The sequence below is a fragment of the Rutidosis leptorrhynchoides genome, chromosome 3, assembly GCF_046630445.1.
Source record: "Rutidosis leptorrhynchoides isolate AG116_Rl617_1_P2 chromosome 3, CSIRO_AGI_Rlap_v1, whole genome shotgun sequence".
Lineage (NCBI taxonomy): Eukaryota > Viridiplantae > Streptophyta > Magnoliopsida > Asterales > Asteraceae > Rutidosis > Rutidosis leptorrhynchoides.
This window is the reverse complement of record NC_092335.1, coordinates 660,693,687-660,765,775: the sequence shown is the minus strand read 5'-3', so window position 1 is coordinate 660,765,775 and position 72,089 is coordinate 660,693,687. Positions and strand designations below refer to the sequence as shown.

General features: G+C 32.3%; 5 protein-coding genes and 1 long non-coding RNA gene across 9 annotated transcripts in view; 4 read left to right on the top strand and 2 right to left on the bottom strand.

The window, feature by feature from the left end:
- LOC139899244 (F-box/kelch-repeat protein SKIP25-like) overlaps positions 1–779 on the bottom strand; it is a 1,608-nt gene extending 829 nt beyond the window's left edge. The window contains exon 1 of the mRNA XM_071882062.1: positions 1–779. This exon is cut by the window's left edge and continues 829 nt beyond it. Coding sequence (XP_071738163.1) covers positions 1–753 — 753 coding nt within the window. The 5' untranslated portion in view covers positions 754–779.
- A 1,586-nt stretch (positions 780–2,365) lies between these two features.
- On the top strand, positions 2,366–4,855 carry LOC139899243 (uncharacterized). 3 transcript variants are annotated; one of them, XR_011777387.1, is made up of 7 exons: positions 2,366–2,423; positions 2,653–2,878; positions 2,975–3,239; positions 3,356–3,478; positions 3,660–3,751; positions 3,972–3,989; positions 4,066–4,855. It is a non-coding gene; the product is annotated as an uncharacterized lncRNA (long non-coding RNA). The 3 variants fall into 3 exon arrangements; XR_011777388.1 differs by lacking the exon at positions 2,653–2,878; XR_011777386.1 differs by having other exon boundaries at positions 2,653–3,239.
- A 17,500-nt stretch (positions 4,856–22,355) lies between these two features.
- Positions 22,356–25,985, bottom strand: LOC139899242 (TOM1-like protein 2). The gene is made up of 3 exons (XM_071882061.1): positions 25,342–25,985; positions 23,585–23,863; positions 22,356–22,981 (listed from the first exon to the last, which is right to left on the bottom strand). The coding sequence occupies exons 1-3, from the start codon at positions 25,849–25,851 to the stop codon at positions 22,649–22,651; spliced, it is 1,122 nt and encodes a 373-aa protein (XP_071738162.1). The 5' UTR covers positions 25,852–25,985; the 3' UTR covers positions 22,356–22,648.
- A 15,039-nt stretch (positions 25,986–41,024) lies between these two features.
- On the top strand, positions 41,025–45,843 carry LOC139899241 (U-box domain-containing protein 3). Of its 2 annotated transcripts, none has more exons than XM_071882059.1 (5): positions 41,025–41,165; positions 41,597–41,880; positions 41,979–42,098; positions 43,028–44,677; positions 45,265–45,843. In XM_071882059.1, the coding sequence occupies exons 2-5, from the start codon at positions 41,602–41,604 to the stop codon at positions 45,328–45,330; spliced, it is 2,115 nt and encodes a 704-aa protein (XP_071738160.1). In that variant the 5' UTR covers positions 41,025–41,165; positions 41,597–41,601; the 3' UTR covers positions 45,331–45,843. The 2 variants fall into 2 exon arrangements, with proteins under 2 accessions (XP_071738160.1, XP_071738161.1); XM_071882060.1 differs by having other exon boundaries at positions 41,040–41,165; positions 41,594–41,880.
- Positions 45,844–58,799: 12,956 nt separating this feature from the next.
- Positions 58,800–59,483, top strand: LOC139902556 (uncharacterized). The gene is made up of 2 exons (XM_071885167.1): positions 58,800–59,058; positions 59,119–59,483. Exons 1-2 carry the CDS (start codon positions 58,800–58,802, stop codon positions 59,481–59,483), a joined length of 624 nt encoding a protein of 207 aa, XP_071741268.1.
- A 2,636-nt stretch (positions 59,484–62,119) lies between these two features.
- LOC139899239 (protein LIGHT-DEPENDENT SHORT HYPOCOTYLS 1-like) lies at positions 62,120–62,953 on the top strand. The gene has a single exon (XM_071882058.1). It carries the CDS (start codon positions 62,204–62,206, stop codon positions 62,804–62,806), a length of 603 nt encoding a protein of 200 aa, XP_071738159.1. The 5' UTR covers positions 62,120–62,203; the 3' UTR covers positions 62,807–62,953.
- Positions 62,954–72,089: the final 9,136 nt, after the last annotated feature.

Below are 72,089 nucleotides of genomic sequence, written 5' to 3'. Positions count from 1 at the left end.
AAAAGATTCAACATTTAGCTTCGAACTCTCTATGGATTTGATAATTTTGCAATTCCCATTTGAAAATATATGTTTAATATCTAAAGATTCAGTTTTTCGTAATACCCATTTTTCAACGGATTGAGCTACAGTTTCAGAGTAATGGGAACCAATTCCGCTAGCGACAACCACCGTTTCTTGATGAACTCCGGCAGCGCACCACCGTCGTGGGGTGGCGAGTGGTGGACTGGAGGACCAAGTGTTAGATAAAGGGTTATAGATAAGAGGATGCGGAAAGGCAGGAATGAGCAAATTCTGGTGAACAGAGCTGGCCGCAAGAAGAACAAGATGGCCGGAGATTGATAGCGATTGTATTGGCAAATTACGGGATATAAACGACGGATGGCGAACGGAGAGACGGCGGAGATACGACGGTGGTGGTGGAGAGTCAATGGTAATCCATTTTGATGAGATTGGATCAAAAGAGTGAACTTTAAGAGTTTGGGTATGCCGGCCATCGCCACCGCCGGAAGCGGTTGTGGGTAAAGAGAGGGTGTAAAATGATCGGAAAGGAGGGAAGGTGGCGGAGTACAAGAGGCGCCGCCATGACCGGCAAACGGAATATAAGATAGTCGGAGAGATGAGAGAGAGACATAGGTGGGCTATGTGATCCGGTAGTCCTGGTAGTAAGGAGTGATGGTGGTCGTCGGAAAAGTTAGGGCGTTTTGTGGTGGGACAAGTGGTGGCGCGTGAGATAGTTGTTTCATTGGCCATACAATATTTTGAGTGGGTGTAAAAGCCAAAAGGTATGTGGTGGATTGAAGCTTAAAAAGGAGTGGGTTTCTGATATTAAGATATTACATATCAGAATATATATATATATATATATATATATATATATATATATATATATATATATATATATATATATATATATATATATATATTACTCACTTCTTGTTCATATTAATTTTCGCAAATAAGAAAGCAGATTAAAATATTATACTTTTTGTTTACTTTTCAATTTACCCTTAAATTTTTTGTTTCTTTAATCTTATCCACACAATTAATGGCGAAACTTGAAATTTATGATTGAGGGAGCCGAAACAACATACATTCAAAAATGTTAAAGTGTAGTACTTTACAAAAATAAGCATCATCATAATCATATAAACAAACTATGATGTAAACTTTTAGAATTCAATTCAAGGACCTTTAAACATTTGAAAATCACGGATAACAGTTTCTTAAAGTTGTCCATATACATCCAAGTTCCAATAGGGCATTAGAAGAATATTACTTTAACTGTTTATAATATCATATCATCAACCAAGAAACATAAACCAAAAATTGCTATTTACTTGTTGTACACGATAACACGAACTTCAGTTACGATTATGAATTAACAATTATGATGAACTACAATTAGGGTAAACTAAATAAACAAAGTAATACATAATACACATAAACATACCTATAATAAGTCTGAATTCATAAGACGTAATAAACATACATCTGGGGCTCTCCAGACACAATATTATTAGCCTAGATTAAAGTGATCAATTTATTTTAGATATAGGTCGGGTAACATGGAGTATAAATCTGGAGGAAAGTAGTTTTGGATGTTGACTAGACATACATTTGGAGAAGAGAAAGGGACTTTCTCTAACAAAAACATAGCAGTAAGTTTTTGGGAGGGTCAAATAAACTTATCGTATATTTATCTGTTTTACTCTTTAACAGAAAAAGATATATTTGTAACCCAAAAGTCTAGGAGGGCCATGGCCCTCTTTGGTCTATGCATAGTTCCTCCCATGCACACAATTAAGGACATAATAAAAATTAATCTTCTTATTCTTTTCTATTTATAGAAATGAACAATTAATCTTGAACATTTAGTGGACAATATTAACGCTATACAAAAGTCCATGTTATTAATTTTATTTATTTAAAAATAAATGTTTTATACTCAAAATAATATATTAAATTAAAAAAAAAAATTAATACTGATTGCATCTTTAGAAATCAATTTATATATATATAAATTGTGGTAATGGTTGTCACAATCTCATTGGCCACTACATCCAAAAACCACTGTTAACGTTGTACAGTACTGTAGCAAAATTTTTCCCCCTTTTTTTAAATATATTTGTTGTTAGGGTTTATACACCCAGATTTCTGGATCCTTCCATCACTCAAGCACCGTCATCGCCGATGCTATAGTATCCTACTTCATCATCGCTGACGCTGCACAGCTCCTTTATTGAAAATCCTGGTAACCCTGAAACGTTAGGGTTTCTCTTTCCTTGGTTTATTGCGATTAAGATAACTGATTGATGTTTGGATTATTTGAATCGTTTCTTTTTATTTGTTTTATTGTATACATGTTTTACGGTTCCGATCGATTACAGTCTTCGACTTCGTTTTTCTACTTCGACTTCCAGGTATTTTTTTCCCTTTTTCCCCCTTTTTCTTTCAATACATTTTTGGATGTGGTTTCCGTTTGTGTTCTTCATTAGCGTTGGTTTTTTAGTGTTGATTATGTGTTTAACTTTAACATTTTGAATTATTTGAGCTACTTTGATTTAATGCCGGATATTTGCTTATGTGCTGTTTGTGTTGGTATAGGATTTTCTTTTGTTGTATATATATGCTTTTCCCTGTTTTGATTAGGTTGTCAAAGGAATCGAGGTGATGATGGTGTAAGTGAAAAAAGTGTCAATAGTGTACTACTTGGGGATGATGGTTGTGTCACTACCTTTTTTGGTCAAATCAATAGAGGCGATGATAGTGCTTCGCAATTCATTGGTTCCTCTAAGTTAAGTTTAATGAACTTTCTTTATGATTTATGTATTTAGCTACAGTATCAGTGACAAAGATATATCATCATACTTGCTAGGTAAGATTTTGCGATATTCTTTGGCTTCCCATGATTTTAATGTGGTTTTCACATTTGATTTTAACGCTAAGTATAACCTTTAGAGCTTATGGTCAGGCTACAATGAAGTTCCGTGAACCTGATACTGGATTTCGCTTTAAGGGATTGTGAGGGAGATATAAAGCTTACCGTGATTGCTGCTATAACCAATTGACTGTTTTAGAAGTTCGGAGACAAGCATTTAAGATTGAAGTAAATGTCATTTCGTAGCATACTTTGTGTGTTTAAGAGATGAATGTACAATCGATTTTCGAGAATGTTACCGTTGGTAGAGTATTAGTTGCATCTGCTGATGATGATAACGCAATTGTCGACGAACATGGTATGTGCTTTATGCTATTTTTGTTGCTAACATCTCTTTCCTATTTCTGTTTTGTTTTTTCCAATTTGGTTTTTACAATTTATTTTGTGATCTGATTGTTGTAGTTTTGGATGTAGGTGTATCGATATCGTAGCAGACTATCACTGACACTATCACTGACAGAGTACTATGTGCGGCTGCTTCCATTGAACATGAAAGTGGTTCTTCTTTTGGCATCAGTATAATACTTAAAAAGTATGGTATGTACTTTATCCTATGCTATTTGTTGATTCTTTTGGTTGTGTGTACATAGGAATTTTCCGCAAATGTATAAAAGATTTCCAAGTATCCCCACAACTACTATCTTTCCTGTTCTTTAATAATTGCTTACGAACATTATATATGATACTCACATGCATGACCATCACCTTTTTTCAACAGGAAAATTTACAAACCACTAGCAATTCAGTTATCTCAGAGTAAGTGCCGCAACGGCCATAATCGATTCGAATGTGACCACCACTGAAAGTCAGGTATTCAAAAACCTGTATGTTTACCTAAAATCTATAGAGTTAGTCAGCTATTCATGTATTATCTTCCACTGCTATGAATTTTGCTTCTATGCATATTTTGATATCAGCTATTCAGCTGTATATAAATCTTATTTATACCCAATCTGGACGAACATGTTAATGTTAATGATTCTCACCATAGACAATACCCAATCTTACACAATAATGTTTAAAATTGTAGGGTCACTACAGCTACAAGGTAACTCTTGCTTGCAATACTGGTACAACAAAACCTATCCAATTACAAGGTCAGTAAAAATATGTTTCTGTTTCAGGGACACATCGCACGTCAACGCACCATTGGTACAATAACCCCAACCCAAAAGTTGCTATGAAGCCCTCCATATCTTGAATGCAAAGACGATGGATCACATGAGACATAGAGTTTAAGGTAACGTTGCTCCATTAACAATACTAACAGCATCATCATTTCCTATATATACACAAGCACAATATTACACACCAGATTGACAGTATCTTATACGCTTAAATAATTATATTTGACAATAGTACCACATTGAATCATGTTGTTTCCATCCCACTGTGATTATGTATATGCCCAAAACAATCATGTTTATCCTCACTGATATAAAAAAAAAACCTTATCTTAAACACCACGATTCAACGTATTGCTAATATAATCACTTAGCTACATCTAACCCAAAAAACAAGATTCAGTGTAGTGCATTTGCGCCGGTGTTTGAGTAAATGTTTTATAACAATTAATATGGAAGAATGTTTTTTTTTTTCCTTTTCTGTATAAAATCTGAACAACATTTGTTTTAAGTTGAACAAAGTTTATGTTTTAAATTGTTATAAAAAATTTAAATGCGGAGCACCTACACAACAAGTACATATCTTATGATTTAAATGAAGATGTGGAGTTCGAATTGGAGAATAGATCAACGACTGTGCCTGCGAAACAAAGTGAGCTTGATCAAAACACGGGTACGCCTAGAAATTTCATAGTCATTTTCCGAAATTGCATTGTAGCTATATAAAATCGTAAACAATTTTTTTTTCACACCGCAGCGAAGCGCGGTCCACTTTACTAGTTAATTACAATTACGGTGACTTATTAAATAAATGTTAAACTGAACATTTTACTAAACTATCATTATTTGAGAATTTTTAGTTTGTGAATATATATAATTCAGGACGAAGGGAGTAATACATTCTACTACATCCGTACACTATTTACATCACTACTATTTTGAGATTTCCTACACCATGTATTTCAATCAATTGTCAGAGGTTATAGCAGAGAGAAACAAATATTCTAATATTAGAAATTGAAGCTATTGAGATTTTATAAAAGTGACTACAAAAAGTATTATGACACTTATAATGAGACGGAGTGAGTATATTCAAGGTTGCAAAATTCGCTATTCGGGTATTAATCGGTCAAGAATTTGGAAGGATTAATCGAATATTCGGGAATTTATCGGAGATTAATCGGATTGTACTGTATACATTGAAATATTAAATTTTAAAAATTATATGTGTAACTATTGAAAAAAAACCATAAATATAAAGATAATTTTTAACATAATTGTCTAAAATTGTTGATTTTGCTTCAAAACTATAAAATTCTAGTTTAAATTCATGTTAAAATTTTAATCATTTTTTATTTTGACTGACTTTGATTACTAAATTCGATTTTCATCCATCAATTAACGTTGACCAATTAACTAAACGGATTTTTGAAAATCGGAACGGATTGTTTCTTAAAAATGATTAATCGGCGAGTAATCGGGTTTTTTTACAACACTGGGTATATTAATGAGACTTGACTGACTCTTATAGCCTAAATTAAATTTCAGGCAGGACCTAAAACTCATGAAAATTTGATTCTACCATTTTCATGGCGTCTATTATTATTTTTTATTGTAGTATTTTTTTTTTTTTACTTTTTTCTACTTATATGCCGGAGGTCCTCTCGGAAGCAATCTCTTTATTCGTCGAATAAAGAGATGATGACTTTCTTTACTCTACTTTTGAGAGTGTTTCACTCTGGGTGAAGATATGACCTGTCTTTATTCTCGGATAGAGGAAGGATAGTCTACATATCACCTCCCCTAACACCACTAATGTGGTATTGAGTTTTGTTGTTGTTGTTGTACAAAATTGTGTTAACTGTCCCTGTGGTTTGCTAAAATTGTGCCAACAGTCACTCGAGTATTTTTCTCGCCCTGACATTCCCTGTGGTTTGTAGTTTTGTTGTTGACAATCCAAGATGGTAACGTCTGTTAACAATCAACGTCCAAGAGCATCATGTAAATATGTAATGGTTACGTAAGGTTATTTCCGTTTTTTCTCTCTAGTTCTTGTTACAATACTGTCCACTTACCTAGCTTTATATCCTATTTCATTCCTTAATTAGATTAAAAAATTCCTACTCTATTTTGGCTATAACCTTAGTCTTTCCTTACAAATTGCAATAACACAAGCTATACTGCACTTTTTTTTTTTTTTGGTGGAACTCCACTTCCAATAACACAAATTGCAATAACACAACCCTCATCTTTCATTAGTAAAATTGACAATACAAACAACTTGCAAATACAATATATCCATCAATATTAAAATATATAAAATACAAAACAAATGTGACCTAGCTCCGAATTTAAAGCAACTTAAATTTCCTAGCTTTTAATGTTAAAACTAGTGCAACATAATCTCTTAGATTTATGGGATATTACAATCCCTTGATTTATGGGATATTTTCAAATTATAGATATCTTGCATTTAATATAAAGATTGTAGGATATCTCTTTTATATCTAGCATTTAATGTTTCTTAGGTATAGTTGGTTTGCATTTATTATGCATTTAATATTTCTCTTGTATTTAAAGATGTAGTATGTAACATTTGAAAATAAGGAAAACCATTTACAATACACTTCAAGTTTGTACATTCTTTGTTCATATTTTGTTTACTAAACTTCTATTCTAACAAGTTATTAATTATTTTATGGTATCAAGAGCTTGGTTATAAACTTGATTATAAGTTTAGTCCTAAGTTAAACTTTGTGTGCAATTACTCAAAGTGTAAACTAGTTTCTTGCTAATCATAAATGGAAGTCTCAAATGTAAACAATGGAGGTATGTTCAACGGTATGGAAAGACTTGTAGGCAACAACTACAAGTATTGGAAGATGTGTATGGAAGCTTATCTCCAAGGTCAAGACCTATGGGAACTTGTGGCAGGAAGCGATACCATAATTCCCGTAGAAACTCTTGAGCAAGGCGAGTCACGAAGAAAATGGAAGATTAAGTGTGGGAAGGCTCTCTTTGCGTTGAGGACATCAATTAGCAAAGAGTTCATAGAACACGTTCGCGATCTTAACTCGCCAAAGGAGGTTTGGGATACTCTTGAGAAACTCTTTACCAAGAAGAATACCGCACGGTTGCAATTCTTGGAAAATGAGTTAGCAATTTCAAGACAAGAAGGTATGTTAGTTTCTGAATATTTCTTACGGGTGAAAACTCTTTGTTCAGAAATTTCAGAGATTGATGATAACGAGAAGATTAGTGAATCTCGTTTGCGTCGGTACTTGATTCGTGGATTGAAGAAGGAGTATGTCCCATTCATAACCTCTATTCAGGGGTGGGCTACTCAACCTTCGGTTGAAGAATTAGAGAATCTTCTCTCTAATCAAGAAGCTTTGGCTAAGCAAATGGCCATGAGTTTTGAATCCGATGCGGTGTTGTTCTCGAAAGGAAAGAGCAAGAAGAAGTTATCATCCAATAAAGACGACAAGGAAGATTCATTCCGCAAGCAGATTGAAGAGGGGGAAGAGTCGTCAAGTGATGATGAAAGTGAATACAAAGGAAGGAAACCTCCCACATGTAACAAATGTGGAAAGGTTGGTCATATCAAAAGATTTTGTCGTTCTGAAGTCACAAAAGCAAATGTGGCTTGTTCAAGCAACGATGATGAAGAAGTGAAATGGGAGCAATGTTTTATCGTTGACACGGTAAGAAAGACGAATCAATGGGATTTTGATTCGGGTAGCTCTCATTGTATGACCGGTGATGAAACCATCCTTTGTGATAAGGAGATTATTGGCGGTGTTCTTTTCGCAAATGAAAAGAAGGATTCTAGTGTTGATGAAAGTTGGGTGCATTGTCTATCTATTAAGGTTGATGATTCGGTTGGAACTTCTCATGGTGAATACTCTTCACAAATTTCAGAATCAAAGTGTTATGATGCTGAAAATGGAGTTAAAAATGGAGAAGTAGCTGAAAAATCGGAAGAGATAAAATCAACAAAGGAGAAAAGACAACCCGGGCATTTCACTGATGATGAAATGAACATCAACAAGGTATTTACATGTTTATCTTCAGGTGGCATTTCCAAGGAACCGACAAGTTTCAAGGAAGCCAAAGACTCTCCGAATTGGAGAATAGCAATGCAAGAGAAGAATGGTGTATTGGAGAAGATTGAAACATGGGAAGTTGATAAGAAGCCGGACGCAAATAATCTGGTTACTTGTAAGTGGGCTAACCTCTTGAAGAAGAACTCATATGGAATCATAAATAGGTTCAAGGCTCGGTTTAGTGATGACCTTTCGGTTCATTGTAAAATGAAGAACGTGTGGGAGATTGGTTGTTTTCTAGCGGTGAAAACCGGTAAGCTAGAAGACGGTCTTTTAATCTCTAACAAGGGTTATGCAAGGGGTATCTTGGAGCATTCCAACATGGGGGAGTCAAGACACATGACAAGTTTAATGGAACCAAACCTCAAGCAAGAGAAAGGTTGTGGAAAGGAGCCAAAAGAGTTTACTTGGTTAAAGAAACTGATTGGTGATATACTTCAACAAGTATATTGGGTTATCAAGATGAATTGTCACAACGAAAGTGCAATCAATGTAGCTTCGAATCCGGTGTTTTGTTCACGTGTTAAGCATATAGAAATTCTTTGTTGGTTTATTCGTGAAAAGGTTCGTAGCGGCGATATCAAGCTCACAAATGTAAGGACGGGTGATGTCTTTACTAAAGCTTTGATGAAAACTAAGTTCATGGAATTTCGAGAAGCGTTGGGGATTTTTGATCGAGAGTTTGCACTAAGGGGGAGTGTTAAAATTAGTGCAACATAATCCCTTGATTTATGGGATATTACAATCCCTTGATTTATGGGATATTTCCAAATTATAGATATCTTGCATTTAATATAGAGATTGTAGGATATCTCTTTTATATCTAGCATTTAATGTTTCTTAGGTATAGTTGGTTTGCATTTATTATGCATTTAATATTTCTCTTGTATTTAAAGATGTAGTATGTAACATTTGAAAATAAGGAAAACCATTTACAATACACTTCAAGTTTGTACATTCTTTGTTCATATTTTGTTTACTAAACTTCTATTCTAGCAAGTTATTAATTATTTTATTTAATTCGAGAAATCGATGTTTATCTTCGAGGATAGTCTTTGTCTTCATCCAATTAGGAGCATCGTTATTTGATGAATGAGCACAATTTGGTGGTTCAAACAAACGAAAAAACTTACAATCAACAGTCTAACAACAAATAAATTTTGTACAAATTAAAAAAATAGTTGAAGATGTAAACCTAGTGTTTATACGTACCTTATTTGAACACCGATAATATCGACGACCTGGGTTTTAGATGTACAAGATGTTCGAAGTACTACTCGCATCCGCAAAAATAATTCAATTAGGGTTTACGATTAGTGATGCCAAAGAACCGTGTAACCTAAATTTAGGAAAGGAATCGTAGATATAAAAATAGGTAAGTCGACGTATTATAACATGTACTAAAGAAAAAAGACGGAAATAACTTCACGTGACCAACACACGCTACCATCTAACGTTAGATTTTAACAGACGTTAGTATCTAGGAATGTCAACAACAAAACTACAAACCACATGGAGTGTTAGGGCGAGAAAAATACTTCAGGGACTGTTGGTATATTTTTAGCAAACCATAGGGACTGTTGACACTATTTTGTCTAATAAAAAAGAGGTGTACATATATGGCTATGTTTGTCTCGTAGCTTTTTGGAACTTTTAGCTTTTATAAAAAACTCATATTTAATAAAAAACTTCGTTTGGTTAAAAGAGCTTAAAGCTTTTAGACAGAAGGAAAAAGCTAAAAGCTACTAGAAGTAGCGTTTAGCTTTTCTAGCTTTTTGTTATTTTACTCTTTATTTAACAGATTCGGCTCATCTGCCAAACACAAATATATATTTAAAAAGCTAACAGATACCAGCTATCAGTTATCAGCTAAAAACTACCAACTAAAACTATCAGCTACGAGCTAGTTTTGCCAAAGTTGAGAAAAGAGAATTAAAATTTTAGAATCTATAGTTTCTGTTAAAATCCTATAATGATGATGTCATTATTAGGCTATTTCTTTTGTTAAGAAAAAATCAAAAATAAAAAGAAAAAAAATCTAAGGCATCTTGATGATGTCATTAACATTAATTAAATATTTTATTATTTTATTTAGGATTTTTATCATATATACTCTTCTTAACTTTAATAATAACATATTTACCCACTTAAATATGATTATATCATATGAGCCCATTTTAAACATATAAGCTCATCTTATTTACTCATTTATTCAATCTTAATGTGATACGTCATTATGCCCTAATTTTTTTAGCGGCAATTATTCATGCTTGCTTTTTTTTTCTTCTCCGAGCTATGTACTATGATATTAACTATCATAATCGATACATGCTAATCATCTAATTCTCCTCAACGGTATAAAGCTATTATAAGGTGAGAATACATAATGTGATCACTATTAGTTATCTTTATATATCCTTAGCTGACTGGAATTTTTTTATTGTTGTTAATTTCTCTTAATTGATAGGCTACGGATAATATAAATCACGTTTCGTTAAAAAATTGATATGTATATCTAACTAATTACAATTGTTTACTTCTTTTTCTCGCATCACCAGTAGCACTTTAGTTATTGTTTTGACCAACAATATGATGAAATACCAATACTGATTTACTTACATATACAACGATATTACTATAATAATGAAAATGATAATGATCCACCTTTCTATTTTGGGCTGTCCCATTTCAAGTATCTACTTGATATTTCAATCAATCAGAAGATGTTATTCTGGAGGGAAAAGATTTCTGATTGGTGAAGAATGAATTTAGTGGAATTTTCTAAAACTTTATGCAAAAAATAACTGGATATTTGTAGTCGGACGGAGGAAGTATTATTATATTATTATTATTATTATTATTATTCAAATATCCCATTTCAAGTATCTACTTGATATTTCAATCAATCAGAAGATGTTATTCTGGAGGGAGAAGATTTCTGATTGGTGAAGAATGAATTTAGTGGAATTTTCTAAAACTTTGTGCAAAAAATAACTGGATACTTGTAGTCGGACGGAGAGAGTATTATTATATTATTATTATTCAAATATAGGTTTTCTTTACTAGATTAATTACGTTACATATATATGCGAAATACATGTCTCAATAAAATCTTGTAATGTAAATTTTATGATAAGAAAAATAATAATTGTGATCAAAAGTGAAAGTAAGTGGTGGGAGAATAAATGTAGTTCATTTATTCTGTGACGATCGCTCCAAATCCATATGGACGAACACGTCATTCATCGATTTCATTGCGAGGTATTTGACCTCTATATGATACGTTTTATAAACATTGCATTCTTTTGAAAAGACAAACCAAATATGAATATTTAAATCAAAGGTTTTCGACATCTGATGATTTCTACATATAGACAATCACTGTAAATAATAGTTTACAACAGTACTTCCGTTGACAATGCAGTCAAAATAAGATACATGGTGATGATTTGGTGAATGCAACGTTTTCTTGAAAAATATGCCATGTAAGACTCCATGCACATAGCTTGTCTATCATATAAGCAAACAGCGGAAGACTTCTAGAAACCTGAGAATAAACATGCTTAAAAGTGTCAACACAAAGGTTGGTGAGTTCATAGTTTTAATGTTGCGCATAATCTGTATATAAAGGTGAATCACAAGTTTTCAGCTGTTTCATCCAGAAACGTTTATCAAAATATTCTACGAAATTGAGCACCCTGGTAACTAAACTTAACGTATATATAATTTGTACCCTTTGTATAATCATCTTAATAATACACGCAAACCAACGTGTACGCTTCTCAAATAGCATACGTCCGTTAAAAGGCTAGTGCTCTAGCTCGGACGGGGATATCAAGCCCTATGGATCCATATACTACTACTCGCGCCCACCAGTTCTTATAACTGGCAGTTACTAGTTACCAAAGCTAAGGGATTTTTGGTTCAAACTCAGTGTAGAATTTAGTATGTATTTGTGTCCATTGCGTTTAAAATAAATTGCATGTATTCTCAGCCCAAAAATATATTGCAAAAGCAATTAAAAAGGGAACAATGAAACTCACCTTAGCAGCATATAAAGTCGTTCACCAAAATGTGATCGAAACACGGATTACCAAATAACCGTAGATCTCAACGTATCAATATTGTGATTTAATATTATAGGAAGGTACGTAGACGCAACGGAGATGATAAACACTAGGTTTGTCTTGCGAATAGTACCCATGAATATTACCCATAACCTTCATAGTTATAACTCATACTTTCCTTAGTTCTATCCCGTTCGAAAACCATTTTGAAAATGACAACCTCATGACCTCGTCGTAGTATTTTATGTATAATACTACTAATAATAATAAGATTAATAATAATATTAATCTTAATAATACTTTAAATAATAATAATAATCAGATTAATAATAAATATTAATCTTAATAATAATAATATTAATTATAATAATAAAAATATAAATAATAATACAGAGTAAAAAGAGAGTGAAATAAATTTAGGATATAAACTGGCTAAATGATCGAGCTTTATAATGTCTCCTGGAAATCCCTGCCATGCGATCGCATGGCATATGTGAGGGGAACCCATGCGATCGCATGGCCCCTGGTGACAGCTCAAAGTTGCTTGTTTTCTTGCTTGTCGACATAATATTATATAATATATATAATATATTTAATTTAAATAATTAATTATATATTATATTAAATTCACATGCATAGTTGACTTGTAATTTTCGTTCCGATAAGTCGTACGTTGTCACTCGACTTATGTCCCAGTTCCGATTTTTCGAATGTCCCTTCGTACGCTGAGAAAACTTGTACATTACATTTTGGGACACGTACCTTAGTCAAAATATAGCCTTAAATTATCCCTAAATTATATCACTCAAAATATAACTTATACATTTGAGTGTTTTGGTCATTTACTTTTATAAATCATCGTCTCGCTATTTGTTAAAATACATTTTAAAATAGTGTGTTACTGTAGCAATTCACTGTAGCAAAGTCAATTTCACTGTAGCAAATAGTGATTTTCGAAAACACTGTAGCATTTTGGTTATTGTAGCAATTTGAAAATACTGTAGTAAATTAGTGTTTTACTGGTTCATCTTAAACGCTTTATTTAACTTATCTGAATATCAATCGATCAATAAACGAATGTTACTATCGTTTACTAAATAACTTGAAATTATATATATGTATATATCTTTTTAATATACATAAATCAGTTTTTAAATACACATTGGAGGTTATTTATAAATAAATTTTAATAATAAATATTTCAACTTATCATATGTATTCAAATAGATATTTAAACCAATAAGTTTAATGTACGGTATCAAACAATTAATACATTGTTACCTTTTCAAGTTATAGTATATATGTATCTATTTACATATAATTGTTCGCGAATCGTCGAAAACAACCGAAGGGTATTTAAATATATAAAGGTAGTTCAAAAATTTTGAGATTTAGTTTTACAGACTTTGCTTATCGTGTCGAAAATGTTAATCATACAAAGATTAAGTTTAAATTTGGTCAGAAATTTCCGGGTCATCACATATTCTGACTAAGTTAAGTATATCAATATGTTTGTAAAAACAATGACAAGTTTCTTAGTCGTAATATGTGGTTCCACGGGTCATTAAACTAAATGTCTTTAGCATTTACGTTCACTTAATAAATAAAACGCATCGTTAAACTGTTTCATTTAAATAAACCCGCGATTTTCCGGTCATTTCACTGGTTGAAAACTAAAAAAGCTAATATATCGGGAATAAAGGGCAAAAGATATCTTGAATATAGACAAAACTTGGCCTGCCCTATATATTTTTTTATTTTTATTTACTTAAATAACGAAGTTGTTCTCCGGCTCGTCATATGTTCTAATATTAATATTAATATATCTTCACAAACATACCTTTTACTCATTTACAAGAAACTTAAACTATGAATTGAAGTGGAAGTCAAAACCAAAATCAATATATAAATGCACTAGTTGAGATTATGAAAAGTCAAATATTAAATATGTGTACCAATCCTTTCAAGAACGTAAGTCATGTATCGTGACGTCCTCAAAACAACATACATTTCGATTGTCATACTATTTATCTATTGTTATGATCCCAGTTAGTATAGAACTGATGGATGGCTTAAGTGTTCTCTTCTGCTTTATATTGACTTTTAAAAGTGAGTTCTACATTTTGACTTATGCCGATGTTGAACTAATTTCTTGATTCTTAATTGAATTCACGGTTAGTCTCGTGGGGACTAGTGCATGGCTTATAAAAGATTTTAACTTGTGTGAATGTTCATGTAAATTAAAGTTTTTTTTTAACTAAGTTTTTTTGATTTTTTTTAACGATAGTTAGGAGTCACTTTCTGGGTGTCAACATGACGGGGGATCTAATGCGATTTCGACACCCACCCACACGATCATTTACTCAGAATCATTACAATTCTACCGCCCCCTCAAAAGAAAACTTATACGACGAATCCATACGGCATCACGTGTGGCAAAACCCCCTCGAGTGAGGTCTGAAAGCAAAACGTCTGCAACCTCCGAGACCCATGAAATGAGCGGGTAACAACAAGGAAAATTTTGCGACGAGGAGTAGTTGAACTCTTGACCTGTTTTATGGGAAGACAATTTACTATCACTATCAATTCTTTATTGTTTGAAAATTAAAGTTAAAAGAAAATATTCAACAAAACTAATATCAACTCTAAAATAAAATTTATATTTTTCATTTATATCGCACAAACATTAAGCATAATATATAATTTAAAATATGCATAACGTTCAAATTTGGTTTGTCAAAAAAATCATTTTTAATATTCATATGTAATTTTTGACGGTTACATTTATAAAAATGATGTAATGCAAAAAATTTCACACATTATTTTTGCTTGTTTAAACCTAGCTCTGATAATTTTTAACGTGAAAATAAAGAACTGAAAATATAATAATTGAAATGTCATATTTAAAAAACTCGTGTGAAGATAGAAACTTCTATCTCATTTTGAATATGAAATGAAAAAAGATTGATGAACACTCTCCCACCTGCTAAAATATGTGATACATAATGAACAATGAAATATGTAATGGCAAATAAGATTCAAGGAATGACTTTCTCAAAAAAAAATTGCCAAATTTAAGTATTCCACTGTTTTTAGTTTAAATTTCTTGAACTAGTTAAAAATATATATTGATTGTACTGCATTATTTGAATTGAAGATCAAAAAGGAAATGATTAAACTTCTTTAAATTAGGCTAAAGTTACTTATCTATTTTCTTAAAATTTTAAAACTAAAGATTATAATTAATAGGTGATATATGACATCAACACAAGCCTTCACACAATGACACTTGACAAAGCATTTGTTTAAGATGACAGCATTAAGTTAGCATTTTAATATATAGTTATAGTATATAATTACGAATTAGCGAGACTTGTGTTATAAGTCTGTTGAAGTGGCCTTTTATGAAGGCTTTAATAATCGTGATTTATATTAAGTTTGTAAACAATAATAATCGATTATAAGTGTCGTTATTAAGGGTTTACGTGGATGTCACTTGTATGTAATGGGTAAGAAGTTTTATATCTATGACATGTCCACCATAATTTTTCCTTATCCATCGAAGCCTGTGTAACCGTCAATGATTTACCTTTTGGTTATGCGCGTGACCCATGAATACCCATAATTGCCGAGAAAACCTTCATATTATGAATATATACTAATATACTATTTAACTAATTACAAAATCTATCGCAACAAAAAACTTATTATATACAATCGCAATATAATACAACGATAATTTATAAATTCACTTATTATAATGTTGTTTATACCCATTGATAGTGATTTTGAGCAGAAGAGTCGATACGTAGCGTTTGTATAGAGATAAAATTAAATGTGTATACCGTATACATTATTCGTATATTTTTTAGAATGACTAATTTATTATTCTTATTTAGCTAAACGTAACTACATAATTCTAAATTCCTCCGTAATAAAATCTATCGTATTCTTCTCGCATGCTAAAAGAATTATCATTATTATTAATATTTAAATGAATTTTGAAAAGTAGCATAAAGTTTTCGCTAAACCATAGATATGTATTATGTATTTTGATGTGAATAGATTTACGTGTATTAGTTAAATTTTTTAATTAATCGAATATATTATTTTTTGAAAAGCAGTAGACTTTATTAACTCAATTGAAACAATACAATGTTTACAACTCTCAAGACATTAGCTTTAATCCTATCCTCACAATGTTAACTAACGAGGCGTTGCGCTAACAATTTAAATAATGATACACTTAGGATTATGAAGTCACTCATGTCACTCAATCTTTTTTGATTTACATCTTTTCGAGATCCATTCGAATGATTTAACTTGTGTTTCACATAGAGCAACCGAAGGTGCCCAACAATTATTGTTGAAAACCTTTTGATTCCGATTCCACCATATGAAGTACCTGCATGTCCAAAGCATAGCTTGCCATATCAAACAACCAACTTCCGTCATCGCAATACTTGGAGAAGCCGTGAACATTTCGTTGATACTTAGTGAGGAAGCCATATTCATACCCCACCAATCAAACACTTTAGATCAAACATCGAACGCGTGCTTATAAAATAAGATGGCGTGGTCAACATATATTTTGTATATTTTAAAGTTTTGTAGGATATACATCTTGATGTACTATATTTTCTAAATTTAATACTACGTTTTTTCGAAAATTAATTGTTTATAATGACATTTTAGTAGATCAATTTTAAGTTTTTTGTTATAACACTAAATCTTCAAAAAAATTATATGGATGGCTACCTTATAAGGATAGTCATTGTATATTACCTATGTTGAGATAAAAGGATCAGAACAGTTTTTCAGCTCATCATTTCCTGTAAAGGGTTTACCAGTGTTGACCAGAGTTGACCGAGAGAAGGCTAACGGCTATTTCCTTTTTAGTCAAAAGTAGATTCCTTCAAAAGTACCAAAGCTCCATTCCAATTAAGGAATTAGCTGTTACATTTTCTATCTTATAAATAGCTTAGCTTCTCATTGTAAACAACTACAATTCAGATTATATCAATACAAGTTCATAATAAACCGATCATTATAATCTTATATTCTTTAAAACATGGTATCAGAGCCAACGGTATCGATTCTGTGATCAAGATACTCGTTTTTATGCTTCAATCATCTACCAAAAATATAGCTACCATGTCTAAAATTGACGGTAGCTAAGAAAATCAAGCCGCCATGTCAATTTTAGACGGCAGCTCAAACCATAATGGAAAAACTTACATGGAGGTTCTCTGTTACCCTTCGATCACCAAAAAACCCACTGCCAAAACAGAAACCGTAACCACCATTGCAAACCATCAACCATCTGAACAGCTAAGCTGCATTTACTGTGGTATGTCACAACACACAGTGATTCAATGCTTCAAACTCATAGGATATCCAAAATGGTGGAACAAAGAGATAAATGGCAGAAAGGTAAAGATGATAGCAGATGCTGCCGGCGGCCACCATGCGGTTACTGACAACGGCGTCCCAAAATCAATTCAGAATTCGACAAGAGGTAACTCAAAATTTAATTTACCTCAAAAATCAACCAAATGGGTGAAGGTTAAATCTTCAAACCCTAATGTTACATACGATTCGAAACAATCGACCAAAATGATTAGGATAAACCCTAATCACTCTAAATTTACCGGAATAAAAGAAGCGAATTATAATCGCTTCAATTGTTTACAAAATCTGATGGAAGAAGAAGAGATGAAATCTAATCGATCGGATGAAATTAGGGTTGGGAAGAGGTGTGAAAATAAATATTCCACCCAAAAAGACTGGTCAAAAGGCCTCTCAAATGGGGGATGATTCTAACACACCCTTTTTTGATCCTCACACACCTATTTTAACCTTTTAATCTTCTAATAATACTCCATTTCTTTAAATTGGTGTGTGAGGATCAAAAAAGTGTGTATGAGAATCATCTCCCCTCTCAAAAAGAGGAAACACTAGCCACGCATTTTTAAATAAAAAAAGTGATCATATTTCTTTAATAAAAAACAAAGGATCAAGCCATCACACGTTTTCTTTAAAAAATAAAAAGGCTGATCATATTTCTTTAATAAAAAACAAGGGATCACAAGGGTTTATTGATAGTTTGGACATATCGTTTCTTAAGCCCAATTCAAGTGGGCTTATCAAGACTAAACAAGGTGGGCTTGTTAATAATGATGATTCAGCCCAAAATCTAAATTGCTGTGTTAAAATGGCCAAGATCCTAAATTTAAATTCTTTTGATAAAACCCAATGGGATCAGGCCCAAAAGTTTAACGAGGTCCGAAATTTTGAAAATAAAAATGTGACTGATAACTTATGTTTTATCGGCAAAGCTAATATTATTTCAAACAACGTTAAAAATAGCGAATGAATTTTTGATTGTGGTGCTACCCACACCATGAGTTTTGAAAAATCCGATTTTTATGCTCAATCAAAACCTCGAGTTAGTAAAATTCAAACGGACAATGGAGGTTTTGTACAAGTTGAAGGGGGTGGAAAGATTGAAATTACCCCAACTATGAACTTATCTAATTGTTTATATATTCCAACCTTGTCTCATAAACTTTTATCTGTTAGTCACGTTACAAAAGAATTGAATTGTTCCGTTTTACTACATCCCACTTTCTGTATACCACAAGATCCCGAACCAATACCAAACCATGAGCCAATAGACCCCGAACCAATACTAAACCCCGAGCCTACAGAAACCATCCCACCAAACCATGAGACCACTGAAACCTCCTCGAATAATGAGCATCAAACTCAAGAGGAACAACGTGACTCAAATTCCGATGAAACCACCCAACGATATGTCCTACCTCAAAGAGCCAATAGAGGTGTCCCACCAAAACGATACTCTCCAGAAAAAGAAGCGCAAAGATCTAGATATCCTATGGCTAATATAGCACAAGGAAATCTGTCAAAAGAAGCTCAAAAATTTAATTCCGCAATTTACTCTGAAAATATTCCAACTTCTGTTGAACAAGCGTTCAAATCAAAAAACTGGAAAAAAGCAATGGAAGTTGAAATGGAAGCTCTGAATGATAATGACACATGGGAAAAATGTGTCATACCTCAAGGAAAGAAACCAGTGGGATGTCGATGGGTATTTACGATAAAATATAAACCCGATGGAACTATTGAAAGATACAAAGCACGACTGGCTGCGAAAGGGTACACTCAGACATACGGGATTGATTACTCCGAAACTTTTTCACCAGTCGCAAAGATTGATACCATTAGAGTTCTCTTCTCTATCGCTGTAAATGAAGATTGGCCACTTCATCAATTTGATGTGAAGAATGCTTTTCTCCATGGCGAATTAAAAGAGGAAGTCTATATGGAAGCACCACCTGGATTCACCGACAACTTTAAAAACAGAGAAGTTTGTCGACTTAAAAAGGCTTTATATGGGTTAAAACAATCACCACGGGCTTGGTTTGGGAGATTTACACTATTTATGAAAAAATATGATTTTAAACAAAGCAACTCGGATCATACTCTCTTTTTTAAACGAAAAGAAAATTTAATTACATGCTTAATCATTTATGTTGATGACATGATAATAACAGGAAATGATAAAGAGGAAATTTCTAACTTAAAAATGAACTTATTTAAAGAATTTGAAATGAAAGATTTGGGCAGACTTAAGTATTTTTTGGAGATTGAGGTATTACGATCCCAACAGGGAATATTTATCTGTCAAAAGAAGTATGTTCTTGATTTTCTTGCAGAAACAGGTATGATTGATTGCAAACCAGCTGATACTCCTATGATTCCAAATCAGAAGATATATATGGAAGATGAAGCTGATCTTGCTGATAAAGGGCAATACCAAAGGATGGTGGAAAAACTCATCTATCTTGCTCATACTCGACCTGATATAGCACATGCAGTTGGAGTTGTGAGTCAATTCATGCATCAACCACAGGTTCACCATATGGAAGCCGTAATGAGAATCATCAGATATTTGAAGAAAACAGCGGATCATGGAGTTGTTTTCAAGAAAAATGGGCATCTAAGAACTCAAATATATACAGATGCAAGTTGGGCTGGAGAAAAAGGGGATAGAAGATCTACATCCGGATTCTTTACAATAGTCGGAGGTAATTTAGTTGCATGGAAAAGCAAGAAACAAAAGGTTGTTTCTCTATCAAGTGCAGAATCAGAGTTTAGAGGGATAGCCAAAGGAGTTGTAGAAGCATTGTGGACCCGAAAACTACTAACAGATATCGGATTTCCACCAGAAGATAGCATTCAGATATTATGTGATAACGAAGCAGCCATTGCCATATCAGAAAATCCAGTTCAACATGACCGAACCAAACATGTGAAAGTTGATCGACATTTTATTAGACAAAAATTAGATGATGAAATCATTTCCCTTCCATCAATCAGATCCGAAGATCAGCTAGCTGACATCCTCACCAAATCTGTCAACGGAAGACTCTTCAGCGAAGTTCTTGGCAAGTTGAATATTGAAAACTCCACTATTCAACTTAAGGGGGAGTGTTGAGATAAAAGGATCAGAACAGTTTTTCAGCTCATCATTTCCTGTAAAGGGTTTACCAGCGTTGACCAGAGTTGACCGAGAGAAGGCTAACGGATATTACCTTTTTAGTCAAAAGTAGATTCCTTCAAAAGTAACAAAGCTCTATTCCAATTAAGGAAATAACTGTTACATTTTCTATCTTATAAATAGCTTAGCTTCTCATTGTAAACAACTACAATTCAAATTATATCAATACAAGTTCATAATAAACCAATCATTATAATCTTATATTCTTTAAAACAACCTAATCCACTAATTGAAATTGAAAATTAATCCTAAACTAAAAAAATGGTCTCTTAAATACTTTTTTTAATATATAAAAAAAACAGATGAAGATAGATGAGATCTGCAATTAAATGCATAAATATAAATTTGACAATTTTATTAAGAGTCAAAAAAAGGCGGCCCAACATCACGTTCCCTCATTATGTTGAATACTGAAATTGATAAATACACTACATCAACTATAATCACAAACGTTAATATTATTAAAACAATTTTTGAATTGGAAAAAAAAACTTCCTATGAACATTGACTCATTCATAGAGGGTAAACCTCGAATAATCAAAACTCACCCAGTACCGAATGAATTGTGCATTGGACCATTTCCAACCTTTCCTGTAATATCACAAGCAGTTGGACGCTTTTTAGCTAAAAAGTGAAAACTGCATGTGATATGGCACTAATATTTTCTAACCGTTGTGATATCACACTCCCTTTGGTATAGTCAACAATCGAACTCGGTTGGTGTGCTTCAGTAGATAACTCGATGACCACAATTATAGTTAGATTAGTAAGAACTAAAGCATGCAGATTAAAATAATCAACCCATCTCATTTTTAACTAAACGTTTTAAAACGATCCATTTGTTTATACGACTCGAAATATCAAAATATACACTTGCACTTTAACGATGATATAAAAGTGATGTACATTCATTCATATACTCTCTCAAAATAATTTTCTATTTTATAAAATAAAATACAAATATTCTCCCATAACATTAGACTATCTTATTCATTACATTAGATTAACCAACTTATTATCTCGAATCAAACAAAAAATATTAAACAAAAAAACAATTTATTATTTAAAGGCTTAGGTAGTAAATTAATGATGATATGCTGGGAATGATTACAAAAGGTATGCCATTTCAGTATAATCTTGTGTTCGATAAAAACGTGAATAACAAGATAATGAAAAAAAAATTGCAAGGGAGTCGAAAAATGCTAAAAATAGAAAGTTTTAATGTGGCATTATGGTGGCCACGTGTGTCTTGGGACCTCATTCATTCGAAGCAGCTTTGCATCACTTGAAATAGTTTTTTTTTTTTTTTGGTTAAAGAATTGGGGTTTGGTTAGGTTAGGTTGGGACCTTTGGGCATCAATGTTTTCCCATAGAAATGGTTTTAAATACATAAAGGCGATGATGAGAGGTTGTTTATTTAATGAATCCAGATGTATATTCACTGTATTCGTCAGTTTTTCGGTCCCTTAGACTAGCCATCTCAACTCACGTTCATATCCGACAAACTAGGGACTCAAATATCATTTAAACGAATAATGTTTTCCCTGTTCATTTCTGAATCATATTTTAGCAAACAAAAGAGGTGGCAAAATGGATGGATCCAAATATTTAAGTAACGGTTAACAAGTCATAACAGGGGTCATCACCTGAGCTTACGTTGGCCCATACAATAATTGTGTACTTGGTGTACTGATTAACATTACTACCGAACAAGATCCAAACTGAATAAGCGCGTTCAGAACAATTATTAGTAGGGATTCAAACTTAAAACTCTAATTATTATTAAATGTACCTGGAACTAGCAGTAACACCAATTCCAACATTTGTCAACGGGTTTGTTCCTTCTCGATACTTTCATATTTATTGCTCGGCCCAGTTTGACTTTCTTCTTTGACTTTTAATTCACTAGTTGTAACGATTTCTTCTGCATTTACTGGAGACGGAACAGTTTCTGCAGGTTTCTTGTTATCATCTTTCAATGGGTAGGATCCTAATATCCCTTTGATTTCTTCACACCTGGAGATGATCTGTTCAAGCTCGTCGTGTAGATTCAACGCTTCAAAGAGTAGTACGTCGTCATCAGTTGTTGTTTCGGCTATTCTCTGAACCACCGGCAAAGATTCCTTGCACTTGTCCAGGATACTAACCGTTAGCTCATCCTGCACCCAAGAAACATGCGTACTATTGAAATTTGTAACAATCAGATGAGTGTTTCCTAACCGTGCCTGTGATATCACGGGCAGTTTATGCACTTTTTGGCCAAAAAGTGCAAACTGACTGTCATTAGGCAGTAGTGTCAGTTTACATTTTATAACCGTTGTGTCAGTTTTTCTGTGTCAAATATTGGGTAGGGTGATGTAGTAAAATCTTATTGGAAATTGGGTGGGGAAAAATAAATTAATTATAAAAATATATATTTATTACATCAGGAAAAAATCTGATTGGTTGAAGGCAAAAGTGTCTTTTTTTTGCGTCAATGGCTCAACTGACGAAAACTGACGCAAACTGACGCCCCGTTAAAATCCGTCGGTTTTCGTCAGTTTTGACACATGGACTGACGGAAGGTAATTGACAGACAGTTAGGAGCAGTCTTATAGTGATTTTTTTCCTCTAAAATTGAAGGATATGGTGACCAAGATGGTCCTTTTGTAGAAAAGAAACATAAATAAACATCTTGAGAAATAATATAATAATACATGTTAACGACAGCCCTGACAGAAATATCATTAATATTGATAAGATAAAGCAATCGAAAGACTTACGTTAATCGGTATGGGATCCATTCCCGAATCGATTATGCTTGATAGCAGGTCAACGCTGTTTCTGCCAACCAAAAGCAGTTCTTTCTTTTGCTCCACAGATTGGCGAACGTAAGTATAAGTAGACGCATCATCTTCTATACCCAATAAATCTAAATCTGGCAAAGGGTACCGATCAGAGGTTGTCATAGGTTGTTCATAAACCATAGATTCTGTTGTTTGATGCATAGGGCTCGAGTTTCCTGTGTGTCGCGTGTTAGGTATCCCCTTGGCCTTCAGGTTCTGCAGCATATATATATACACATGCAGTTCTTAGTACAAAGATGTAACGTATAAGTCTACATAGGCAATTCAGTAATTCGACCCATACCTATAATTGGGGTCGATTTGGGTTGGGTTTTCTCCCTAATGAGTTGTAAAGAAAGATTAGCAAAAGGAAAGCAGTATTCGTTACAAGTCGCCCCAAAGTTTATATTTAAGGTATTATTATTGTTCTAGTAATCATCATAATAAACATATAAATTATTTGATAAAGATCAACAAAAAAGAACAATATGTGTTTGCAGCATTGCAGCTAAACCCGACCCCACTGAATTCAACCAATTATAATACCGGTCCCTTTCAACACATTATCCAACCCGTCTACCCTGCCCCTCTTGTCACCTTTAAATTAATGCAAGAGTTAGACAATTTTCAAAAAAACACAAAAAAAAAAAAAAAAGACTTTCAATGTATGTTCTCCGACATTGTGATTATATTCATTTGAAAATAAAACAATTATCACCCCGAATTTTGTTAATTGACTACTTTCATTGAATGTTTGGAGTCAAATGTTGCAATTATTGTGAATTGGAAGGAGTAGGTGATTGTCTAATGGTTAACAAAGGCTTATATGCTTGGATCCATTCGTCAATATAGTACATAATAACAAAATAACAATATACAACGATCTACTAAAATAACCTCGACTATAAATTTCAGAATTAGTTTCTAAATCGAAAACACCCATTTCTATCAAAACCAAAATATGAAACTGACAACCATACAGGGCTTAGCACATATCATGGGTCTCCATTCACATTACATACTTCTAATATGTACGGAAAACAACAATAAAACGAGCCTTGAAACTTGAACAATATCCTATATATGGTGGCACCAATATTATTATGTAGATAATAATGGTGCGTCTAACAATACTACAAGACGAGGTAAAGCTTATAGTATAGATCATAACCATCCAACTTTACATACCAACTCTATCGAAAAATCATTCATATTTACTATAGAGTATACCTTCAACTTAACCTACTAGCTCTATTGCAAATTCTCCAATAATAACTACACCACAATGTTCTTTATATGCATGATCCATTAACACGAAAGTAACATCTTTTACAAATAAACCTCCATATGTATATTGTTCTAATCCAAAACGTTAATTTTCCTACAACAACGCCAACCAGTCCACGCTAAACGCCCAAACCGCCCTCCCCATCAATTAATCGATAAACTTATCTCAATTTTTCCTAAAAAATTGGACTTCACTTTCACTCGAACAAGTATTGAACCTAGGATACTAAAAATTTTTATCATGCCTTGTCTTCATCTACTCAAACACTAGCATAAAAACAATATTGAATTCAATCATTCATACACACAAACACATTAAGTAAAGCAGCATAAACATAATAAAACAACAACAATAATAATATAATAATAATATAACTTTCAATAAAACTATTAAAAAGATGCTTCACCAAATGAGTTTGACGAAAAACAGGCAAATACATAAGCTCATCGGACTCGCCCCAAGCCCGAATCAACCGAACCGCTTTCATTCGATTCCGATCATCAGTCCTAACATCATTAATCATTTCAACCATATCATCAAGTACTTTTTCAGACGCAACTTCAGAAAACACTTTATCACAATTCGAACAACAAGTTTCCAACAAATCGAGACTCAATCGTTGACCAACAATATTCTTATTATTATTCACCCCAATTTTTTTCTTAATAGCTTTAACTATTTCCGTACCATTAAACTGATCATTATTAATCATAGCACAAATACGTAAGTTTAATCCCCAATTAGGTTCTTCTAGGGTTTGTAACGTTGCCTCGTCGACGATTTTGGATTCCGGCGACGGTGATTGTAACATTTCTTTCATTTTTGTGCTTACGATTCGAGACATTTGAACGCTGTTAGTCATTAATCGTTCGCCGAATGATGATGAGGCGAGTTTGAATTTGTCGAGTTTGTCCATGGCGGAATGAGATTGAAATCGATTTGTTTAGCCCTAATCTATGAGTGGAAGTAGTGTGTGAAACGGAAAGTGGAAATAGTGTGTGTAAGATATTTGAGGGGGGTTACGCGTGGCGGTTGAAGTGAGCAGGAAGTAGAAAAGTTATGGTGGATCAATTCAACCAAAGTGATGTGTTGTCGGTTTTTGGTACCATACGTTTAATGCAACTCTTAAATCAGTAGCAATACGTGACACGTGTTTTTATTAATAAAACAATTTAGATTTTTGCAGATCAAAATTCTATTATAATTTTTCTTTTAAAAAAAAAAAAATCTATTATAAACCTGCCTCACAACTATATGGATCGGGTGATGTCATATCCACATCCATATCCATTTAACTTTTGCTCATCCATATCCATATCAATATCCATTTAATTTCAGTTCATCCGTCCATATCCATATCCGATGAATTAAGCGGGTTAATTGATATCCGTTGGATATTATATGAAATGTTAATCTAACGACGATTTTATCAATTTAATATAAATTATAACAAATATAAATATTTAATCTTTATGTTTTTTATTTGTTACACATGTTCGCCGATTGTAAATTTAATTTAGCAAAATACGTTATAATATAAGTAAATATACTTTTAAACTAATTAAATATGTAACTATGAATTTTGTTACTAACAATTTAATAATTTTGACTATCACAACCCTTATTTTAGTTGCTAATTTAAGAATTTATAGGTTATATGTATATGCATATCGATATGTAGATGTATATGCATATATTTTAGTACGTATATATTTATATATAATATATTTCGGGTGATAATGGATACATCCGTGGATGATAAATTATCATCCATATTCGATCCACGAAATATTTTGATTATCCATATCCATATCTGTTAATCGTCCATTTACATCATCCATATCCATTATAAATAGATTGAATTGGGTGAATGTTCATGGATGGAACATCCATTGCCATCCCTACTCACAAGTCACAAGTCACAAGTCCATGTTAAGGATGCGTCACCCAATGATATTCTTTTTAAACGGCTGTAGTTACATTCAGAGTGAAAATATAAATTTTTTTCACCTGAGATGAAATTTTTTTCAAAACGTAGTAACTTTTTTGAGTAATATATGAAAGTTTTTGAGCAAAATATAGAGTTTTTTTAGACAAAATATGAATGTTTTAGACAAAATTTTGAGGGTTTTTTTAGCAAAATTTTGGAAATTTTTGGGCAAAATCTAAAGGTTATGAGGCAAAATATGAAGGTTTTGGGGTAAAAAAAAACATTCCACTGGAGGTAAAATTGAAAACCTCAAAATTTTTACACTAAAAATTACAAATCAACTGAGGGCGGGTGCCCCCTACCCCCACCTGTTTCTGCCACTGGTTACATTAAAGGATAGTGAGTAAAGCAACAAAAAAGATACAAGTTACAAATGAAACAAAATGAGAAAGTAAACCAACAAAAAATTACATTAGACGATGGGAAGAATATGAAATGACCCGTTCATATTAATTATAAACGTTTCATATTAATTGGTTTCTTTGCGAGGTTTTAACCTCTATATGAGACGTTTTTCAAATCTTGCATTCGTTTTTTAAAAAAAAAAAAATAACCATAACCTTTATTATTGAATAAAGGTCTTAATGACATAATTTAGATTGTCTATCAAAGACAATCTCCTCAAAATAAGTTTTTACACAACCCATTACAATATGATCAAATATATTACAACAAATACTCCGAATACAAGTTTAAACAATATAAACAAATATGCCGACTTCAAGTCAGGTTGGCATACGACAGCGGAAGCGTTTTTAATATTCACCTGAGAATAAACATGCTTAAAAGGTCAACAAAAATGTTGGTGAGTCATAGGTTTAATTTCTATATAATAATCATAACATTTAATAAGCCACAAGATTTCATTTAATTAAATGCGCAGGATCATTACAACTGCAAAAATCATTCATACGATGAGTCGCCTGGTAACCGACCTTAACATAGAGCGCTTAAGATATCTGGCATCATACATTCCACTATTCAAATGTATGACAAGAACCCTTCGAAGTACTAAAGCATTTCCACTATTCGAAAATGGGGGTGGTTGGTGCCCGTAGATCTACCTTTAGGATTCGCGTCAATTAGTGTTTTTCACTAATTCTTAGGTTACCAAGCATAATAATAATAAGTACAGATATCCGTTATAACAATTCAATCATAGAATGTAGTTCCATTAACTTGTGCTTATTTTGTAAAACATTTATAAATTTTGCATGTATTCTCATCCCAAAATAATTTAAATAGTAAAAATGGGACTATAACTCACTTGTGATGATTTCCGAATAGATGGTGATCAGACTTGGCCTTTTGACAAATTCACGAACCTAATAATAATATTCTTGTGTCAAGATATATATATATATATATATATATATATATATATATATATATATATATATATATATATATATATATATATATATATATAATTAATATTCTATACTTATGATACTTGTGATAATTTTAATTGTCCATTGTTAGTAGTCCAACGTTCGTAGTCCAATAGTCTAATAGTTCAACAGTCCAACATTATAAATATATATATAAATATAAATGCGTATATTGTGTTAGAATTCACTAACACTATAATATATTGTCTTAATATAATAAGACACATAATATGTATATTGTCTGAAGCAATCCGCGACCCATTGTATACATGTCTCAGGCTCGATCACAACTCAAAGTATATAATATTTTGGAATCCACTTTGACCCACAGCTAACTCGAGATTACTGCCAATGGTGTCTAATAGTTCGTTCCAATAATATATATAGAAGAAGTCAAAATGATATGTCAAAACTTTGTATACGAGTCCACGGTGATCAAGTCATATATATATATATATATATATATATATATATATATATATATATATATATATATATATATATATATATATATATATATATATATATATATGGTGCCTTACGATCTTTATTAAGACTATAATATATTGTCGTAGAACTTAATCACGACTATTATAAATTGTATTTCCATAAGTTCGGGAACAAGACATGTATAAATACATGTAGGATACAAGGTAAGTTAGCTAGGATAAGGTTAGCATCCATTTTTATAAATCATGTCCGTAGCTAAAAATTAAGAAAAATATCCAATTTTGTTTTACCCATAATTTCTTCGTTACAAATCCGTTTTGAGTGATTCGAGTTGCCATGGTTTCGTATCGAACTCAACATTACTAATCTTAACAGAAAAAGTATAGGTTTATAGTTGAAAATACAGCTTAGGTGTCAAATAAGAGAAGATAGTCATATCCGTCGTAAGAACGACATCTTGATGACCCTTTTGAAAAACATACTTCCACTTTGAGTTTAACCATGGATTTTGGATATATTTCATATCCATATAAAATAAGATTTTTCACCAAAGGAAATCTTTTAATTCAAAGTTTAAGATAGGTTTTTAAAATTAAACCCAAAACAGCCCCCGTTCGACTAAGACGGCGTATATTCGATTTTAAGGTGTTCTTCGAGTTTACAAGTTTTATATCCTTATGTTAGCTTGACATATTGTCATAATACATGTGTTGAAGTGTTTTAAAAATCAAGTTAGAAGGATTAAGTTTATTTGCAAACAAGTTTATAAATAATCTAAACTATGTTCTTGTTGTTATTAGTTATAACTCAAAATAAGATAGCTATATGAATACGAATCGAATAAGATTATGAATAAGGTTACTACCTCAAATCAAATGAGTAAAGTTGCTGGAGAAATAAGGAGAATAACTTGAGTTCAAAGATACCCTTGATGGCTTGAAATTCTTGAAGTGTTCTTGATCAAGCTTTGTTATGATGATTATAACTTGGATTATGAGACCAATACTTGCTGAATTGAATGGAGGTTTGAGAGAGTGTTTGAGTATGCGTTTAGAGAGTAAAATAATATAGTTAATTGGAATGAAATGGATGGTTATTTATCCTACATGTTGGTATCAAAATGGGGACAACAACATGGCTCCATGGTTTGTAATTTTATGCATTTAGTCATACTAGTTTCCAAGACATGGTTCCCACAAGTCTACATCATGTTTATACATGTCTCACAACTGATTGAGGGCTGCTAAGATCAATGATTTGGTATGTATATACCCATAGTAAATACGTATAGAAGCTGGGTATTATACGGGTATAAATACCATATGAATACGAATAGGATTCTTGATAAAATTGAATGAGAAAATGAGTATAGCTATCTTTATTGAGTATAAATATATTGATATATATTATTAAGTCTTTCAAAAGTGTATTAATACATATTAATACAATACATATACATACATTTTAATTTAGAAGTTATTACAACGTTAATCGTTAGATATATGTATATAGTCTTGAAGTCTTTAAGTTAGTAATCTCATTTTATGTGTATAACCAATTGTTATTATATATAATGAGATACTTAAATATCATTTTAACAAATCATAAGTGTGTGTGTATATATATATATATATATATATATATATATATATATATATATATATATATATATATATATATCCATATATACATCATTATATAATTATTTCAAATTATGATGTTCGTGAATCGTCAGATAGACTGGGTGGTCAAACATTTGCATAAAATCCATTCCAAATATATATATCTTGACAAGTTTGATTGTTTAACATGTTGGAAACATTTAATTATGTAAATATTAATCTTCAATATATTAGCGAAAAAATCCGGGTCGTTACATTACACACCAGTTAAATTAAATTTCGTCCCGAAATTTAGAATAGTACCTAGTTAACGTGCGATATCGGAAAACAAATGTGGGTACTTCAGCTTCATTTGGTCTTCTCGTTCCCAAGTGAATTCAGGTCCTCTACGAGCATTCCACCGAACCTTGACGATTGGTATCTTACTTTGTTTGAGTCGCTTGACCTCACGATCCATAATTTCGACGGGTTCTTCGACGAAATTTAGTTTCTCGTCAATCTTAATTTCGTCTAAAGGGATAATGAGATCTTCTGTAGCTAGGCATTTCTTCAGGTTCGAAACATGAAAGGTGTTGTGAATCTTTTCTAATTATGGAGGTAGTTCAAGTCGATAGGCCACCGACCCAATGCGTTTTTCGATCTTGAATGGCCCAATGTATCTTGGGCTCAATTTCCCTCGCTTTCCAAAACGAATAACACCTTTCCAAGGTGATACCTTAAGCATAACCATATCACCCTCCTCAAACTCTAAAGGTTTCCTTCTAACATCAGCGTAGCTCTTTTGCCGACTCCGGGCTGTTTTCAATCGTTGCTGAATCTGAATGACCTTGTCAGTAGTTTCCTGGATAATTTCCGGACCTGTAATCTGTTTTTCCCCCACATCACTCCAACAAATCGGAGACCTGCACTTCCTCCCATAAAGTGCCTCGAATGGTGCCGCTTCAATACTAGAATGATAGCTGTTGTTGTAGGAAAACTCAGCTAATGGTAGATGTCGATCCCAACTGCTTCCAAAATCAATAACACATGCTCGTAGCATGTCTTCGAGTGTCTGAATTGTCCTTTCACTCTGCCCATCAGTTTGTGGATGATAGGCAGTACTTAAATCTAGACGAGTTCCCAACGCTTCGTGTAATGCCTGCCAAAATCTAGAAGTAAATCTGCTATCACGATAAGAGATAATAGAGATTGGTATACCATTTCTAGAAACAACTTCTTTCAGATATAATCGTGCTAATTTCTCTATACCATCCTCTTCTTTTATTGGAAGAAAGTGTGCTGACTTAGTAAGACGATCGACTATTACCCAAATCATATCATAACCACCTGCGGTTCTCGGTAACTTAGCAATGAAATCCATGGTAATGTTTTCCCATTTCCATTCTGGGATTTCAGGTTGTTGGAGTAGACCCGATGGTTTCTGATGCTCAGCTTTGACTTTAGAACAAGTCAAACATGCTCCTACATATATGGCTATATCGGCCTTCATTCCTGGCCACCAAAAGTTTCTGTTGAGGTCTTGGTACATTTTCTCCGCTCCGGGATGTATTGAATATCTGGTTTTATGTGTTTCATCTAGTACCACTTTCCTCAAATCTCCATTCCTTGGTATCCAAATTCTTTCAGCTAAATACCTGGTTCCGTCTTCCCGAATATTAAGCTGTTTTTCTAATCCTTTGGGTATTTCCCTTCTAAAAATTCCTTCCTTCAAAACCTCCTGTTGTGCCTCTTTTATTCGAGTAGTAAGATTAGTATGAATAATCATGTTCATAGCTTTTACTCTAATAGGTTCTCTTTCCTTTTGACTCAAGGCATCGGCTACCACATTTGCTTTCCCCGGGTGGTAACGGATTTCACAATCATAATCATTTAGCAGCTCAACCCACCTACGCTGCCTCATATTTAGTTGCTTTTGATTTAAAATATGTTGGAGACTTTTGTGGTCAGTGTATATGATGAACTTGAACCCATATAGATAATGTCTCCACATCTTTAATGCAAAAACAACGGCGCCCAATTCCAGATCGTGTGTGGTGTAGTTTTGTTCATGAATTTTGAGTTGTCGAGAAGCATATGCAATCACCTTCTTCCGTTGCATAAGAACATACCCAAAACCCATTCTTGATGCATCGCAGTAGATAACAAAATCTTCCATTCTGTCAGGTAACGATAAAATAGGTGCCGTAGTCAACTTCTTTTTCAACAATTGGAAGGCACCCTCTTGTTCGGAAGTCCATTCATACTTCTTCCCCTTATGTGTCAATGCGGTTAAAGGTTTGGCTACTCGGGAGAAATCTTGAATAAATCTCCTATAATAACCGGCTAAATCAAAAAATTGACGTATTTGCGTTGGAGTTTTCGGGGTCTCCCAATTTTTGATGGCTTCAATCTTGGCGGGATCAACTTTGATTCCATTACTACTGACTACGTGGCCAAGAAATTGTACTTCATTTAACCAAAAAGCACATTTAGAGAACTTAGCATAAAGTTGTTCTTTTCTTAACAGCTCTAACACAAGTCTCAAGTGTTGTTCGTGTTCTTGGTTATTCTTCGAATAGATAAGGATATCATCAATAAAGACAATAACAAACTTATCTAAATATGGACTACATACTCGGTGCATGAGGTCCATGAAAACTGCGGGTGCATTGGTTAAACCGAATGGCATAACCATGAATTCGTAGTGGCCATAACGAGTTCTGAAGGCTGTTTTCGGTATATCGGCTTCTTTAACCCTCAGTTGATGATAACCCGACCTTAAGTCGATTTTGGAGTATACGCTCGAACCTTGGAGTTGATCAAATAGATCGTCAATTCGGGGTAAAGGGTATCGATTTTTGATGGTTACTTTGTTCAGCTCACGGTAATCGATACACATGCGAAAAGACCCATCTTTCTTTTTAACGAACAAAATTGGAGCTCCCCATGGTGACGTACTCGGTCGGATAAAACCACGTTCTAATAATTCTTGTAGCTGACTTTGTAATTCTTTCATTTCGGTGGGCGCAAGTCTATATGGAGCACGAGCTATTGGTGCGGCTCCTGGTACAAGATCTATTTGGAATTCAACGGATCGGTGTGGAGGTAGTCCCGGTAATTCGTCCGGAAACACCTCAGGAAATTCTCTTGCAACGGGAACGTCATCGATTTTCTTTTCTTCTTTTTCAACCTTCTCGACATGTGCTAGTACGGCATAGCAACCTTTTCTTATTAGTTTGCGCGCCTTCAAACTACTAATAAGATTTAATTTGGCATTACCCTTTTCTCCGTACACCATTAAGGGTAACCCGTTTTCTCTCGGAATGCGAATCGCCTTCTCATGACAAACAACTTCGGCTTTCACCTTGGACATCCAGTCCATTCCAATAATTACGTCGAAGCTTCCCAATTCCACCGGTATTAAATCAATTGCAAACGTTTCGCTAACTAAACTAATTTTTCGATTTCGGCAAATTTTATCAACCTTAATTAGTTTACCGTTTGCTACTTCAACTATACACTTTTATCCAAAGGCGTTAACGGGCAATTTAATTTGGAACAAAATTCTCTACTCATATAACTTCTATAGGCACCCGAATCAAATAAAACATAAGCAGGTGTATTGTTGATAAGAAACGTACCCGTAACAAGCTCCGGGTCTTCCTGTGCTTTCTCCCCATTAATGTTGAAGGCTCTCCCACGGCCTTGCCTATTTTCATTCCTGCACTGGTTTATGATATGGCCCGGTTTTCCACATCCATAGCAAACAACGCCGTTATTATTTGTTCCGGCATTATTTACTCCTTTGTTTCTATTTGGTCCGTAGACTTCACACTTTGCCGCAATATGGCCATTCCGATTACACTTGGTACATAATTCTTTACAAAACCATTCCGGATGAAACGTATCACACCTGGGGCATATAGTTCTTTGCCTTTTGTTGTCGTTGTTGTTATTGTTGTTGTTGTTAGGGTTATTGTTGTTGAGTCGTTTGTTGTTGTTATTGTTGTGATAGGGATTGTTGTTGTTGTTATTATTATTGGGATGGTTGTTGCGGTTATTGTTGCGGTTGTTGTTGCGATTATTGTTGTTGTTGGGGTGGTTGCGATTGTTGTTGTAGTTGTTGTTTTGATTGTTGTTGTTGTACTGGTGACCCTGATCACTGCTTTCCTCCCACTTTCTTTTTCCCTGTTTCATTATGGCCTCCTCGGCCGCTTCTTTCTTTATCCTTCCTGTAATTTGGCCTATCAATTTGTGGGCTATACGGCTCGCTTTCTGCATTGTTGCAGGGTCGTTAGCACCTACATGCTCTTGGATTCGTTCCGGCAACCCTTTTATGAATGCTTCAATTTTTGCTTCTTCGTCCTCAAATGCTCCAGGACACATTAAAGCCAGTTCATTGAAACGTCGCTCGTAGGTAGTGACATCTAACCCTTGGGTTGTCAGTGCTTTAAGCTCTGCCTTGAGCTTGTTGATTTCGGTTCTGGGACGGTACTCTTCCGTCATCATGTGCTTGAAAGCGGACCATGGAAGTGCGTAGGCAGTATTCTGTCCTACGTAATTCATGTAGGTATTCCACCATGTCAAAGCAGTACCCCTGAAAGTATGTGTGGCATACTTAACTTTATCCTCTTCTGCACAGTTGCTAATTGCGAACACGGCTTCAACCTTCTCTGTCCAACGCTTTAGTCCAACGGGTCCTTCAGTTCCTTCAAACTCATTGAGTTTGTAGGCCATAAAAGCTTTGTAGGAACATCCTACCCAGTTGCCATTGTTTCCTCCACTGCTGAAACTCGATTGGTTATTGTTGTTCATTGCATTCAATAATGCAGCCATATTTGCAGCGAAAGCTTGAAGTTCTTCTGTGTTCAATTGTTGCTGTCTAGTAGCTGGAGGAGCCATTTCCTTCAAAAATAGCCGACTGAGTTAATCATATAGAATTTTAGAAGTAGCCAAAAAGTATTTTGTAGCTTAATATGAACTTACTATTATAAAAGCCTTTTCTTCATATTAGCGTTTTATAACTATAATATTGTTCATACTTAGCAGCTAACACACAAATTAACTACTAAAATTCTAATATGAAAAACTATGGTAAGTTATTACGTTACTACGTAATAATAAGTTGTAATAATAATAATAAACCTTCCATGCTCATTCTTATTATTATACAATCATAAGGAAAATTACATTGCGGATTTTCTTACAAACTTAAGCACACAATATAATACATATTATACAATGCATGGAATACAGAATAGCCTCCGATGGTTCAAGAACGGCGAGATTTCTTAGATGTTGACGTTGTTTCTTTCTCGGCCAAACGTTTGGATTTTCGTTTGGATAGTTCTTTTTCCAATTCCTCCCAATTGGTTCTTTCGGCTAATTGTTTGGGAGCAAAACCAACAGTCGTTATACGAGCGATCATTTTATAAACTGGTCTCTTAGGTGGTTCAGGTGGATGATCACAAACATTTTGGGTCATAATAGGTTCATCGGGTTTGGGATCGGGTATAACAGCCAAAGATTTTCCCAAATTACGTTATGGTTCGGTAATTTCCACAACTTCTTCAGGATCCTCTTCTTCGGGTTCATCTTCGGGATCTTCTTCTGGATCCTCTTCTGGAACCTCTACTGGCAATTGTGAATCTTCCCAATTTTTCCAACAATTTTCCACTTTAATGGTAGCACCAAAAGTTAATTTTTCCGTTGGTTCATAAGTCGTATGCTTTGACTCAGCCTCCGAATCACTTGATAAGTAAATGAAATCTGAATCACTAGAGATGCTTATATGATCGGATGAAGTCATCTATCACATAATAGCAGGCACATTAAGAGAATGATATATCTTATAATATTTATATGTTAATAATCTTATGTTTCTAACAATTATATTAAGCAATCATTTTAAAAATAATTACGGTCGAAGTCCAGACTCACTAATGCATCAAAAATCAGTTAGATACACTAATGAAAAATTTTATGATTCTCTAAGACCAACGCTCGGATACCAACTGAAATGCCCGTTCATATTAATTATAAACGTTTCATATTAATTGGTTTCTTGGCGAGGTTTTGACCTCTATATGAGACGTTTTTCAAATCTTGCATTCGTTTTAAAAAAAAAAAATAACCAAAGCCTTTATTATTGAATAAATATCTTAATGACATAATTTAGATTGTCTATCAAAGACAATCTCCTCAAATAAATAAGTTTTTACACAACCCATTACAATATGATCAAATATATTACAACAAATACTCCGAATGCAAGTTTAAACAATATAAACAAATATGTCGACTCCAAATCTTAACCTTGGGTTGGCATACGACAGCGGAAGCATTTTTAATATTCACCTGAGAATAAACATGCTTAAAACGTCAACAAAAATATTGGTGAGTCATAGGTTTAATTTCTATATAATAATCATAACATTTAATAAGCCACAAGATTTCATTTAATTAAATGCGCAGGATCATTACAACCGCAAAAATCATTCATACGATGAGTCGCCTGGTAACCGACCTTAACATAGAGCGCTTAAGATATCTGGTATCATACATTCCACTATTCAAATGTATGACAAGAACCCTTCGAAGTACTAAAGCATTTCCACTATTCGAAAATGGGGGTGGTTGGTGCCCGTAGATCTACCTTTAGGATTCGCGTCAATTAGTATTTTTCACTAATTCTTAGGTTACCAAGTATAATAATAATAAGTACAGATATCCGGTATAACAATTCAATCGTAGAATGTAGTTCCATGAACTTGTGCTTATTTTGTAAAACATTTATAAATTTTGCATGTATTCTCATCCCAAAATAATTTAAATAGTAAAAATGGGACTATAACTCACTTGTGATGATTTCCGAATAGATGGTGATCAGACTTGGCCTTTTGACAAATTCACGAACCTAATAATAATATTCTTGTGTCAAGATATATATATATATATATATATATATATATATATATATATATATATATATATATATATATATATATAATTAATATTCCAAACTTATGATACTTGTGATAATTTTAATTGTCCATTGTTAGTAGTCCAACGTTCGTAGTCCAATAGTCTAATAGTCCAACAGTCCAACAGTATAAATATATGTATAAATATAAATGCGTATATTGTGTTAGAATTCACTAACACTATAATATATTGTCTTAATATAATAAGACACATAATATATATATTGTCTGAAGCAATCCGCGACCCATTGTATACATGTCTCAGGCTCGATCACAACTCAAAGTATATAATATTTTGGAATCCACTTTGACCCACAGCTAACTCGAGATTACTGCCAATGGTGTCTAATAGTTCATTCCAATAATATATATAGAAGAAGTCAAAATGATATGTCAAAACTTTGTATACGAGTCCACGGTGATCAAGTCATATATATATATGGTGCCTTACGATCTTTATTAAGACTATAATATATTGTCGTAGAACTTAATCACAACTATTATAAATTGTATTTCCATAAGTTCGGGAACAAGACATGTATAAATACATGTAGGATACAAGGTAAGTTAGCTAGGATAAGGTTAGCATCCATTTTTATAAATCATGTCCGTAGCTAAAAATTAAGAAAAATATCCAATTTTGTTTTACCCATAATTTCTTCGTTACAAATCCGTTTTGAGTGATTCGAGTTGCCATGGTTTCGTATCGAACTCAACATTACTAATCTTAGCAGAAAAAGTATAGGTTTATAGTTGAAAATACAGCTTAGGTGTCAAATAATAGAAGATAGTCATATCCGTCGTAAGAACGACATCTTGATGACCCTTTTGAAAAACATACTTCCACTTTGAGTTTAACCATGGATTTTGGATATATTTCATATCCATATAAAATAAGATTTTTCACCAAAGGAAATCTTTTAATTCAAAGTTTAAGATATGTTTTTAAAATTAAACCCAAAACAGCCCCCGTTCGACTAAGACGACGTATATTCGATTTTAAGGTGTTCTTCGTGTTTACAAGTTTTATATCCTTATGTTAGATTGACATACTGTCATAATACATGTGTTGAAGTGTTTTAAAAATTAATTTGGAAGGATTAAGTTTATTTGCAAATAAGTTTAGAAATAATCTAAACTATGTTCTTGTTGTTATTAGTTATAACTCAAAATAAGATAGCTATATGAATACGAATCGAATAATATTATGAATAAGGTTACTACCTTAAATCAAATGAGTAAAGTTGCTGGAGAAATAAGGAGAATATCTTGAGTTCAAAGATACCCTTGATGGCTTGGAATTCTTGAAGTGTTCTTGATCAAGCTTTGTTATGATGATTATAACTTGGATTATGAGACCAATACTTGCTGAATTGAATGGAGGTTTGAGAGAGTGTTTGAGTATGTGTTTAGAGAGTAAAATGATGTAGTTAATTGGAATGAAATGGATGGTTATTTATCCTACATGTTGGCATCAAAATGGAGACAACAACATGGCTCCATGGTTTGTAATTTTATGCATTTAGTCATACTAGTTTCCAAGCCATGGTTCCCACAAGTCTACATCATGTTTATACATGTCTCACAACTGATTGAGGGCTGCTAAGATCAATGATTTGGTATGTATATACCCATAGTAAATACGTATAGAAGCTGGGTATTATACGGGTATAAATACCGTATGAATACGAATAGGATTCTTGATAAAATTGAATGAGAAAATGAGTATAGCTATCTTTATTGAGTATAAATATATTGATATATATTATTAAGTCTTTCAAAAGTGTATTAATACATATTAATACAATACATATACATACATTTTAATTTAGAAGTTATTACAACGTTAATCGTTATATATATGTATATAGTCTTGAAGTCTTTAAGTTAGTAATCTCATTTTATGTATATAACCAATTGTTATTATATATAATGAGATACTTAAATATCATTTTAACAAATCATAAGTGTATATATATATATATATATATATATATATATATATATATATATATATATATATATATATATATATATATATCCATATATACATCATTATATAATTATTTCAAATTATGATGTTCGTGAATCGTCAGACAGACTGGGTGGTCAATCATTTGCATAAAATCCATTCCAAATATATATATCTTGACAAGTTTGATTGTTTAACATGTTGGAAACATTTAATTTTGTAAATATTAATCTTCAATATATTAGCGGAAAAATCCGGGTCGTTACAGAATAAAAGAGAAGATTACGGCGAAAAAACAAGACAGGAAGTCCAAGGGGGATCTTCTTTACTTTGTGCTTTTAACCATGAAAATGCCGAGAGTCTTTGTTGTCGAATCATTCGTTTACCTTGATCGAATTTGAGCAATATAAAGCATCGTTTCTTAACCTCCAAATTCATCACAGCTTAGTCGCGACGATGCAGAAGAGTCGAGTCTTCTTGGCAAATGTTTCATTCAATGAATCGATCCAAATAAACATGTCTTCAATGGTGATGAAAGATGGCCAACAATGTAAGACATACCACTTCTTGATACTTTCCGAAACATACTCGCAACATGGCAAGTTAGGAAAGTATCTTGTGGGTCACCACCAGTACTACAAATTGGGCAAATAATAGTATTGATGTCGAGCCCTCGAAACGCAAAATATACGCCAGATGGTAACCTATCCATGATTAATCTCCATATGAAAACATCGATCTTCAACGGAATGACCTTGTACCAACGGGTTTATATAGGTTGAAAAAGGAAGATTGAGATTGTCTAGAAGTTTACGGTAATTATAAACATGAAAAACACCATCATCACCAATTTCGCAAGTCATTAAATGATTTAGTGTTTAATAATTCATACTCTACTTTCTAGAGGTTGAATTTAGTTCTAAATGACAAAAATTAATTTGATATTTATTTCGAACGAAAAATACAAAACTATCTTGTTCACATTTTTACATGAATAACAAAATTTAATATAATTATTTGATAAGTGTTCCGAGATAATTAAAGATATTATAAAAAAATTACGCGCTTAATATTTAAGAGAGTGATTAAAGTAATTGAATACTTAATAGTTCAACATTCTGCTCAACTATTTCAGTAAGGGGCAAACAAACACACCCTAAGTCATAAACTCAAGTTTAGACTCGCTTTGAAACGCTAGCTTGAAGAATGACGAAACACTTAAGCTTATAAACCATCTTTTGGTGTGCCTCATATCCGTGAGATCATAAATATAACCCACCCTTCACGAGTCAAAGTCCTCGCAGTGGCGAATGTAGGGGTTAAGAGGTAGGGTCGTATGACCGCACTAGTGTTATAAAATTTTATACGTTATACCGCTTTAAATTATAGAAGACACTGCTAAATTTAATTATACCACCTCGTATATTTTGAAAAAGTTGAAAACAAGAAGAAGCAATAAACTTTTGTTATTCAATATTCAATCAATTATATAAACTTATAAATGATTTTGATATATAAAGTCATCCAACTTTTTGATTACTTTAATAACAATTTCCTCAATAATTAAGTAATTATAATTAATTAACTTGAATACAACCAAACTAATATTCAATTAAATCCCCCAACAAACCCTGCAACTATATTGACCCACCAATTTACACCCCTCTTCTTTAACCCCAAATTCACCTCTTCAATTTTCATAAAATCACTCTGCCAAGTGTTCCCCAAATTCATATACACAGATTAATTGATATATATATATATTTCATAATGTTTGTTTCTCTTTCTGTTTGATCCAGATCTGTTCATGTTCTCTGCATACACCAACTGCTACAACCCTAAGGTTTGTTTCTCAATTTTGTCTTTTTGTATTTCATTTCAATTTCAATTATTGAATTATTTCGTCTTCTTTAGAAAGTTAATTTTGAAAGATTTTTTCATCATATGGTTAATTGATAGAGTAAGAATTATAAACTTATATGTTTGTGGTGTATATATAATTTAGGCCTATTAGGACTCTCAGGATTATGGTTTGTTAGGTAGGATGCACACCAGGTGTTTGACTAAATGTCTCATCCAAATGCAATAATACAATCAGTTATAATTATGATACATATATCAATAATGTCAATGCTAGAGGCTGAAAATAAAGGTTATTGTTTGTAATGGCAAAAGTATTTTAATTTTAGCTACAAATTTACTAATTCATGCTCGTCTCTGTTGTTCTTACTTGTCGGAGGTGTAAAGTTTTCATTTTTGTTGATATTTAAGCAGGACAGATGGGTATAGACAAGGTGATGAAATGTTTAAGTAACAGTTTATCTCGATTCATTCATCTTGTTACATTTGGTGTACCGAAGAACTTGCCATGTGAGAAAGAGTACAAAGACGTTGCTAACTCGTTAAAGCTTTTTAAAGTTATAATTGATAACATTAATGAGTTACACATAGATTCGGATGAAATCCTGTGCAAGAAGTTTGAAGAACTAGATGTAGTCGTAAATGAGGCTCGCGAGTTCATTGAGAATTGGAGTTTTCAGATGAGCAAAATTTGCGGGGTGTGTCTCTCTTTTCTTACAACATTAGTGTAACCTAAATTTAACTTTGAATAATAAAAGAAGGTACTAACTGTTTTTCTACCTGAGCGTGTTTCTAGGTTGAAAAGAGCAAGCAAGTTATAGTTAAAATTCAAAGCTATTCTATCAAGATTTGTGAGATAATGTACTTGTCATTGGAGTCATCGTCGTCATCAACTTCAAATTTAGCTGATATTCAGGTATGCATGAAATCTTTTTGACTCAGGACAGAAACATACAAAATTATAACACACACTTTAGAGGAAAGCACTATATTTTGGAGTCTTGTAGTTATATGTAATATGCTTCTTTGGTCATAAAAGAATTGGCCACAAAGAATTAACACATTATGTCATGAACGCATACCATTTTTGGTTAGCCAAACACTGGAATCGCTTATGTTTTTCTTTGTATCCTAGCCCCATATTAAGATTTGCAATGAGTGTAATGATGCGTAGAATTTGAAACTTGGTAAATCGTATTGCTAAATTTGGCTGAAGTTCAAAATTATGCCTAGATTATCGGAGTTTCCTACCTGAAGTAGCACGTGATTGACCTTGTTTTATAGAAAATGCGATTTAACATGAAAACACTCTTGAAAATTAGTGATTTTAAAATAGAAGCACACGTTGGGACATCTGTTTATCGAGACCTATCGATGGACTGATTGCATAGCTGCAAATCACTTTTTAATTTATTATTTTTATCTTTCTATGCGTATGATTGGTAAAACTAGCTAGCAGCTGGTAGCTTGTAGCTAGCAGCTGTAAGCTTTTTAAAGGTATTTAGGCGTTCGGAAGTGTAGCTGAAGCTGTTAAAAAATAGAGTAAACTGACAAAAGCTAAGAGGTTTTTCTCAAACGCTAGTTCTAGGATCTTCTAGCTTCTAATTTTTTCCCTCCATCTAAAAGCTTTAAGCTCTTTTAATCAAACAAAGCTTTTTATTAGATATGAGTTTTTTCATAAAAGCTAGAAGCTTCTAGAAGATTCTTACCAAACATACTTTATATCTAGCAACGAATATGTTCTTATTTAGCCGAACTCTAGAAGAATCTTATGTTTCGACTGTTTTCATAATGCTAGTTTCGTTCAAAGGGCATAACTAACTACATCATCTCGTCTATTGTCAGAATTTTATGGAGGAATTCAAGAGTTTGAAGTTTGAAAATAAAGTAGAGAAATTAGAAGAAGCTCTAATATGCATTAAAGAAGGAAAGGTTCCTCCAGCAGAACTTTTAATCGAAATTATAGAACTGCTTCAGTTATCATTAACTGATGAACTGCTAAAAGAGAGCATTGCGGTAGAAAAGGAAAACGTTAAGTTCAACCAATTGGATAAGCAAACTAATCATATATCTGATCTTGTGTTTCATATAAGGGAAGTCATGAAAAATCTTGAAAGTTGTAAAGTCGCTAATGGTGTTTCGATCCCTTCATATTTCATCTGTCCGTTGTCACTTCAACTCATGTTTGATCCGGTGATTGTGGCAAGTGGTCAAACCTACGAACGCGATTCAATCCAGAAATGGATTAGTAATGGACTCACAAGATGCCCGGTAACCCGTCAAACACTTTCACACACCAACTTAACCGAGAATTATACGGTCAAAGCTTTGATAATAAATTGGTGTAATGAAAATTGTATAAAAGTCAAACAGTCTTTTGACCTTTCTGATAAATCGGAAGACTTGAGATCTTCGGCTGGAGTTAAGAATGGGTTTGACCGACAAAGCTTTCAAAAGTCAAACCATCAGTCCCCCGAAGAGTCATGTAGTCACAGCAGGAGTGAATCGACATCAACCGCAGTTTCTAGTTCTGAACAATTATGTGAATTGTCTGGAGAAATTGTTTCGGATTCTGGAGGCCCACCTTGGCATTCTAAATGTATGAACGAAATGAATGCTGATGATGGAAATCGTAATTACCCTAGAACTGTTTCTCTACCGCCTGATTCTTCACCGAATGATTTAACGACACTTTCTTACGTTAAAAAGCTTGTAAACGATCTAAAATCTTCAACCAATGAATCCCAAACGAAAGCCGCTGAACAGTTACGGTTTCTTGCTAAGAATAATATGGAAAACCGAATCATGATTGGACAATCTGGAGCCATTCAACCTCTTGTATCATTATTACATTCGAATGTAAAGCTGACTCAAGAACACGCAGTTACTGCTCTTTTAAATTTGTCAATCAATGGAAACATAAAGTTAATGATCGCCGAATCAGGTGCCGTTGAGCCATTAATTCATGTTTTAAAAACTGGAAATATGTGTGCTAAAGAGAACGCTGCAGCAGCATTATTCAGCCTCTCTTTATTAGAAGAGTATCGAGTCAAAATTGGTCAATCTGGTGCGGTCAAACCGTTGGTTGACCTTTTGGGATTGGGTACACTTAGAGGGAAAAAAGATGCAACAACTGCATTGTTTAATTTGTCAATATTTCATGATAATAAAGCTCGTATTATACAAGCGGGGGCAGTTAAGTATCTTGTGGAGTTAATGGACCCTGAATCACAAATGGTCGATAAATCCGTGGCTCTTCTTTCAAATCTTTCTAGTATTTCCGAGGGGTGTTTGGCGATTGCAAGAGAAGGCGGGATACCTTTGTTGGTTGAGGTTGTCGAAATGGGGTCTCAAAGGGGAAAAGAAAACGCAGCTTCGATACTTTTGCAACTTTGTCTTTGTAGTCCTAAGTATTGTCGGTTGGTTCTTCAAGAAGGTGCGGTACCTCCTCTAGTTGCTTTGTCTCAAGCTGGAACCGCACGAGCCAAAGAGAAGGTATCTTCTTGTTTTTATTTTTATTTCAGTCTGTGATGTTTCTTAATTTAAATCGAGATATATATATATTTCACTATCCGTTCATTTAGATGTCACAAACAAACCCCACTGAATGTTGAACGGTTCAACACAACATTTAGTGTTGAACCATTTAATTAAGGCTGCGTTTGATATAAATGAATGATTTAGCGCTAAATGGTTCATAATCTGAATGATTCAAAATCTATGAATAACCTTGATCCTTAATGAAAATAAGTTGTTTGGTAATCATTTGAATGAACGATATGAATTGGGTAGTCAAACACAACCTAAGAGGCAATTAACGCATCCTAAAAGTCCAATTTAATGTGTACAAATAGTTAAGAAGGAAATGGATGGTCGATTAGGTTAAACGGGTCGAAATCACTTGAAGTTTAGTTTTGCTGCATAAACAGAGTATCATTGATATAGTATATACTTTATATAAGCTATAATTATATTTGACAGATTCATTATTGACAAAATCTAATTTTGGACAAATTTGCCACCTCGAAAAATTGATTTATTCAAGCCCTTTGTGTAACATGTTTGATTTACTCTTAACACAGGCACAACAACTTCTTAGTCATTTTCGCAGTCAGCGTGAAAACACATATGGAAGAGGGAAATCATGAGAAACGAAAGTACGCAACTTTTTTTTTTTTTCGTGATCCGCTAGACGATTTTCATTTTGTTTTCCCCCTCGTATTAGTAGTGCATCCTCATCTGAAAAGTTCAAAACTTTGATATTTACACACTTCAAAGGTGTTGATGGGAACATGAAAGTGGATTTAGATCAGTTTTAGGCTTGTTGTTAGTTATAAGAGAGATTTTTTATTGTTGTTCTTTTTATTTTGTGGATTCATTATTATATTTCCATAGCTTGTAAAGAGAATGATCGAAGAAAAAACTAAAAATCTATGATTTGAACTGAAATAGTCGGTTCATGGAGAGCAATCTTACGTTTTTTAGGGAACTAAACCCGCTGCTGTGTGTTGTTCCAGCGAGGGTTAGGCATTAAGCATGGTATAGGAGATGTTTGTTTGTAGCAGGTTATTTGTAATTCCATGTAATGGTTGGTTTTGTTTAGCCCGCTGCTGATGAGCTTATATATGATATAATGGGGCCCTTTTATTCGATAAAATCATTTAGCTTTGGGGAAAAAAGTACATCCTCAAGTTAGTTGCGAACTTGCGACTCGTATCTACGACTTTTTGATCAGTTTTATAGTACAATATTTTACAGTTTAGAATCATTAGCCAAACCAATACATGACCCTATATGCTCCAAGTTTATGGCTCATATAATTCGAATCGGTTCGGGTCTTCGGGATCACCCGTTTTTGCATCATTATGTAACAAAATTTAAGTTTCAATACTTCTATGGGGTTTGATTTTGGTGGACAGATCGTATCTATTTAGTATCAGAAATTCTGCCACTTAATTTATGCGTGATACATTCAATAATAAGCAAGTTTGTGAAGCCAATTTCATATTCAAAACGACAGTTTAAAACCCAATACGACAAACCCACCTTTGGCTGTAATTAGTAATAGAAATAGAAATATATACTCTTATAATGTATATTGTACTTTGTAAACATGTAATCATCAAGAAACTATAAATTTGTGAGTTACGTTCTCTAGCAACGTTTGATTTTGAGAAAAGGATTGTTGGAAACAAACTCATTTTGTACATCAATGATCAAACACATAACAAAATCAAAATTTATATGAAAGTTATATTATCAGTTTAAGTGCAATATATGTCTTAACAAGAACAATTTTAGTTAATACTAGTGAAATGACCCGTAGAATCACGAGTTTGTTTAAACGAAACAGTATAATGATATATTGTAGATATTAAATAAATTTAAATGCTAAAATTATTTAGTTTAATGACCCGTGTGACCACAGATTTCGATTAAAAAACTTGTCGCTAACTTGGTCAGAATAAATAAACTACATTCATTCTCCCACCACATTCCTCTAATTTTCATTACAACTACTATTTTCCTTGTCATAAGTGGTACTTATTTATCATTAAAAGAGGGATTGAAAATACCTTGTTCAACCTTGCAAAAATCATGATTATTTTTGAATTCTTCTATCATACTATACACCTTCATTTAAATAGTCACAATATGATATTACGTATGTTATCGATTTTCAGATTCTTGTTGTTTAACAAAATACAGTAATAAAACATTCAAGATGTGATAAATTTCATCATCAAACAATGCATAAAAGAGAATAATTCTTTGAAAAACCCATTAACAATGACATGAAGATTTGTACCTAAATTTTGGAAACAAAAGGTTATCGGATAATATGGTGAAGATCGAGAAAAATAGTTGTAAAGGTCTGTACATATTGAGAAAAAGAGTTGTGATAATATATGGTGGAGATGCTCTGAGATATATATATTTATAAAACAATAATACCGTATTAAATATTTAATGATATTTTATTAATTATTTTTGCCTTCCAAATCGGCATTCATATATTATCGGCATTTATTTATTTTTATTTTGTATCTTTTTTAATTAGAATTAATATTAATATAAAATAAAAACATCATCATTATGAAAATTAAAATGTAATTAGTGAAAGGATAACATAATCATTTTAGAGCTTTATATTTATATTTATTTTGTATCTTTTTTAATTAGAATTAATATTAATATAAAATAATGACATCAACATTATAAAAATTAAAAGGTAATTAGTGAAATGATGACATTATCATTTTAGAGTTTTATATATTTGTAACAGAAAATTACGGAGTTATAATTTATTTAAGTTATTAAATAATTAGTTACTATAAGTACAATTTTTTTTAATTATAAAATACATAGGATTAATGACATCATTTAAGTAACTTAGATTTTTTTTTTCTTAACAAAAGAATTAGCCTAATAATGACTTCATCATTATGAGATTTTAATAGAAACTATAGATTAATATCAGATAGTCGCGGTCTAGTCGACTACTTCCCAGACAACCGAAATTCTGAATTTGTCTATGTTTATTTTTTTTTAATTAGAAACTTTTGTAACTTAAAATAAATTATTAAGCACCAGTGGCCGTAATTTCTTGAATGATGGATTATTAACTTAACCAATGAATTGCGCGTTTTAAAGGAATCGTCTGTTTTTTTCGTTGAACTTATCTTGGGTTGTAGTATACGGAGTATTTATTAGCAATATGACCAGTGAAATTACGGGTTTGTTTAAACGAAACAGTTTAATAATATGTCTTAGGTATTAAGTGAATGTAGATAATAAAGTCATTTAGTTTAATGAACTGTGGAACCAATGATTCCGACTAAGAAACTTGTCGTTTTTACAAACATATTGATATACTTAATCTGCTCAGAATAAATGAACTACATTTATTCTTTCACTACCATCTTTCAATTTTCATCACAATTACTATTTTCCTTGTCATTAAAGCATATTACAACCTTTATTTAGAAATGTATTCGCATACATATGTAACGTAATTAATCCCGTAAAGTTTACTTTAAAAAGGAGTATTTATATTTTTAATAATAATTATTTGTAATAACAAATGCCTTTAGAAATTTTTTCAAAAATCAAAATGCAACTATTATATAAAGGTTGTACAATATGCTTCAAAGTTTGTACATGTGTTCATTGGATGTTTTGTAAAAGATTGTACAATTTGTTTTAAAGTTTATACATATGATCATGATGGTGTTTTATTATAAGGTTGTACATAATTCTTCAAATATTGTACATATGGTTTTGGGGGTATTTTACCATAAGATTATACATAATGCTTCAAATATTGTACATATAATCATGAAGTGTTTTATTATAAAGTACATAATGCTTTATATATTTTACAATTAACATGTTAATAATATTTTTATTAATTACAATTAATTATTTTAATGACATCATCATGGGGGCTTAGAATTTTTCAATTTTTTTTATTTTTTTTTTAAGTTTGAATAATTCTTATTTATGACATCATCATTTTAGATATTTGTATGATAATATAGATTAGAATGATAAATATTTTCATCGTTATACTTGATAAGAGCAAATGGTATGGCGGGTCAGCGTCAAAGTCAGTTTCGGCGTTGGCGATGACTGACGGTCGGCCGACACCCCGCCGCTGTCGGTTCACCATTTTCGGTGACAGCGTCTAGCAACCAACGGTGTATCCGACTTAAAGTGGAGCTCAACTTCAAATTTTAATCCGTTAAAAGTAGCCGTTGGCTTTTTTTTAGTTTTATTAATTCCTTTATATATATATATATATATATATATATATATATATATATATATATATATATATATATATATATATATATATATATATATAATCACTTATCATCACTATTAATTACCATTTTTACAACATTTCTTCAAAAACATTCACAATCAAATATTGCAAAATTAAATTCTCCAATTTTCCCCAACGACGCATATACGTCTTTATGCGTTTGATATGTTAAATAAACTTGACGATGATGAAGAGGCGGAATGTTCAAACCATTGTTGCAAAAAACCCCGTCTCAAGCCATTACGACGGTTTGGTGACTACCCCATCACGTCTAGAAGAAAACCGTCTAATATAACAGTCAACAGTCAAAGTTCATGTCAAAGTTGAAAAAAATCCGGTCAAAGTTTGTCAAAATACAGAAAAGTCAGAAAGTCGGTAAAATCAGTCAAATTTGTCGTATTTTAGTTAAATGTTTTTGTATTAAATTAACGGTGATAGCGATTACCGGTACAAATTAGCCAATTAAAGTTTTTGGCTTTAAAATATGTATACATATATACATTGTGATGACCCGGAAATTTCTGACCAAATTTAAACTTAATCTTTAACGTTTTCGACACGATAAGCAAAGTCTATGAATTTGAATCTCAAAATTTTGAACTATACAATTACCCTTCGACTGTTCTCGATGATTCGCGAACAATTATATGTAAATAGATACCTATATATACTATAACCTGAAAGCGTAATAAGGTATTAATTGTATGATACCGTACATTGAACTTATTGGTTTATATATCTATTTGAATATATATGATAAGTTGGAATAGTAATTGTATGAATAACTTGCGACGTATATTTAAAACGTGGTTATGAATATTGAATATAATTAGTTCTAGAAAACTAAATTTTATAATATTTATATATGAAATGATAAAAATTTACTATTAAACGATGCTTTTTCTATTTAAAAATTTTACGTATTAAGTCGTTTTATTTTTATGATATAATTTTTGTAATTTTTTTTAAGAAACGAAGTTAAATTAAAAATGTACAATTTGTAAAGCATAACGTACAACAACGTGTAGCTTAAATAGTTGAATTTAAATTAATTCATTTACTATTCATTGAATAGTAAATGAAACGAAATTAATTAATTTACTATTCACATGAAAGCGACATGATAGAAATTATTAATTATAAGTTACATAATATAACCCTGAAGTATTTAATAAATACGATTTTTTTTAAACATTTACGATTCAAATTTGATTCTAAATATATTATTATATTATTATATTTTATTTCAATATTATTATATTATTATATATATTATATTTAAATATGTCGACAAGGAAAACAACAAAAATGATTATTATTTTATTATTTTATTATATTATATTAATGTTTTATTATATTATTAAATTTAAAATATCTACATCTATATCTCTATATATATACGCATATGGATAGATAGATGGATTACACTCAATCATTTTTTTTTATAAAACACACTTGTTACTTCATAGTATCAATATTTTATTATTATACTTAATATTATTATTATCAATTTTATTACTATTAGTATTATTATTTTTATGATACAAAAATAATAATATACATAAAATACAACGACGGGGTTATGTTCGGGTGATTTTGAAAACGAGTTTCAAGTGGGTTATAGCTAAGGAGGTTATGGATAATGTTCGGGTGTATTGTTCGTGAATCTCAGACCAACTATGCATTCGTTGTTGTCATTGCATCTACATATTTTGCCTACAATATTGAACCACAATATTGAAATGTGAGTTTCATAAGAACCCTTTTTCTCTCAATATTTTTGGGCTGAGAATACATGCAAATGCTTTATTAACTGATTTACAATATTTATATGGGTGAGTTTCATACGATCCCTTTTTAATTGCTTTTGCAATATATATTTTTGGGCTGAGAATACATGCACTTTATTTTAAACATCATGGATACAAGTACATACTAAATTCTACACTGAGTTTGAACCGAAAATCCCTTAGCTTTGGTAACTGTTAACTGCCAGTTATAAGAACTGGTGGGCGCGAGTAGTAGTATATGGATCCATAGGGTTTGACATCCCCGTCTGTTCCAGGTATAGAAATCCTATCCTGAACTATAAAACAGACGTATGCTATTTGAGTGTATTGTACATGTTGGTTGCATGTTAAACGAGGGGTACTTATTATATAGACGTTAAAGCTTAGTTACCAGGGTGCTCATTCTTGTAGAATATTTTGATAACCATTTATGGAAGAAACAACTGAAATCTTGTGATCCATCTTTATATACAGATTATGCGAAACATATAAACTATGAACTCACCAACCTTTGTGTTGACACTTGTTAGCATGTTTATTCTCAGGTTCCCTAGAAGTCTTCCGCTGTTTGCTTATATGATATACAAGCTATGTGCATGGAGTCTTACCTGACATATTTTTCAAGAAAACGTTGCATTCACCAATTCATCACCATGTACCTTATTTGACTGTATTGTCAACGAAAGCACTATTGTAAACTATTATATACGGTGATTGTCTATATGTAGAAATCATCAGTTGTCGAAAACCTTTGATTTAAATATACATTTATGGTGTTCCTTTTCAAAAGAATGCAATGTTTACAAAACGTATCATATAGAGGTCAAATACCTCGCAATGAAATCAACGAATGACGTGTTCGTCCATATGGATTTGGAGCGATCGTCACAGTTGGTATCAGAGCGTTGGTCTTAGCGAATCAGGTCTTGCATTAATGTGTCTAACTGATAGATGTTAGGATGCATTCATAAGTCTGGACTTTGACCGTGTCTGCATGTAAAAAGTTTTGCTTATCATTTCTTGTCGGAAATTACCTGTTTATCAATCTTACGTCTTGACACGTGTTTTTGCATTTATTGCATACACGGTGTATATACAAATCATATCCTATCATATCTACTACAGTGAATCTTATTTGGCGCTTTTCGAAATTTCCTCCGTAAATTACGGAATCCTTTTACTATATATACGTATGCGAGAAGACGAAGGTATCATCCAGTATTCAACCCTCAATTTATACCAAGAATCATTTCATAACTTTCTGTGAACACGTAAGATGGCCTCCTCGAATAGACCAAGTCCCTCCAACTCCGAAGACAGCGTGACGGGACCGCATCGACCGATCAACTACCGTGATTTCTTTAGAAAGTGGAGATGGGTTAGCGAAATACTTACCCTATGGAGAAATGAAGAAGGTACTCCATACCACGAGCCGAACCTACCGCCTAACGTCGGAGTACTCGATCCACTTACTGGCGAACCTGTTCGCAACACCGTTTATACTCTTTTTGCGAGAATTTTTCATCTTGAAGCTACCATTAACGGAACCAGAAAAGATATCCGACCTCACACCGATAACCAACCAGGGTTAGTAGAAGAAGTTAAAGAACTTCGAGCTCGAGTGTTAACTTTAGAGAGCACGGTACACAATTTACAAACACCAGCAGTATCACCAACACCAGTAACATCACCATCCTCAGCACCAACAGCACTAGTACCACTGACAACAACACCAACAGTACCATTACCACCACCAACAACATCCACATCACACGCCTCAACATCACGATCTGTACCTCGGATATCAACATCATACGCACCATAGATACCAAGGAGTATCAACAACAATAAACGATGAAGTATTGATTCATAACTTCATCGGAGAAACATTCTACGGCGATTATGTAATTTCTAAAGTTTAGAGATTATCTATTCAAGCCTTAACCATAAATCAGATAGATTAGAAACCTTGATCGGAATAGTGAATGATTTACAAGTTAGACTTGTTATATCACAATAACAACAATACCCTTAGCCTCACCAGCACAGTCAGTGCTGTCAATATCGTTAGAATCGTCAGCACCTCTAACATCACAAGCTCCTCTAGGTCAAGAATTACCGTGGACATCATTACGAATCAATAACGCGTATATTGAATCAACGAGTTATAAAATAATAACTCATTCCCTCCGAAGAAATTATATGTATATCTTATATATATATAAATTTTAAACCCTAATAAATCTTTCTGTGCTAAGCTATTATGTATGAAACTTAACTACTCTGTTAATTCATATTACTAATATGATATGATATACAACCTTCGTTAACTACAATCTCTGTTTCAATTCAATGAATTTCGTTTCATAATAAACCAAGTGTATTATTCAATAACATGGTTGATTTTACACTTTCATCTTCGATGCACTCGAAACTTTCTAGAAAACATCAATTGCACCTTGCAAAGTTAGCAAGAATTCCACGAATACCAACATCCTTTATTGAGGAATATTAATAAGAATAAATAATGAAGTATTGATTTCATTAGTGAAATACTCCGCGAAGATTATGCAATCTCTAATGTTTTAGAGATTATTCATTTCTAATTCAAGCCAAAAATCAAATGAGCTTAATATGATATTAACTCATTAAATCTGTATTACATATGAAGAAAATATACATACATATATTTTCATAAAGACTGTAATAAAAATTCTTTTGTACAAAATGTTAATTGTGAAATCTTTAACGGGTAGGTAATACTCGGAAAATATATAAGTTCGCAATTAATATGTTAGATTGTACATTCTTCAACTTTGATTCACAAATCTATCAATCATGCTCACAATGATACCCAATCATCTCATACAAATTCAATTACACATTCTGATATTGACGGATCAGAATCCAATTCATAACTCTGAACCGGTGACATCATTCTTAGATCTCTACATCTTTCAAAGCTATACTTTGACTTCAAAACCGTGCAAGATCCTTTAGCGTTGTTTTTACCGAAAATAATCTTGCAATTCCTTTTCAAGGTATCTAGTGTTATCACCCTTGCAACCAGTAAATTTCGACCTTTCAGATTTGTAACCTTGACATATATGATATTGTTACCGGGGAACCTTTTATGTTCCACCACATTTACCAACAACTTCATTTGTTCTTGACCTTCTGAAAAATCCGTATACTCATTATAACCCTATCATGTACTCATCCACATCTCTTAACAATAATTGCCATACGAATTAAAGGAAATTAGCAATCAGTATTTTGAAATCTTGCAGCACCTCTACGCCAACAGTTACATACTTTGAATGTGAAGTTTCTGAAAAACACCCTGAACTGCGAACTAGTTCTAGAAATGCTGATGAAGCAGCAAAAACTGTAAACGACTTTAACAGTCAAAAGTTTGATGATAAAGAATGGTATGATGGTAAAGCTGAGAAAAGAGGAGGTTGGAACTGGAAAACGGATTGAGCAAAGTATGAAGGAGGATAAATCACAAAGATTGAACCTGCCTTCAAAGAATTCAAATGATTCAGTATCTGCCGAAGCCATTAACGAATACCTTACTCCTTACTCTAAAACCCTTACGGATAATATTCTTCATCATCATCTTATCTTGAATATCATCGTATCTTTCATTATAAATATCCTCAATATTTCTGAGGATAATTTCGTGACTATCTGAAATTATTCATTCCTTCACACTATCTGTGTTACATCATAAAAGAAACTGTGTTAGTTTCTAAATTCTGAAAAATTCAAGTTTAAAATATGAATGTTATGAAGTAGTGTTGAGAACTGAAGCATGAATTAGTATAATATAATGACGTCAGGCCAACGTGATTATATTACAGTAAGTCATGCTGAGTTTCTAATGGAACGTGATGAAGGTTCACAGATCCCACCCTCATCATGAACCATGTTACATAACTCTTTCATTCTATTTAACCTCTAAAATTATCAAGAAAACATATTTCTTGATGATTCGGCCTTTTCCAGATATTCTGGTAATTTGACAAATCAAGATCGTGCCATTACAATTTCTTTCCTTGAACATTAATTATGTTCATTCCGAAATCCATACCTACGAATTCTGGACCATTATTCGCTTGACTTAAAGTCGGGAAGAGAGAACGAAAGCATGGAGCTCCGAAATATAACGGAGGATATAAAACCCTGGAACAACCCCGAAATTACAAACCGTGTATATCAATACGTATAGCAATATAAAGACACGGGAGAATGAAAAACACTATAACCCCAAGGTAATGGTAGAAGAAAGTAACTTCCTCTGGTGGTAGATGAAAAAGAAGAATGACAGATATGAAAGTTAGGAGTATATCAAGAATCAGAACTGGATTAAGCATTTCACAATCTGTTGAAAGTATGAAATAAGGAAGAAGATTATAGGAGTGGTGAAAATAAATGAAACGGAAGTGGTCAATTTATAGCGAAATATCAGATATAGCAATCGAGGTAGATTACGCATTCAATCAAAGGAAAACTTAATTTCCCTAATTCCCGAAGAATCAAATCTTATTTAGATTATGAAGATTTTCTATTCCTTAAATTCCGGAAATCAATCGTTACTACATCAAAAGTTAAGACGAATCTCTATTCCTTCAAATTCACTATTATGCGATAACTTCTCTCTTACGCTTCGAGTAATCGGATTGTTATATCCATATTATTCAACGGTGATAAAACTCTATTTATCGACTCATATACGTCATGAAAACATTGTTATTGTTAGCCATTACGACCTCACTCAAATTTCGGGACGAAATTTCTTTAACGGGGGGATACTGTGATGACCCGGAAATTTCTGACCAAATTTAAACTTAATCTTTAACGTTTTCGACACGATAAGCAAAGTCTATGAATTTGAATCTCAAAATTTTGAACTATACAATTACCCTTCGACTGTTCTCGATGATTCGCGAACAATTATATGTAAATAGATACCTATATATACTATAACCTGAAAGCGTAATAAGGTATTAATTGTATGATACCGTACATTGAACTTATTGGTTTATATATCTATTTGAATATATATGATAAGTTGGAATAGTAATTGTATGAATAACTTGCGACGTATATTTAAAACGTGGTTATGAATATTGAATATAATTAGTTCTAGAAAACTAAATTTTATAATATTTATATATGAAATGATAAAAATTTACTATTAAACGATGCTTTTTCTATTTAAAAATTTTACGTATTAAGTCGTTTTATTTTTATGATATAATTTTTGTAATTTTTTTTTAAGAAACGAAGTTAAATTAAAAATGTACAATTTGTAAAGCATAACGTACAACAACGTGTAACTTAAATAGTTGAATTTAAATTAATTCATTTACTATTCATTGAATAGTAAATGAAACAAAATTAATTAATTTACTATTCACATGAAAGCGACATGATAGAAATTATTAATTATAAGTTACATAATATAACCCTGAAGTATTTAATAAATACGATTTTTTTTAAACATTTACGATTCAAATTTGATTCTAAATATATTATTATATTATTATATTTTATTTCAATATTATTATATTATTATATATATTATATTTAAATATGTCAACAAGGAAAACAACAAAAATGATTATTATTTTATTATTTTATTATATTATATTAATGTTTTATTATATTATTAAATTTAAAATATCTACATCTATATCTCTATATATATACGCATATGGATAGATAGATGGATTACACTCAATCATTTTTTTTTATAAAACACACTTGTTACTTCAAAGTAGCAATATTTTATTATTATACTTAATATTATTATTATCAATTTTATTACTATTAGTATTATTATTTTTATGATACAAAAATAATAATATACATAAAATACAACGACGGGGTTATGTTCGGGTGATTTTGAAAACGAGTTTCAAGTGGGTTATAGCTAAGGAGGTTATGGATAATGTTCGGGTGTATTGTTCGTGAATCTCAGACCAACTATGCATTCGTTGTTGTCATTGCATCTACATATTTTGCCTACAATATTGAATCACAATATTGAAATGTGAGTTTCATAAGAACCCTTTTTCTCTCAATATTTTTGGGCTGAGAATACATGCAAATGCTTTATTAACTGATTTACAATATTTATATGGGTGAGTTTCATACGATCCCTTTTTAATTGCTTTTGCAATATATATTTTTGGGCTGAGAATACATGCACTTTATTTTAAACATAATGGATACAAGTACATACTAAATTCTACACTGAGTTTGAACCGAAAATCCCTTAGCTTTGGTAACTGTTAACTGCCAGTTATAAGAACTGGTGGGCGCGAGTAGTAGTATATGGATCCATAGGGTTTGACATCCCCGTCTGTTCCAGGTATAGAAATCCTATCCTGAACTATAAAACAGACGTATGCTATTTGAGTGTATTGTACATGTTGGTTGCATGTTAAACGAGGGGTACTTATTATATAGACGTTAAAGCTTAGTTACCAGGGTGCTCATTCTTGTAGAATATTTTGATAACCATTTATGGAAGAAACAACTGAAATCTTGTGATCCATCTTTATATACAGATTATGCGAAACATATAAACTATGAACTCACCAACCTTTGTGTTGACACTTGTTAGCATGTTTATTCTCAGGTTCCCTAGAAGTCTTCCGCTGTTTGCTTATATGATATACAAGCTATGTGCATGGAGTCTTACCTGACATATTTTTCAAGAAAACGTTGCATTCACCAATTCATCACCATGTACCTTATTTGACTGTATTGTCAACGAAAGCACTATTGTAAACTATTATATACGGTGATTGTCTATATGTAGAAATCATCAGTTGTCGAAAACCTTTGATTTAAATATACATTTATAGTGTTCCTTTTCAAAAGAATGCAATGTTTACAAAACGTATCATATAGAGGTCAAATACCTCGCAATGAAATCAACGAATGACGTGTTCGTCCATATGGATTTGGAGCGATCGTAACATACATTTATATACTTATATAATTAAAAGTCAACTTTGGTCAACGTCCGTCTCGACCCCCGTCTCGATCCCGTCTCGAGCGTCTCGACCTTTTTAGAACCCGACCGTCTCGACACCGTCTCACGTAGTTTGCAACCTTGGTTCAAACACACGATTCTCACACGTTATATTTATCGTAGCACCATCTCGCACATGAACGGATAATTATGATTATTTTGTTGAAAACTCAAAAAACCAGGAGGTGGAGTTCAAACGACAATTCCGCATGAGGCATCGCGTATTTGAACGAATTATGAACGATATCAATTATTCTGCACAACCTTTACCATATTATCGAAGGGTTGATGCTTGTAAAGAGTTAAGTATTTCGACTCATTTGAAACTAACTGTTGCACTACGTCAATTAGCATACGGTAATGCACCCGATGCATTTGACGAGTATTTGCAAATGTCGGAACGTGTTTCACTTGAAAGTGTGCAAAATGTTTCGAGGTCTATTATTGACTTATATGCAGTGTTGTAAATCTCCCGAGATCTCCCCGAGATCTCCTCCGAGATCTCGTTTTTAGAAGACAACCGAGACGAGATGTTCATCTCTCGAGATTTCTCGGTCAACGGGGTCAAACATAGTCAAAGCCACAATTTATCAGATTTTCTTGCTAATTTGTAAGATTTTCTTGTAAAATTCGTAATTTCTAAGATTTTCTCGCTCATTTCTCGAATATTTTGTAAAATATCGTAAAAACGTATATAAATATACATATATTTATGTTTTTATGTATATTTTTATTAAAAAAACTATAAAGTCAACGTAAGTCAACGTCCGAGATCTCCCCGAGATTATTCCGAGATGCCGAGATCTCCCTAAAAAAGTCTAAACGAGATCTCCCCGAGATCCGAATTCTCCAACCTTGCTTATATGCAAATGTTTATATGAGAGAACCTACTAATGAAGACATGTTACGTTTGTACGAGGCTCATGAGGAACTTCACGATTTTTCGGAATGCTTGGCAGCATCGATTGTATGCATTACGAATGGGGAAAATTCCCAGTTGCATGGAGAGGACAATTTACTAGAGGGGATCACAGTTATCCAACAATTATGCTTGAAGATGTTGCATCGTACGACAACTGGATTTGGCATGCTTACTTTGGAGTTGCCGAAGCAAATAATGACTTAAACGTTTTACACGCTACTCCTTTGTTCAACTCGATGCTCATAGATGAATTGCCAGACATCCCTTATATACTAACGGTGTCGAGTACAAAAGTGATTATTATTTAGCTGATGGGATTTACCCTACATGGGCATCATTTGTTAGGGGGTATTCTAGTGCAGCTGATAAAAAAACGTACTTACTTTTCAAAGAAACAAGCTTCTGCACGCCAGGATGTTGAGAGAACCTTTGGTATTTTACAAGGACCTTGGCATATACTACAACAACCAGCACGCACTTACAAGATTAAAGCTATTCAAAGGATCATGCATTGTTGTATCATTCTACACAATATGATTGTTGAGGATAACGGCTATAATATCGCTGAGAATTTGAAAGTTTATGAACAGGCTGTGAACATGCAAACTAGTTGGATCGACAGGTGTGACCCGTATAAGAGGAGAACGAAGGAATTACGCGACATTGAAGTGCACGATGGTTTACGATTTGATTTGGCGGAACATCATTGAGCTTTACGCGAAGACGTGTAGTTATTCAAGTTAGCTGAATGTTATAATTTTACTTTTATGAATTTTAGTTTATGTTTTTTAATTATGAATTGTATTTTTTTTACTAATTCAAGTTTTATTTGATTTATTTTTTCCAATTTTATTTGATAATTTATATTTTAATTAAAAATAAATTAATAAATAATTAATATTTTTTTTCAAAATACTGAAAAATGACACTTAACGTTTATATACATATACAACTTACGGTTTCTTTGTATATCTATTACAGAGTACATAACATGATCAAATAGTTTTTTTTTTAGTTTGATGATTTTATAATTACCCTTTGAAAGATAATGAGAATAATATATTAGACTAGTGAATAAAAAATATACTCTTGCGAAATGATGGCTCATTTTATTTTTGAGCCATGCCACAGGTGCTGTTTGTTTTTTAAGATGTTTTATGTTTTATGTCTGTAACCATGTCTGCCAAAGAAGATGTGGTTCTGACGTCTGCAAACTAATGATAGAAGACTGTTTGTTTTTTTGTCATCAAAATTCAATATGGTTATAAATTAATATACTTTAGATCTTTTATTGAATACTTTGTAGCGTCCAGCTTGTTCAAAAATCAAAACTAATTAAAAATTTTTAATACTAATAAGTGATTATATTTCAATTTAAAACTCCAAATACTCACAGCCTATAATTTCATTAATGTAAGAAACAAAATGACAACAAGAGTTCTAGATACAAATTAAAAAATATTAAAACAAGAACTTACAGTTACAATTGAGTTAGAATTAAGTGATGATATCAATATCAATATAACTATCAACATAAACAGGTGGGACAAGAAGATTTTGGGAGACTCGGAAAATAGATCTGTACATACACAATACCCATTATCATTTGTGATACGCTTCATCTTTTCATCAAAGGTAAGACCCTCTCAAGGTGCATGTCTGTTCATAAGGTCCTAAAAACATCAAAACACTTCCTATCTTCACCCTTTTGCAGTCGAGTTTAATTTAATCCTCGAAGGAAAGAAATAAGCTCGATTAGTAGGGGTAATATTTTTATTATAGATAGTGATATCTAGAACGAGCAATACAAAGTTTGAGGTGTAATATTTTTTTTTTCTAATTTAGAATTCATAATTAGCTAGTTATAGAAGTTTGTATGGACTATTTGAGGAAGAGCAAATGGTCCGAAAAGGTAACCTATATTGTCAAATTTGACAATCAAGGTAATCCCAATTCGCTAATGCCAGAAAGGGATTTTAATTTAAAAACTTCTATGAAAAGGTAATCATCGTTAGATTATTAATGACCGTTAGTCAAAAATACACAGTTGATCCCTAAAGTTTCTTAAAAGATTTCACCACTTGTCCTTTTCATTATCATCATCATTTTCATGAGCAAAATTATATAGATAAATCATCTCGTGTTTTAATCAAATCGGAAAAAGTTGAAAGATGCATTATCATCTCGTGATCATTCCATCCAAATTTCAGGAGCTAATTCTTAGTATTCATCGATTTATCAAAAAAATTAGATCCGGAAATATTCATACATAAATCGAAATGTTGATCAAATAGGGCTATGTTTTTGAAAAAAGTATGAATGGAGAAATGTTAGTTAGATTTAAACGCTACATTCGGCATCTTTTGGTGTTCTAATTTTCAGTTTTGAACGACATCCGCCTTAGACCACCGCTAGCCACCACCAACTCCGGTGAGAAACACCATAAAACCCTCCGGAATCTCGAAAAACTGCTCACCACCACTCGGCGCCGTCTCCACTGTAAATCCTTCGCCATCTTATTATAACCACCACCGCCACTTGTCAGATGCAACCGCATCTTCGTGATTTGATCCTAGATTCAACCGTAATTCCACTGATTATAACCACCACCACCTCCACTGTAATTCAAAGGTATCGTTGCTGTTAAAAAAAGATGTTAGTTTTTGTTAAGGTTCATACTCAAATAAATTAAGTATTCATTTTAGGTATTATATACTGATGAAGATGATGAAGAGTTAATGGGTGCAACTTTCAAGAAACGTAAGGGACCAGCCATGTATTTTCAATTAACGATCGTTAATGAATTTGACGATAATTATCTTTTCTCAGAAGTTTTTAAAATTAAAATTCTTTTCGGGAATTAACGAATTGGAGATTACCTTAATTGTCAAATTTAAAAATATAAGTTACCTTTTCGAATAATTTGCACTTCAAAAAAAAAACCAACATAATCTTTAACCTTCACATTTCAGTATTTCATAGCACCACAAGTCCACAACCCAACTTTATTTATTTTCCTAAAATCTAGTGAAATCTATAGTACTATTCTTTTCACTCCAAAATCCCATCAATGGCAGCAATTAATCTTACCTCAACATCAATCAAACTTATCACGATAGTACTACACTCTCCACTCTGATATCTTGTACAACCAAAACTAGCCATAAATATCATTACATACATGTACACTTCTACACCATCATCTATCACTTGTCTTGTTTAAATCACCTCTTTAGTTCTTTTCGTAGAATACAAAAAAACACACGACAGTTTGTCACTATTTCTTGTGATTAAAAAGGAAACCTACCAAGATCATTAACAGTCCCACAAAAAGAAAAAATATTAACCTCTAGATCTCAAAATAATTGTAACCCTAATTTCAAAAAACCACCTCATTATATTTTTTTAGAACTGCAAAACCCTAGAATATATGGAATCATTTCCTATATTAGAAATCAATGATAATAATAATTATAAAAACCCTAATTTTTTATCAGTCTCGTCTTCAACTTTTTCACCGTCAGCAACGACAACTTCCAGTCGCTACGAAAACCAAAAACGTCGCGACTGGAACACGTTCTGTCAGTACCTAAAAAACCATCGGCCACCACTTGCACTTTCACGTTGTAGTGGCGCAAACGTGCTCGAGTTTCTTCGATATCTCGATCAATTTGGCAAGACAAAAGTCCACACAATCGGGTGCCCATTTTACGGCCACCCGAATCCACCATGTCCTTGCCCGTGTCCGCTTCGACAAGCGTGGGGCAGCTTAGATGCTTTAATTGGTCGTCTTCGGGCAGCTTATGAAGAAACAGGTGGACAACCTGAAATAAACCCTTTTGGTGCTCGAGCTGTTCGACTTTATCTTCGAGAAGTTCGAGATCTTCAATCAAAAGCAAGAGGAATTAGTTACGAGAAGAAAAAAAGAAAGAAACCTGAAATAACAGCATCAGCAGCACAAGCACATCTTCAACAGTTCACAAATATTTCATCATTTCAAGGTTTTAATCTTCCACCCGGTGATACAAATTGAAAAATGTGGATTTTGAAACTTTTTTATGTGTTTTAATGGAATTAAGTGGTTGTTCTTCAACTCTTGGTAGGGTTAATTAGTTGTCTTTTTTTTTTTTTTTTTAATGTTAGATTAATTAATTGTGAACTGCTTTAAGTTGACTTGGTACATGAGCTTGTTGTAGTTGTAGTGGTGGTATTTGAAGGTACTTGTAATGGTATATTGTGTTATGTATGTATGTCTCTTTCTTTTATTCATTCCAATATTGACTGAACATGTAAATGATGATAATTCTCTTCCAAAAAGATATGATTGACTCTTTTGAATGTACGTGTTTAAAGATTAGCTATTTTTTATTTGTTTTGTTTTTATAAGTTTTTTCATTTTCATTTTTAAATGAAATTCTTTGATTATCTATTGTTCTTGATTTTTTTTTGTAGAATACAAAATTAAAGTTAGAGCTCACATGAGGTGAGACGTCGTTCATTTTTAATGTCTATTATATATAGACACTAAAATTGACCGAGCTTATTTAGTGTCAACTTTATTTTCATCATTTTTATTCATATTTTAATTTAATTTTGATTATTTTATTTTAAGTTAAGTAAATCAATATAAATAATATACAGAGTAATAAATAACTAAATAAAAAGAATTTCATTGATTAAAAAAGAGAAATATATGACTTAAATAAAAAAAAAGTAAAAAGATTAAAACACAAATACGATTTAATTTAACAAATAAAACTACAAAATGATTCATAGATTTCAGCAACATGTTCGGAATCTTCATTCATCGAGGTCACACGACTCCGCATCTCACGCCTAATCGCCTCTTTCTGCATCCTGATTAACTCCGTATCTTTCTCCATTATATCAATCGCCAACAGTCTCATTTGTGCTTCAACTTTCCATGCGTGATAGTCCAATTTTTTTTCTTCGCTGACCGTACTAAAATCTTGTTGAACCAACATATGCAACGACTAATGAGATGAATTGTTACATGGCCTACCATCAACCTCACTTTGCTTGACTTTCTTGGCTTTTCGGGTGGACGCCTCGAACGATCACGTCTGAATAATTCCGCGTTTGGGTTTGGTACTTCGCCTTCTTCTGCTTCTCTTTCTTTATCGTCTCTATTCAAGTCAATTGGGTTCACTTAGCTCACCTTCCACATCAACCGAACAGTATCTTGCATTTCGCCGACCCACAACAATTGGAACGAGATTTAGTCACTTGACTTGTCCTTCAACTTTGTCCACTTGCTAGTTAACGCATCTTTCGAACGTTAATAAATTGATTTGCGTTTTTTGTATTCGTCATTAACTTGATACCATATAAATTTTCCTAAACCAAATAAATGTGAATTAGTAACAACAGTATAATTATATCTATATGTAATACTGAAAGGTATGATTTCAGCTCAGATTCATGTTTGTGTATGTATATGTGATCATGTATATGTATATATGTATCGTATATGTATATGTATGAATGAAGTTGTTGTGATGATGATAATGACTGATGATTAATCACAGAAACAATAGCAGTTATGATTCAGATTTGATGTTTATATATGTGCCAATATTACAAGGTGAGGTTTAGAGAGAAAGTGCTAAGTGTGTGAAACTGAAAGTATGAGTGTGTTGGGTAGAATGATGTCTTAAGGCTTCAAATCTAAGCTAAGTGTGGTATTTATATGTCATATACCACACTCTTACAAATGCTTCAAAGTTCAAATTGCATCAATAAATAATGAGACTTAACAATCTCCCCCTTTGATGTTATATGTTGTTGAGCATCTCCTGTCTTTAATCTTTTTGAGGAAGACTTGTTCAAAGGTTTGTTGATGTTTTTCTTGCCTTGAATATAAGTTGAGTTCTCTTGTGTCTTCTTGTAGGTAGATGTTTTGGTAATTCTTCTTGAAGTTGAGTTCTCTTGTGTCTTCTTGAAGATTTGTTGATCATCTTGAAATCTTGATGATAATTCTTCTTTTGAAACTCTCATAAACTTTGAGTCTCTGATGAATTTTTTGATGAATTCTTCTTTTGAAAGTTGTCATTATTGATGTCATGGTTATGTTGAAGAACAGGTGAGATCTTCTTTTTTTGGAGATTCTCTTGATCTTAAATATCTTGAAGTCACGTTTTCTTGATTTATTGATATGTTGATGTGTTGTTGAGAATCTTCTTCTTTTGGAGATTCTCTTTATCTTTGTATATTTCTTGGTTTTCTTGAAATGTAGTTACGTATTTGAGTTGACTTAATTTGTTGATGAGAGAGAGCTTTAATGACGAACCTTGAGATGTGTGATCTTCTCTTGCTCTCCCTAAATTGATGCATTATCTCTTACTCCCCCTTGATTGGACAATATGTTGTTTTGACTTGTACATCATAGTGCTATTGCGGGAGATTGATGTTTGATGATATATTAGAGTTTGATGATGCAGAAGCTTTGGTCTTCATTTTGGTGAAGCAACTTTATTTTGTCTTTGTCATCTTTGTAGAATCTTCTCATGAGTAAGTATCAACTATATCATATTCTCCCCCCTCATGGTGTTGTTGTGTGATGAATACATTATGATGACATTGTTGATATGATGACTTATAGGTAAAGAAATGTGTCATCCACAACATAACCTTGGTTTTAGGTTTAGGACAGGGTGAAGTATCAAGTCCTAACAAAATCACTTCGGGTTAAAAGAGACAAGATGGAAAAGATACATGAAATTTTTGAAAGGTATTGTGTCATCCACAACTAGTTCTGGTATTGAACAGCGACACATACAATTAAATAACTGGGTGAAAATGAAAGCGATGAGAAATTAATTGTAAACGTGAAATGTATGTGTCAACCACTACTATTCTGGTGATGGTTAGCAACAAAGCCAGTTAACCTTTCCGGTATATTACCATTCGGTAAACTACCTCTCTGGCGAAAATAGAAACGATGAACAAGAAACTGTTAAGAGTTGCCGAAATTAACCTTCCCGGCATCGGGTCTCCGGGAGTTACCTCAGCGGATGGTGAGGATGACTGAAAACCGTAGTTACAGTCGGCGATAGCAAGTGTGATGACCCGGAAATTTCTGACCAAATTTAAACTTAATCTTTGTATGATTAACATTTCCGACACGATAAGCAAAGTCTGTAAAACTGAATCTCAAAATTTTTGAACTAATTTTATATATTTAAATACCCTTCGGTTGTTTTCGATGATTCGCGAACAATTATATGTAAATAGATACATATATACTACAACTTGAAAAGGTAACAATGTATTAATTATTTGATACCGTACATTAGACTTATTGGTTTAAATATCTATTTGAATATATATGATAAGTTGAAATATTTATTATTAAAATTTATTTATAAATAACTTCCAATGTGTATTTAAAAATTGATTTACGTATATTTAAAAGATATATACATATATATAATTTCAAGTTATTTAGTAAACGATAGTAACATTCGTTTATTGATTCGATTGATATTTAGATAAGTTAACTAAAGCGTTTAAGATGAACCAGTAAAACACTAATTTACTACAGTATTTTCAAATTGCTACAGTACCCAAAATGCTACAGTGTTTTCGAAAATCACTATTTGCTACAATGAAATTGCTACAGTAAAAATTGACTTTGCTACAGTGAATTGCTACAGTAAAAATTGACTTTGCTACATTGAATTGCTACAGTGAATTGCTACAGTGAAAAGAATTGCTACAGTAAAAATTGACTTTGCTACAGTACTTTGCTGCAGTGGTATAGTTTATGGATGATTTAAGACTATATTTTGACAAAGGTAAGAGTCACGAAACGAAAAGAACTAGTTTTCTCAGCGTACGAAAGGGCGTTCGAAAAACCGGAACCGGGACATAAGTCGAGTGACGACGTACGATTTTTCGGGACAAAAATTACAAATCAACTATGCACATGAATTTAATATAATATATAATTAATTATATAAATTATATATATTATATTAATATTAAAATATGTCGACAAGCAAGAAAACAAAAGGATTGTGTGCTGGACAGCCGGCCCATGCGATCGCATGGGATATAGCCTTCCCAGCCATGCGATCGCATGGACACCAGGGACAGGCCACAACTATAAATACCCGATCATTTCTGTTTCTGATCTTATTTTAATTACTCCGTAGATATTTATTTATTTTATTTAAATAATAATAATATTATTATTATTATTATTATTATTATTATTATTATTATTATTATTATTATTAAGATTAATATTATTATTAATCTAATTATTATTAGTAATATTATTAGTATTATACATAAAATACTACGACGAGGTTATGAGCGTGTCACTTTTAAAATAAATTTACAAGCAAGCTAGAGCTAAGGAAATTATGGGTTATTGCCAAGGAGGTTATGGGTAATGTTCGGGGGGGGGGGGGGGGTATATTTATGAATCAAACCTAGTGTTTATCATCTCCGTTACGTCTACGTACTTTTCTACAATATTGAATCTCAATACTGATACGTTGAGATCTACGGTTATTTGGTAATCCGAGTTTCGATCACATTTTGGTGAACGACTTTATATGCTGCTAAGGTGAGTTTCATAAGATCCCTTTTACTCTCTACATTTTTAGGCTGAGAATACATGCAAATGCTTTGTTAACCGATATACAATATTTATATGCGTGAGTTTCATTTGCTCCCTTTTTAATTGCTTTTGCAATATACATTTTTGGGCTGAGAATACATGCACTTTATTTTAAACGCAATGGATACAAGTACATACTAAATTCTACACTGAGTTTGAACCGAAAATCCCTTAGCTTTGGTAACTGTTAACTGCCAATTATAAGAATTGGTGGGCGCGAGTAGTAGTATATGGATCCATAGGGCTTGATATCCCCGTCCGAGCTAGAGCACTAGCCTTTTAACGGACGTATGCTATTTGAGAAGCGTACACGTTGGTTTGCGTGTATTATTAAGATGATTATACAAAGGGTACAAATTATATATACGTTAAGTTTAGTTACCAGGGTGCTCAATTTCGTAGAATATTTTGATAAACGTTTCTGGATTGAACAACTGAAATCTTGTGATCCACCTTTATATACAGATTATGCGAAACACTAAAACTATGAACTCACCAACCTTTGTGTTGACACTTGTTAGCATGTTTATTCTCAGGTTCCTAGAAGTCTTCCGATGTTGCTTATATGTTAGACAAGCTATGTGCATGGAGTCTTACATGACATACTTTTCAAGGAAACGTTGCATTCGCCAAATCATCACCATGTATCTTATTTTGACTGCATTGTCAACGGAAGTACTATTGTAAACTATTATTTACGGTGATTGTCTATATGTAGAAATCATCAGATGTCGAAAACTTTTGATTTAAATATTCATTTATGGTGTGCCTTTTCAAAAGAATGCAATGTTTATAAAACGTATCATATAGAGGTCAAATTCCTCGCAATGAAATCAATGAATGACGTATTGTCCATATGGATTTGGAGCGATCGTCACAGCAAGCTAACCTCCCCCATGATTATAGTATCATGGAACTTCCTCAGGCTCCCTATGACGCGACATTTCTATCGGTCTTAGAAATTGCGTGTTTCCCGCTCTTGGTTATACAAAGCCTACCCACTGTATCTAACATCGTACTGGTGTCGATAGAAATCAATGAAGTACATGAAGATACTTCATCGCGTCCAGAAGTCATGGATGTATCTTGAGGTGATACATCTCTTTCAGTTAAATCAATCAAAGAAGATTGATGTTCATCAGTCTTAAATGCTGATTGATCTTTATGGATATCATCCTTCTGGGGATTTGAGAAATCATTTTGTGTATCATGGTGCCCTCTGGTGGATGAGACAGATCTCCCTCATCAAGATAAGTCTGACCTCGAAGCCCTATTTAACGTTGAGGCGCAAAAGGATTGCCAGCCGATACGCAAGACTCCTTTTCAAGGTTTTTCGGTGTCTCCTCGGCTGTTTTGGACTACAACTTCTGACCCCAAGTCAAACAATTGTGTCTTAACGGAAGACTTTACATCCTTTTTTAAGGTGACTTTACACATTTTTTCTTTTGTTCAAGTGTAAGGAGTAAATTATTGTATACCTGTTGAAAAATGATTTCGATGCAATTTGTTTTCATAAAACCTCGCAAATTGATGATATTGTGTGACGACCCGGACAATTTTGACTTATTTTAAATCAAATTCTCGATATGATTTAATATTTCCGACACAATAAGCAAAGTCTGTTATGTTAAGTCTCAAAATTTTTGAACTGTTTTCATATATTCAATTACCCTTCGATCATTCACGACGATTCTCGGACAATTATTTGTAATTAGATATGTATATCTATATATTTAAATAAATAATGAATATATAATAACTTGAAATAATAAGATACGATTTAATTGTTAGAACTAAAAATGTAAAATAATATAAGATATATTAAAATAAATCAATATATATATATATATATATATATATATATATATATATATATATATATATATATATATATATATATATATATATATATATATATATATATATATATATGTGGTTTCAAATTTATTTAGTAAACGATAGTAACACTCGGTTGTCGTTTCGTTAGTTTTAATATAGATTTAATACATATTTAAGAAGGTTTAAAATAAAAGTTAGACCGTAAATAGATTACGGAGTTTATAGGTTTGATAGAAATATTTTTATCTTTTTAGTTTAAATTTTAGTACTCCGTATATATTACTTGAGACTGAAAACAAGTAACAGACAACCTTTTTACGACTGATTTTATACAGTAAATGATTAGAATAAATATTTATATTTTATGTAAAAATTTGGGATTTTTATGAAGACTTTTATCCGCCACTGATTAACAACGGAGCACAATATAGCATTCCGTGGGAAGACTGTCAGTAGAATAAACCAAAACAACCGGCTACTAAAATGTTTATGATATTTGATTTAAGATTCACTGTTTTTGTATCTTTTATCACCATCACTTTATCTATATATACATATACAACTACATAAATATATATTACATACATATACAAGCTTGATCATACACCACCTGCAAACCGACGGTTACCTTCACCGTCCGCCACCTCCACCCTAAACGAACCACCATCCGCCACCCTACCCCCAATATCGTGAAACCACTCTCAAACCACTACCATAACCCACCAAGTCGACTGTTATGCTTCTGCTTCTTCAAAACATCATTTTCGCCACCACCTTCATCCACCCTCGATCACCACCACTGCAACTACCACTACGTACCACCGGTTACCATCAAAAACATCCACCACCACCTTGAATCACCACCACAATGAACCACCAAACAAATAACACCATCAAAAACCCACAGCACTTTCTTCCCTTCGTTGCTGCTGCCACTGCATTTTTTTTCCATTCTTTCTTCATATTGTACTTCTACTGCTGCTATGGAGATCATGCTTCAACAACAAACCACAACCACCTTGCTCGTTGGTTTCTGCTGTTACTCCTTTCCCGCCACCCAAGACCATCACCAATCGCTGCTACTATACTACTGTTTTCCATTTCTTTCCGGTTGATTCGAGCAACAGCTTCTGCTGTTGCATTTGTTTTACAGTCACCAAAACAAATCCCAAACCAACACCATTTTTACTGCTACTCGAAAAAATGCTGCTGTTTCTGCTGCTGCTCAACGATAATGATGATGAAGATTGATAGATGATTGGATGATGATTAAAGGCGATGAAATGACGAAGGTGATGATATGTTACAACGAATGTTGATGATGATGATATGATGATTACATGATTGAAGATGAATCATGATGATGAAGATTATAAACGAAGATGTTGATGATGAGTTGATAAGTGATGATGATGATATCTAGTGAAGATGATAACGATAAAGTACGATTATGATGATGAATGGTAAATGAATGATGATGATGGATATGATGATGATGTATGGTTATGTATGATGATGATGATAGATACGGTTACGATATATGATGATGATCGTATGATGTTGATGATAAGGAAGTGATTACGATGATGATGATAAAAATGTTATGATGATGATGATGTGATGATCGTCAGATGATGATGATCATAAGATGATGATGAGTATGATGGTGATGATGCTACATGATGGTATAATTTTTATTTATATTATTATTATTATTATTATTATTATTATTATTATTATTATTATTATTATTATTATTATTATTATTATTATTATTATCTAATTATTATTATTATTATCATTATTATTAAAAGTATCATTATTATTAAAATTACTATTTTTATTAAAATTATCATTATTATTAACATTATTATTAAAATTATTATTAAAATTATCATTATTATTGAAATTATCATTTTTATTAAAATTATTATTATTATTATCATTACTTTTATGATTTTTATCATTATTATTATTATTATTATTATTATTATTATTATTATTATTATTATTATTATTATTATTATTATTATTATTATTATTATTATTATTATTATTATTATTATTATTATTATTATTATTATTATTATTATTGTTATTGTTATTGTTATTGTTATTGTTATTGTTATTGTTATTGTTATTATTATTATTATTATTATTATTATTATTATTATTATTATTATTATTATTATTATTATTATGAATACTAAGATTTTAATAAGATTAAGATTATAAAAATAATAATTATAAATATAAATATTATTATGAGAATGATTAAAATTATAATTTAGTTATGATTTAAATGAATTATTAATTATTATTATTATTATTAAATCTAATTATTATCATTATTATTATTATTATCATTATTTTAGTATTATTATAATTATTATTTTAACAAATGAATGATATTTATATAAAAATATATTTATTACATATATCAAAACTTATTAATATTACATATTATGTCTTTTTAAATAAAATGTATTATTAATTAATCTACATATCATATATAAATATATTTTAATATATAATAGTGATAATGCTAAAAATGAACATATATTTCATAGCATTATCCCTCAAGAAAGACAAGCTTTTAATTGCAATTGTTCTACTTACAAGTGATATTCGTTTAAATAATAAAAGGTGAAGACAAAAGACAGATTCGACGATTTGAAGACGCAAATGACCAAAAAGCTCAAAAGTACAAAGTACAATCAAAGTGGTTCAAATTATTGATGAGAAACGTCTCAAAATTACAAGAGTACAAGATGCAAAAAGCAAAGTACAAGATATTAAATTGTACGCAAGGACGTTCGAAAATCCG

Excerpts from the sequence above, each read along its gene's own strand:
- LOC139899242 (XM_071882061.1), bottom strand. The coding sequence starts at position 25,851 with ATGGACAAACTCGACAAATTCAAACTCGCCTCATCATCATTCGGCGAA. Across the intron at positions 23,864-25,341 it reads TTTTTCGTCAAACTCATTTG|AACCTGAAGGCCAAGGGGAT; the intron begins GTGAAGCATCTT and ends TATATGCTGCAG. Across the intron at positions 22,982-23,584 it reads TGGATCCCATACCGATTAAC|GATGAGCTAACGGTTAGTAT; the intron begins GTAAGTCTTTCG and ends TCTTGGGTGCAG.
- LOC139899241 (XM_071882059.1), top strand. The coding sequence starts at position 41,602 with ATGGGTATAGACAAGGTGATGAAATGTTTAAGTAACAGTTTATCTCGA. Across the intron at positions 41,881-41,978 it reads AGATGAGCAAAATTTGCGGG|GTTGAAAAGAGCAAGCAAGT; the intron begins GTGTGTCTCTCT and ends GCGTGTTTCTAG. Across the intron at positions 42,099-43,027 it reads CAAATTTAGCTGATATTCAG|AATTTTATGGAGGAATTCAA; the intron begins GTATGCATGAAA and ends GTCTATTGTCAG.
- LOC139902556 (XM_071885167.1), top strand. The coding sequence starts at position 58,800 with ATGCTTGGCAGCATCGATTGTATGCATTACGAATGGGGAAAATTCCCA. Across the intron at positions 59,059-59,118 it reads TTATATACTAACGGTGTCGA|GGGGTATTCTAGTGCAGCTG; the intron begins GTACAAAAGTGA and ends ATCATTTGTTAG.
- LOC139899239 (XM_071882058.1), top strand. The coding sequence starts at position 62,204 with ATGGAATCATTTCCTATATTAGAAATCAATGATAATAATAATTATAAA.